General features: G+C 46.5%; 1 protein-coding gene across 1 annotated transcript; it reads right to left on the reverse strand.

Annotated features, from left to right (window-relative positions):
• Positions 1-178: 178 nt before the first annotated feature.
• LOC130133058 (myelin transcription factor 1-like protein) lies at positions 179-33,423 on the reverse strand (the record flags this gene model as incomplete). Its single annotated transcript, XM_056301915.1, has 12 exons — positions 33,420-33,423; positions 31,588-32,055; positions 26,197-27,366; positions 22,345-22,479; positions 18,533-18,623; positions 17,022-17,129; positions 15,309-15,535; positions 13,484-13,779; positions 5,515-5,754; positions 1,664-1,785; positions 1,062-1,124; positions 179-247 (listed from the first exon to the last, which is right to left on the reverse strand). Coding segments are annotated over exons 1-12 (2,993 nt in total), but the record flags the coding sequence as incomplete, so codon positions are not given.
• Positions 33,424-53,660: the final 20,237 nt, after the last annotated feature.

Here is a 53,660-nt window from a genome sequence, read left to right on the forward strand (position 1 = left end):
TAACATATTCCTCTATCTGGGTTTTTTTTTTTTAACATTTCTAGTTGTACTGTGCACTACACCATGACTTGTTGTGTTCACTTGGAGTCTGCATTAATCAAGGCTGACCTTATAGTGGGCAGAAAGAGCTGAGAACAAAAATCACACACAAAGATAAGCAACTCATCTCATGCCTTACTTGAGCTCTTGCGCGTTGGTGGCCAGCATGCTTCGAATGCTTTTATCAGCTAAAGGACAACCTGAGAGACTGGAAGATACATAGCAGTAAAACATTAGATTGGCCAAAATGGTAAGAGAAGCCAACCACTTGAAACACAACACACAGATCCCACGGCACTCGCACAGATTTGCACACGCACGACACATCAACTAGACAGGCAATGCAAAAACAAAAAACAAACAAAACAAACAAAAAAGCCATGGTGCAAGTGCAGGGAGTTGATAAAAAGAAGTTAACCCTCTGAGTATTTGTATTGATATCTACAAGGTTGCTCTGCTTTCATGCTTTGTCTTCCTGCTGTGTTCAACATGTAGCCCACTGACTAATTGACATTTTAGAAACTCTAAAAACACATTAACGTTCAAGCTCATAGACGTGAAACTTAAAAACAAGCCTCTATCAATTTCTGGCCCCAAACTGATTGTCAGGGTGAAGCTGAACAAAGCACATGGAGCAACGTAAGCTTCCTCCACTGACATCTATTCAAGTTATTCAAAGTCTGTGCCACGATGCAACACCCCAAACACTGTTTTCCCAAACTGCAAAGGCTGTGTGTGCCTTGCACTGAGAACTGAATTACATTAATTAAGGAGGCATCACACATGGTCCACTGAGAAATTAAGCTACTTTGAGATTAGGTGTAAATTCATCAGCCAACCCATTGTAAATACCTGTTTGTATTGCATCACGCATGTGTTGAGAGGTCAATTTGCCAACAGTCAAAGGGCTAACAAATAAGAGAACTTTTCCTACGAGTGTCTGACAGCATAGTCGAGGTAAGCTGAAAACAATAAATCAGAGAGACAGACTCAGTATCCACCAGGAGAAAAGGAAGTCACACCTTCGATGTGAGGCGAAATTGCTCGTCAAGTGACCACTTCCATCACACCCCGGTGTGGGACATCTGCCACCGGAAAAATAGATAGAATTATAAGCCCAAAAGGAAGGAGAGGAAACGAGAAAACTACAGATAAAATAGGGTTTGGTTTCTGCTTTTTCAGTTCAATTTCATTGTTTCCAGTTTAGCTTCACTGTCTGTGATTCATATCGTTGGTTGTGTACTCAGTCGCAGTGATCAGCTACTCTTGATACTTGTATGTTATGACAGTAAATGCTGGTGCTGTGTCCAATTAAGATAAGGCACTACACAAGGGGACACAACTACGAGGCAGACAACAGAGGTTACCTTTGCTAGCGCCAAGGCTGGTGGGGTTAATTTGGGGGTGTGATTTTTAGCAAGCCGCTGCCAAGGGTGTGGAAGGATGAGAGGGGAGGAGAGGGTGACCATCACAAGGTCTCCTGAGGGAGTTCAATTTGGAGCAAAGGGAATGGTATGGAAGACAGAACAACAAAAGAAGATGATAAATGATGGGGGAGGAGAGGGAGAGCAAGTGGGATGGTATAGGCAGGAGGAAGCTTTTTGTTGGGGGGGGGTTGTCTTACGTTATCAGGTCCTTTTTGGTCTCCTTGCACTGGACATACTTAGGCTTGGGACTGGGCATGTTAACGTCAGTGGCGTACGAGCGGTCGTCCAGCAGGTCGTGGAAGGGGTCCAAGTCATCCGGCTGAGGGCGGGATGGTGGGGGACAGTTGGTGTGGGGGGAGGCAAGGAGGGAGGGAGAAAAACAAGGAAGGAGAAAGACAGAGATGGATAAAGAGACATATTCTTTTGCTCCTCAGGCCCTCATTACCAGGGCGCTGGACTGGCAAGAATTTAGCGATACGTTTCGTTATCACAACACAAGTGTCATTTTTCAATATACTGTGATGCATTATGATACTACAACCACTGAAATATATTGTAATATTTTGTCCAAATATTACAAGAAAAAGTCGTATAGGACATACCCCAATATATGCATAAAATCAGAGTAACCATAGCTAGCGTGGCGCTAGCAACGCCCGCTGTTGTCGTGGTTTTGTGAAGCAACGTAACAACGCTGCCTCTGCCACCTAGTGGTCAGGGATATGAACAACACAATGAAGAAGTACCGCTGCCACGTGTGTGTAATCTGAAGAATCCAATATATTGTGGCATATTGAGACAAAATACTTACAATATTGTGAAAGATAGTATGGTGATACTCAAGTGTATCTGTATTTTCTCACACCCCTACTTATTATACACTACCGTTCAAAAGTTTGGGATCACCCAAACAATTTTGTGTTTTCCATGAAAAGTCACACTTATTCACCACCATATGTTGTGAAATGAATAGAAAATAGAGTCAAGACATTGACAAGGTTAGAAATAATGATTTGTATTTGAAATAAGATTTTTTTTACATCAAACTTTGCTTTCGTCAAAGAATCCTCCATTTGCAGCAATTACAGCATTGCAGACCTTTGGCATTCTAGCTGTTAATTTGTTGAGGTAATCTGGAGAAATTGCACCCCACGCTTCCAGAAGCAGCTCCCACAAGTTGGATTGGTTGGATGGGCACTTCTTTGAGCAGATTGAGTTTCTGGAGCATCACATTTGTGGGGTCAATTAAACGCTCAAAATGGCCAGAAAAAGAGAACTTTCATCTGAAACTCGACAGTCTATTCTTGTTCTTAGAAATGAAGGCTATTCCATGCGAGAAATTGCTAAGAAATTGAAGATTTCCTACACCGGTGTGTACTACTCCCTTCAGAGGACAGCACAAACAGGCTCTAACAGGTACTATTTAATGAAGATGCCAGTTGGGGACCTGTGAGGCGTCTGTTTCTCAAACTAGAGACTCTAATGTACTTATCTTCTTGCTCAGTTGTGCAACGCGGCCTCCCACTTCTTTTTCTACTCTGGTTAGAGCCTGTTTGTGCTGTCCTCTGAAGGGAGTAGTACACACCGGTGTAGGAAATCTTCAATTTCTTAGCAATTTCTCGCATGGAATAGCCTTCATTTCTAAGAACAAGAATAGGCTGTCGAGTTTCAGATGAAAGTTCTCTTTTTCTGGCCATTTTGAGCGTTTAATTGACCCCACAAATGTGATGCTCCAGAAACTCAATCTGCTCAAAGAAGTGCCCATCCAACCAATCCAACTTGTGGGAGCTGCTTCTGGAAGCGTGGGGTGCAATTTCTCCAGATTACCTCAACAAATTAACAGCTAGAATGCCGAAGGTCTGCAATGCTGTAATTGCTGCAAATGGAGGATTCTTTGACGAAAGCAAAGTTTGATGTAAAAAAAATCTTATTTCAAATACAAATCATTATTTCTAACCTTGTCAATGTCTTGACTCTATTTTCTATTCATTTCACAACATATGGTGGTGAATAAGTGTGACTTTTCATGGAAAACACAAAATTGTTTGGGTGATCCCAAACTTTTGAACGGTAGTGTACATGTTCAAACGATCTCTCGCTCTCGCTCTCTCACACGCGCGCACACACACACACACACACCTCAGACAATGATGCTTTTGAATGCTAATTGCTTGAGCCTGGGTGAGTTCGTTGAGGCTCAATTGTCAGTCTGCCAAAGCTAGATAGAAAAACCATCTCTGGGAGACATAATGACTTAACTCGGTACCTGGAGAACACTGAGCTAGCATGTGTGTGTCTGCACACTTGTGAGCATGCATCTCTCTAGCGCACACACTTCATCACTGCTGTGCTGCCATGCACAGGCACTCTCATTCCACCTTGACTTCAATACACAACAACCAAAAGCGGGGAGTTGGCTGAACTTGGTCCAGTGATGCACAAGCCATTCACTAGATGGCACTGTGGTGTAGTCTCCGATCGACAGTTTGGCTTTGTGCGTCGGGCTTTGCTTTGTCTGCACTGCAAGCAGCCAGGGCACGACGGCTGTTGATGCAAATCCCCTTTTCTCTCCTCCATTCTCCCAGTGTATGTACTGTAATGCCCATAAAGAGACAGGTCCAGATACAGCCCAAATTATCCAGCATTCAAGCTGTCTCGGAGTGCACGATGCCGCTTCAGCCAGCGAGGCTCTCTAATTAAGGGGAGTGCAAGCTGAGAGAGGCGCAGACAGAGGGAGAATGGCACATGCATATACAGCGAGGCGGAGCGAAAAAAGTAGGCTAGGGTTGGACTTCACAGTACATAGGTTCATATGTACATGCACGCATGCACATGTGCATGCACAGACAGACAGACAGACAGACAGCCAGACACACACACACACACACACACACACACACACACACACACACACACACGCACACACATGCATGCACACATGTGCTTTCAAAGATATGCACACACTCTCTAAAACTCCCAAACAGGCTCACATGCACTCAGCTGCACACACAGGCGCACCCAGCAGTGGTGCATTGATTTCCAGCAGTTCTTTGATGAGATGAGCTATTCTGATTCCCTCCCAAGGTGCTACTTTGCATAATTCATTTTGGAGAAGAGCGAAATGTAAAAACAGAAAGCCAGCATGCAGGGAGCATGATCCAAAACAGAGCCAGATACCTCTGTGCATGGCAACGCTGACATCAATTAACATGCAGATTCATTAGTTTACCCTAAAATCCCCCTAATATGACTTTCTAATAATTCCAAATATGTCTGCGAGTCAGCCGGGGAACAATCGGACCGCACTGTAAACGTCTGGTTCAAAGGCAGAATGTTCAATCAATGGCTTAGACGGAAGATAAATTGGGTTGGGACATGGCGGAAACCCCCCCCCCCCAATATCGATGATATACCGTTATTAAGACCGCAACCACCAATATAGAACATAAATCTACCCATATAAACAGTTTATTTGAAATCTTTCACTCCACCTTCTTTGTCTTCATCACCAGTCATAACCAGTGTCCTGTCTTGACCCCAGATCATCCTTATCAAATCCATCTTAATGGTGACAATACATGGGGAATGATTTGAGGCAAAGGAGACAAGGAAAAACTGCATTTGGTTGGGGTAGGGACCAGCCAGCCAGAAATATTAGGGGTGTAGAGCATAATGGTGTGGATCTACTGGCAAAGCGTAGTGATAAAATGAAGAGGTCCTTTCCAAAATTGAATATTCACGATGCAAAAAAAAGTACCATGTTCTGTCACGAATCGCGTTTGATTTCGTTTACCAAATAATAACACAAAACTTAACAAGAAAATTGCGGTACGTTGTAAAGATGCTGATTACCAACTTGAAATTTCACTGATGTGAACTAGCAAAACAAACTCCTCAAACATGACTTCGGCCACTTTTAGCCAGTACTACTCACTGTTTATAAAAGGAGAAAAGTTCCACGTCTGCCATTTTGCCCCCCCCCCCCCCCCCCGCCCCCCCGGACTGCCCAGTTAGCGTGTCCTCAAACCCTGACCCGCTGCCCTTTTACCTCTTTCTCATCTTCGTCTATGCGTTTGATCTTGGTGTAGTCTACAGGCAGGTCCCAGCAGTCGGTGGCGTCCCCCATGCTGTAGCAGCGTGAGCCCAGCAGGGCGGCCTGCCTCTGGGGGGACATGGGCTCTAGAGGGGTGAGCACCGAATCCCCGCTGCCACCACCGGCGCCACTGCCCAGACGCTTGCTCATACTCAGGTCCAATGTACCGTTCTCATCAACATCTAGGTTGGGACTCTGAAAAGTGTGCGTGCATTTGGGAGTGTGTGTGTGTGTGTGTGGGGGGGGGGGGGGCGGAGTTGTCAAGTTGTCAGTCAGCGTATGAGATAAGCGTGGGGTTGTGTGCATTTTGCATGTATGTGTGTGTGTGTGTGTGTGTGTGTGTGCGTGTGTGCGTGTGTGTGTGCGTGTGTACGTGCATGATAATGGGGAAGGGTAAAGGGATGCACAGAACATAAGAAGGTAAGGATGGAGAGAAAGGGATAAAAGAGAAAGAGATTTTCTGATTAAATAACAGTCAGGCATATTCATGTTTTAGGATCAGAGCTGGGCAAAACGGCAGCTGGACACATTGCAAGTGATGAAAATCACGTGGAAAGTGCTAGATTTTATCTTAGTGGTCACCGAGGCGTCCAACTGAACACCTGTAATTCAAACAACTGGACATTTTATTGAGTCTACATTTTTTTTTTGCCCAAGTCTTCAATAACAAGCAGTATACAATAACAATGTAGTGTTACAGTCAAGAGTATAGAGGTCAAACACATTAGGGTCTTCAGTGAACCCCTCAGTCTCTCTTTCTCTGTCTCTGTCGTTCCTTCCATCCCACCATGCTCTGTACCAAACCCTTTGTACCAGTCACCAGGATGTGTGTGTGCGTGTGTGTGTGTTTATTCTTGTTTTGTGCTAGTGTACATGTGCATGTAAGAATTTATAGGTGTGCTATTGTGCACGCATTTGTGCCTTCATCATCTCTGAGCATGTATGAGTACATTTATATGTGCGTTTGTATGTTTGTGTGTGTGTGTGTGTGTGTGTGTGTGTGTGTGTGTGTGTGTGTGTGTGAGTCTGATGGATGTGGACATAACAGGGGGGTCTGGGGGGGCGAGGGTTACGGGTTAGGTTGAGAGTAGCGATGAGCAGTTGCTGAAACTAGACCGCTGTCTGCTCGCCAGCCAGCCCAAAAATAGAGAAAACTATACTGTGTTCTGGAACAAACTGGGCCACATCTGAAAAGTCGGACTACTCAGAACATCATTCACTTTGCCTCCCTTGTGTGTGTGTGTGTGTGTGTGTGTGTGTGTGTGTGTGTGCGTGCGTACCATTTGCTTTAGTCTAAGTCTGGCGCAAATGTCCTGAAAGAGTCCCACTCCCTCAAGGACTGTGCTTTTTGCAAGCGTGCGCACATGAGAATGCACGTTTTCTTTGCGCTCGTGTGTATCGTCCGCCCTGTGTCCTTGCTCTCATTAACATTCCTCCCCCTGACTTCCTCCTCTTATCTTCTCTCTCATCCTTATCCTCATTGCTTCCTTTCATGAGTAGGAAAGCCCGCTTTAATGCTGATTCCATCCGACAGTGTCCCTAGGGGTGGATTCTCCCAACATCTCGGCTGAAGCCAAAATCTCTGTGATGCACATCGACTCGGTGCATGGGGTGATAGATTTGGGACTCGGGAATGAATGTGGCAAGAGCCGTGGCGGAACCCAAAAAAACAAAATAAAATAAGGAAAAACAGCAAAAAGCACAGAAAAATGAATCCGTTGCTGCTACAGTCGGTTTGCAGCAGTCCATAACATAAAATATTGCTCCATAAAAGACGGAATCATTGTTGTGCATTTGGGTATCAAAAAGAAAAATTGCTAATGTAATGTATTTTGGGGAACAACGCAGCTTTAGTGCAACACCAGTCATCGTGGACTCAAGCTAGCACCTAGTATCTCAATAAGCATTTTCCCTTATGATTACTTCACATAAATAATGGATGGTTGAGCCTCGGTTGGATGAAGCATGTTGGAAAGTGGTGTAAAGTTTCTGACCTGAATAGAGGAAGTGTCTTAGACTCTGACCTTAAGACAACCATTCACAACTGGCACTGTGAATTCCCAACATCAGCCTTTAGGCTTCAATGAGAATGATATCCTTTCCATGTTTATGATAGCCTTGTGGCTGGGAACTTTCCCGTTTCAAGTTATTGTAGAAAGGGGGAACATTCATAGTCCACCCTGACCCTCAGCTCACAGCAGCCAACTGGGTCAGCTGGTAGAGCCTGAAATAGCACATTGGGGCATAGCACAGTATGCACTCTCTCTCTTTCTCCCTCCCTCTCTCTTTCTCTCTCTCTCTCTCTCTCTCTCACACACACACACACATAAAGCTATAAAGCCCCCACGCTCCTCTTGCCTGACCCATCCACCCACCATTAATGGTACCAGACTTGGAGCCAGGACAGAGAGGCTGTTTACACCGGGCATTAACATGCATCTTGGGCAATCTGATCACAAGTGGACAGCTCTAAGCAGGGGTGTACTGGGAAATAAATTTAGCCCTGGACTCATCTGCAGGAACCGCCCGGGGGCGAGGGTTGATTATATATATGTACAGTATATACGACAGTCAGTTACGGTTGGGGGAGTTAATGTAATTACAGGACACAGCCTACTACATTTTGAACCCTAGTCCTTGCTGGTAATGATATAGTCTTTTATTGTAGACAGGTGATGGAAAGTACTATTCCAGGACATATTTTAGTAGGCACAGACTTATATTGTAACATGCCATCAGCACGGCTTAAACGGTAACAAGTAGACTATCAGTGGGGTCGTTTTGTAACCACAAGTTGCAGAAGTTTTCACTGAACATGTAGCCTAGCCTATAATTAAACGTCCATTTTACCGCGCCAGTCTGCGCCTCTTAAATAGCGTTGCTGGCCACTAGAGGGTGCTGATGCTCAAACACTATGTCGACTTTTCCCCCCCCCGCCCTATACGCAAAGACCTGAGAGGAACGTTTAGTAGGACGTGCTCGCAACTCACGAATGGACGCACGGCGGACAACAAATAACGTCACAGAGGTGAGGACATGCCAAAGCTAGCTAGCTATATAGTTAGCCTAGTTTTACTCGTGACACTTTTTAGGATATGACTAATCCCTGGAACATAATTTCTACTTCCTGGTCCCCCCACCTTTCTCACCGAACACTGCCTTGCCCCACCTACACGCGCAGTGTGCGCCGTGGGTCTGGACGGTTTCGTGCTTGTTCACATTTGGGAGCCAGTGCCTCTAATGTCTGCTCCCCTTTTTCTCTACATTTCAGCCCCTCCTTTACTTTTTGACATCTTCTCGTCCATGGTTTCGTTGGCCATCTCACTGCTGCGCGCTACTTTTGCATTTGTCTAGAACAGTGGTTCTCAACCTTTTTGGGGTCCTGGACCCCCTGCGTATTTTTGATCTACCCTGAGGACCCCTCCACCTGATCTTGGGGGAGGGGGGTTGCAATTTGATAGAAACAGTAGAAACTGCATTTTAAATTGCATTATAGCATTTATTCACTCTTTGGGGCAAAAATAAGAGCTTTCAGTTGTAACTTAGATACAGTTAACAAAACAGAATTCTTATGCAGTAACTTTCAGATATATGTAACAAAACAGAATATGTATTCAGTAACTTTCAGATATATGTAACAACAGAATTTTTATGCAGTAACTTTTAACAATGCAAATGGGAGCGAGATCTCTTATTAAAATACAATAAGTTAGACTTGTGAAACAGATGTAATTAGAGAAAAAAGTCCTGTTACCCTTTATAGTTTAGGTAGTTAAAGGTCTCAGTCACATTTGAGATCTTTTTTTAAAGACATTTTATTTTCACGGACCCCTTGCAATTACACCACTGACCACTAGGGGTCCGCGGACCCCCGGTTGAGAAACACTGGTCTAGAACGTTAACGCGCATTCGCGAACTAGGTTGTGATTGGCCAGTGAGCCCAGTCCCGGAAAACGCACGCAACACGCTCTCATGCGCACCCCGAGCGACAGACACACAGGGCCTGTCATGGATTTTTTTGATGGTCCACCGGCCCACCGATGTGGCGGCCCACCGTCCCGGTCTTGAGATCCGATCGCTCAGGCCACATTCGGAGGTTGCCCGGGACACGTTTGTCCACAACGCATTTGAAGTGTAAACCCATAGGTATCCCAGGACTGGGACGTGCAGAGGACGTAAATTGACTAGGCGGTCACGAAAGCCTCCTCTGGGGTTGGTTTAGTTTTCTTTGTTCATCTCATCTGCAATTTCTGACAACCAGACCCGCAACTGTGGAAGAGCCCATGCCCGCTTGCACATTCAAGTTTAACTTCAGCTTCAAGTTCATCTATCCACCGCAGCCTAGAGCCCTACCCTCTCAAACCCGCTGGAGTAATTAAAAAATCGGAGCCTGAACCGACATGATCAGGTCGAGCCTGACAGGGTTCGGGTTGAGAATTGGTACATTTTCTCACATAACGAGTTGTAAGAACGAGTTTCAATTTTTTAGTGTGTATTTTGAGCACATAGTGAAAGAAGGCAAACAATGGGAGCCTGACGCGCCTAATTCACTCAGTTAAATTTCCTCATCAGATCGTCTCGATCTGGCGCGACGTGCATTTGCTGCGTCCATGCCATTGTAATAACGTGAAGCTATTCACCCACAGTAGACTAGATGCAGTCGTATGTCAGGTCAGGGGTCTGAAGGCTTTCGGACAGATCATCATCATCGCCATCAGAATAATAACCTTTGTTTACACAGCACTTTCAAAAACCTGTTGTGCTTCACAGCAAATTGGAATAGACATGAAAGAAAGGAAGTGCAGTTGGGATATGGGATGATTTATTTTATTTATTTAAGAGCACTTCAAATGTTGTATGACAACATAATTTGGTAGAATAATTGACAGTGATCATTTACCGATGTGAAATACGTCATACTCATTGACGGCGCATTAAAGCGAGGCTTGAGTGAGCAAGGGTGCCTCATTTTGTTCAGTGCCTGTTGCTTCGAGTGCGTTTCTGTACGCGTTTGTTTACCTGATGACACGCGCCACGGGGAGGGCTCGAGATGAAGGCGGACACGGTTTTAGGCTATTAACACAGGCTTTATTTAACAACGTCTCTCATTCGCTCACTCACGCGGGGTGGAGCCACGCTCCCTCTGTCCGCTTGCAGCCGAGGTTAAGCCGCGCCCCTTACCGCAGTGACGTACTGCTGATTTGCATACAGAGCGGGGAAGTGAGATCCGATCACAGGTGGTCACTCGAGACGCATGTGGAGATGCATCCTAATCGCAGGTGTGAACTGATGTACTTAGAGCTGACCACCTGTAACGCATGTTAATGCCAGGTCTGAACAGCCTCAGAGACAGAGAAGGGATGGAATGAGAGAGAGAGAGAGAGAGAGAGAGAGAGAGAGAGAGAGAGAGAGAGAGAGAGAGAGAGACAGAGAGAGAGAGACAGAGAGACAGAGAGGAAGCCAGAAAGAGGAGGGGGTGAAGAAAACAGTGAGCGAAGAACCTATCGACCATTAGAAACAGAGGGAGGGCGTCGCTCTGTAAAATGAAAGACAATATGTTGAGGGGCAAAATCCATCATCCATCCATCCATTACGTGTTGACATGACTTGTCCTTGTGAAGACGCCCAGTGGTCCTCTATCCTCTCCTTGACGGCCATAATCGCTAATATGTCACCGACCAATTAACGTGACCCTCCCTGTCGTGTCAAGAAGGAACAACAGACGCGGGCCTCCTACTTTAGAAATCTCCTGTTCTTCCTCTGACCTCCCGGTGACCTCTGACCCGTGTTGCCATGACAGTGCCAGGAAGACAAGACCAGAGCGTGAGAGGTCAGTGGCCAGTTCCTCCCACATTACTTCCACCCACCTCCTCTAGCTCTTAAAATAAAATCAGCTTTGTTTTCTGGCTCTCCCTCCCTCGCTCCATTGCTTGCTCGCTCTCTCTCTCTCGTCTGGCTCCTCTCTGTGCCCTTTCTGTGTTTTTTTGCATCTCAGCACTTTATCTCTCCTCTGTTTCTCATTTGTCTGACTCGCCCCCCCAAGACATCAACAATTCTTTATATGAGTAGACGCTTAAATGATAAACAACCACGGATTTTAAACTTGTGACGTTTGCAACCTAAATTCTATATATTCATTAGTGACATTGCTTAATTTTTTTTTTTGGATTTCCCCCCTTTTTCTTCCAGTTGTACTTGGCCAATTATCCCAGTCTTCCGAGCCATCCCGATACATGTGGAGTTGCCAGCTGCTTCTTTTCATCTGACAGAGAGGAGTTTCACCAGGGGGACGTAGCACGTGGGAGGATCATGCTATTCCCCCCAGTTCCCCCTCCCCCCGAACAGGCACCCCCGACTGACCAGAGGAGGCGCTAGTGCAGCTTCCCACCCGCAGACATGGCCAATAGTGTCTGTAGGGACGCCCGACCAAGCCAGAGGTAACACGGGGATTTGAACTGGCGATTCCTGTGTTAGTAGGCAATGAAATAGACCGCCACGCCACCCGGATGCCCCAACGTTGCTTAAATTTATCGATTCCCATGAAAATGGTTTTAACCTGACAACAAAGCAATTCACTGTTTTTGGGACCCCTATTTTAAAGAACCTGCCATAATACTTGACTCAAACGAATCAAGAAAATAACAAAATACAGACACTGTCTTCAACCATTTCGCTGATTCAACCAACCAGCGAATCAGATCAACAAACGGACTGACAGAGTGACAGAGAGACAGGCTGAAATCAAAACCAGACCGGAATGGATGTGAGCATGGGTTCAATTCAAGTTTCATCCAAATGATGACGGGAAGCCGTGTGCCACGAAGTGAGGTGTCGAGATGAAAGAGGAACAGGGAGCCTCTGAAGTCTTCCCACCCTGCGCTGAGAGCATCCTACCTGCATGGCCCTGCAGCACCAGCGGTACGAGTCATGAAACAGGGGAAGGACTAAGGGGAGGTGGGAGAGGAGTGTGGGGGTGGCAGAAGAGGACAGAGAGGAGGCAGGAGTGCTGATTGCCCTGGGCTCTTGTACCCGCCAACTTTCTTCCATTGTACCAGTCCACCCCCCCACCCCCCCGCTTTCCCACTTGTCTGCCAAAACACTGTCTTGTCTCCTCTTTACTCCTCATTGCGTCCCCCTCTTTCCCCACAATGTTCAGCAACCAGCCAACCTCTCACTTTGGTCCATCTCTCTTTTTATATTTATTGCTCTCGCACTCTCTGCCATTCTCCGCCGGCCTGTGCTGTCAACATTACCATTAAGCCAGCATTAGCTCTCCGCTGTGCTCTCTCTGGCCCCCATTTTCCAGCTCAGCATATCGACAGAGATAATACAGGAACACCGTCACCTTATCGCCTCTTAAATGACACATTGGGCTCACGCCGTGTCAAACGATGCTTCGTCCCGCTCCTATCTGATCCCCCAACGGAAAATAAAAAACTGCCCTGCTGAGCCCCGAGTGTAAGACGCAACGCTGCTCTGGATCCTTAATGGAATGTGTGTGTATATGTGTGTGTGTGTGTGTGTTTGTCTGTATGTGTGCAGCCCAACAATCCCCTATCATTGTCAGCCTTCACTGCCAGCATTAGTATAATGAAGGAAGCACAGTGATAATCTCTGTCAATGGATTTATTTATATATATATTTTTTTCAACTGCAGTGGAAGACCAGTGTTTTACACAGGTTTAGCGATTGCTGGTTTTCAGAAGATAGCACAGTGTTGGATCAGGAGATATTTGTGCTTTCATGAACACTGACACATGGAAAGAAAATCCCCCTGATAGGCAATGAGATAGCTTTCCTTTAGCAGGACTGACTTTGTAATAATAATAATAATAATAATAATTAAAAAAAATGTTGTCTTTGATCCAAAATCACCATGAATATAACCAAAACACTGTGGCGATGTTGTCAGCAACCCGCCTACCTGCGAGCAGAGGTCCTGTGGCTTTCCGCTGAGGCCGTGAGGCATCTCCCGGCAGCGTGTGGACAGGTTGAGGATGGCCGTGGCTGCCATGTGGGCCGCCTCCATGTCATGGGTGTAGTCAAAGCTGCTCTTACTGCAGGTGCTGCTGGCGCTGCTGCCACCGCCTCCCCCACCACCTCCTCCCCCTCCACCTCCTGCTCCCCCTCCTCCACAGCTCAGGCTGCTGTTGCTACTGCTCGGGGCGTAGGTGCTGGTGGTGCTGCTGGCTGAGCTGGAGTTCTTGCAGTAACGCTTGGCTGCAGGATGCATTGCAGATTATGGGCGTGTTCATTTTTGCATCACGTGGGAGATCACTGCTGTATGTAACATGTGAGAATTCAGGCTAGCATACACAATCAGCCATTATATGAGGGGAGTAACGGACTTTCTCTATTTCAGTAAAGGGTTAAAGGGCAATCACAATTTTCAACATCATCTTGTTGTAGGGATAACACTCCAATAGAAGCTGTAATACTGGGCAGTCTTCTGTGTGTCACTGAAACACAGCCGAAACTGTGCAGAAAAGTGTCAACCAGTGACGCCACTTGCACTTGCAGACAATCTATGAATCACCAACTTCATGGCATTTGGTGCCATTTGCTGCAACAGCTATATGTAGCACTGTTATTCACATTCTCTTATTCAGTGTAGAAGTGTAGCCTATATTCCAGATCACGATCTTATTCAATGTAGCCTATAGGTGTCCCCCCAGTGATGTCACTGGTGGACACTTCTTCCAAACAATTTCAGCAGCATTTCAGAGACACACTGGTGACTGCTCAGTATCATGACTGTTACTACTACTACTACTACTACTACTTTCAGCTGCTCCCGTTAGGGGTCGCCATAGCGGATCATCCGTTTCCATCTCTTCCTGTCCTCTGCATCTTCCAGCCACCTGCATGTCCTCCCTACCACATCCATAAACCTCCTCTTCAGCCTTCCTCTTTTCCTCTTCCCTGGCAGCTCCATATTCAGCATCCTTCTCCCAGTATACCCAGCATCTCTCCTCCACACATGTCCAAGCCATCTCAATCTTGCCTCTCTTGGTTTGTCTCCAAACCGTCCAACCTGAGCTGTCCCTCTAATATAATCGCTCCTAATCCTGTCCTTCTTCGTCACTCCCAATGAAAATCTTAGCATCTTCAACTCTGCCACCTCGTTATCATGACTGTTAATGGAGTGTTATCCTTACCACGTGTATATATAATATTGAAAATCATGATTATTTCCCTTTAAGACTCCTGTAATTACTAAAACTACAGGCTTTTCAGCATTTATATTGTATCCTAACATAACTTTCCTCACAGAAAATGTAATGTGAGGAAAAATTAAGCTGAATTTCAGAAGGAGTCATACAGAAACTCCAGGCTGACTTGATATTTGCAACAATATGAGAGCCTAAGTCCTGGATCACAAACACACTGCAATTAACTAACACTTACAAATAACACAGAGCCATTATGACCTGGTGATGAATACGACAAACTAGTCCTGTGACAATCTTAGCATGTGCCCATCCTGAACGAACGCCCTCGACACACACACTGTAATTATGGAAACAAATGGAAAAAAAGAGATGTGCTAGTCTTGCTGGCATGTGTGACATGATGTTTGCAGAGAAGAATGGCAAAGGACAACAGGGCTGAGGAAAGGGGAGCGACTGAATGTGGGTTATTATATGATTACTGTTATAGAATAACATGAAATTATTGTATGATTTTCTCAATGTATGACAAAGGAGAAAAGAAAACTTGTTTGTCGTATGCACAGAGGAAGATCGTACCATCATATCCTTTCGGGGAGGTGTCCCGGTGTCCATGGACCTTGGGCGCGATGGCGCGTTTCCCATACACTTGGTGGTTGTTGCTACCGTCAAAGTTGCTGTAGTCAAAACTGGTCTTGGAGTACTTCTCCAGCTCCTTGGCCAGGTTGGAGCGCGGCGTGCTGGTGGAGACATTGTTCTTGTAACCATACTGTGGATACTCCAGTTGTTTGACAAAGCACATAGGCCTGGAAAATAAATGACGAGGGGGTGCAAGTTGGACCGAAGCACTCAACATTGCCCAGGGGGGGAAGGATAGAGAATTTGAGAACTGGTCTAAGAAGAAGAAGAAGAAGAAAAAGGGCAAATGCAAAGGAGGGGACTCAAGAAAACCTTCCAGGATTCTTTGGTGATAATATGAATTATGATCTCAGCAGATTGATAAAAAGCTCCACGTGGAACTACTTAACAACCCCTGGGAAAAAAAAGAAGGTTGAGTTTGGCCCGTTCGGGGAAATTTTCCAAATCAGGTTCCTGAATCTCCTTTTCAGGATCTCCAAAGGAATCACTTAGATTCCTTTGAGGTACTTGAAGTATTTGCTGTGCTTTTATAGTCCCCATCTAAGATGACTGAGAAATGAAATGGAAAGATGTCGTGGCGCTGATGTCCAATTAGACACGGATACGAGATCTACATTTGCATATGACTTTTCATCATAGCATCTCCATGATCATCAAAAAAAAAGAAGGAAAAAAAAAGAAACCCTGTCATTCTAATGACTACAAATGAATACGCAATCATGATAAATAAGGCCGATTTCATTTAATTCCAATAAAGCATTTTGCCTTCATAAGTAAACACAGAAATGAACATGCAGCATCTTGAAAGTACTCCCGCGAGACAAGGGAGCATAAAAACAAAACAAACACGGCGGATTTCAGCATCGTTATAAAACAGAGGAGAAAACCAAATAAAAGTCATCACTGCAGCATCATTCTGTGACAATTTTCTACGCATAAAGTTCCACGATCCAAAGCTGGGCTGAAAGCAACTACCTACCTAAAATCTTACATATACCCCCCCATTTTCTCCCCAATTATATCCGGCGAATTACCCCACTCTTCCGAGCCGTCCCGGTTGCTGCTCCACCCCCTCGGCCAATCTGGGGAGGGCTGCAGACTACCATATGCCTCCTCCCATACATGTGGAGTCACCAGCCACTTCTTTTCACCTGACAGTGAGGAGTTTCGCAAGGGGGACGTAGCGTGTGGGAGGATCACGCTATTCCCCCCAGCCCCCTGAAGCACCCCCCCTGAACGACCAGAGGAGGCGCTAGTGCAGCGACCAGAACACATACCCAAACCCGGCTTCCCACCCGCAGACATGGCCGATTGTGTCTGTAGGGATGCCCGACCAAGCCAGAGGTAACACGAGGATTTGAACAGGCGATCCCTGTGTTAGTAGGCAATGGAACAGGTCACTACGCTACCCGGATGCCCCCCCATAACAGTTCAGCGATCCAAAGGTGGGCTGAAAGCAACCACCTGTCTAAAATCTTACACGTACTTAATGCAACAGTAGAGAAATGCACCCCAAAGAGCTCACCATACACACTGACAGCTGGGGCTGAGGGGCTACATGCTTTTATTGTGACGCGTCCGGTTTCCATAATACAGTTCACGTTGCTTCTAAGAGACCGACTGTACAGACAGAAAGGGAAAACAAAACAATACCTTAAGACTCGGTCTGAAGCTTGGTTTGACTTGGAGCCCTCGCAGTTCTGGTGCTTCTCCTGGGCTTTGGCCAGTTTCTCGGCTGCGGCGATGGGACATCCTGACAGACTGAAACGAGACGGCGGCGTGAGCGGTGCAGCTGCACGTGTATCCAAGGCAAATTTCGGTAAGTGAAAACGCTGCACTGGGTTCATGTTTAGTACAAATAGCTGGCTTGTTAGGCCGCTTGTCAGACAGTCTTGCCTTTGGAAAACGGCTGTTGAATGTATTTATTTATTTTTGGTCGGCCTATCAATCTCAAAATTTGGACAGAATATTGTTAAAATGTAAAATCATTAATTTTCATACAACACTTTGCATAATGATGCCATTGGCAACAGCTTGCATAGTTCTGGCTGAATGGTTCAGGAAAATACTCGAAATAGATATTCCCACATGGACAAATTTGCAACATACATATACATCCCCCTACATCCTGCTTACACACACACAAACACCACACACACACAAACACACAACATAAACACAAAAACATACTGAAGGTCGGGAAAAAAATCACAAATGTGAAGCTTCTTCCTGTCTACTAACTGGCTAAATGTGAAGTACACATCATCATCCTTAACCCCTATTGTCCATTCATCCTGTCAATTATGGGGTGTTGGGCCACGGTGTGAAATGGTTTTCGACAATGGCCCAAAGCAAGTACAGGATTGTGTTCAGCGAGAACTTGTCATCAGGCATGCACAAATTTCCTGCGTGCTCGTGCCAAGGACGGCGGCCTGTAGCAGTCTGCATGGCAAGAGACGGCGTGCCAAAAGCATGGGCAGACCTGTATTATCTTTTGCCCATAAAAGTGGGAGTTTATCACGTGCATCCGCGTACGTGCCCGTCTTTCGCTACATCGGTGTCACTGAGCACAGCGGGGATCCGTTCTCCTCCTCCCAGGTCTGCACCTCTCCTGTCACCCTGGCTGAGTGGCAGAAAGGTGCTAATGGCTGTCGCTATGCCCCGACTCCCCGAGCATCTGCTGCGGGTGACACTCCTCTTTCACTGTCACCTCGCCCCGTCTGACAGCACTGGCAGGGCAGCGCTGCTATTTCAGTCCCCCCCCCTCCCCCCCGAACCTGCACCTGATGGATGCCATTTTTCACCACTAGCTGATAAATGATTTATGCTGCAGGAGGTGTGAATAGCTGCAGCCTAATTGCCGACCTTATTGGATGGATCTACGCAATTGAGGCTGTTGAGCCACCTGAAAGTTATCATCAAGCCAACGTTCGGAGTAAGATGAATCGTGGAGACATGATATATAAGCGTTGATAAAAAACATGAACTTAAATATATTTAAGGGGGGGACAAAGCATAGAATCATGGTCATACATTGAAGATGAAGAAATAATAAAGACAGCACCTCCATAAAATGATGGCCAAACAAAATCCCAAAGTGAGAAAAGAGGACGCAACATGGACAGTGCCATTTTTTTTTTTCAGGTGGGAAGGCCATCACTTACCTCCTGTGGGAGTTTCTGTTGCTATTGACATGGCCGCGTCCTGTGCAGCCGGGCGTAGGACACTTAAGAACATTCTCATACATAGCCAGAACTTCGTACAGATGGAGGATAGGGAGTGAAAGACAGGGAAGGTTAGGAGCCACCCCACAATCACGCATGACTTCTATTAGTGTGTGAGCAGCTTGGCATTATAAACATCATTAAGAAATGAGCCCACGTGAACCCAAATGACCTCTTCTTCATTTTAATGAACACTAGTCTGAAAGGGCGAGCAAGGTTTCCCTCCATATTGCTTCCACTTATCCGGCCCTTCCAAATTAGTATTCATGGAAAGGGGACAGTCATGAATAAAAGGAAGTCATTTAAGTCTAATAGGACAAAGCAAGCAAGAGACAGGAGAGAGAAGTTTTGGGCATGCAGAGAACAGAGCAGTCAACAGCTAGCAATCATGCAAAACACAAGCCCCAGAAATCAATAGAAAAAGCCAGACAGATGGAATAAGGCTCCTTGGTAGAAAATGCTGTTATCATCTGCACATTGTTAGGTAGGCGAGTATAGCCTTCAATACCATTTACCATTAAAACAGTCCATAACTGTCTCGCATCCCCACGGCAACCGACCAATTAGATTAATGATCTATGGATGTCCGAGAGGACCCGCTGGAGTACCACAGGCAGGGGCACGAGGAAGGGTCATCTAGACACCGGTGTTGTATGGGGCCAAATCCCCACTGGCATCGGCTTCATCATTATCAACCCCCTTAAACTTTAACCCCTCATCATCCTCTCTCCCTGACATACTAATTAGTGTTCAGTGCAGGTAACTGGACCAGGCCCGCCACCTCAATATGCCAGGAGCCAGTGTATTATGTATACCCCAGTTTTGCCAGGCCCACTCCGGGAGGACGCCTTCTAGCCGCTGGACTGAGCTAGATACACTATGTACCAATGGAGCTACATCAAGGGACTGTGAGAAAGCTAATCAACGAGAGGAGTTAAGAAATTAAATCAAACGCTTCTGCAGAATATTAGCGTATTTTGTAATCCTGCGCAAAGGTAATTCACTTTGATAGTAAAAACAAAGACCCCCCCTGTTGGGTGATTAAATATTTGATATTGTACAGAAAGGAGGTACAGCGAGCAAACAAATGGGAATTAATGAATATGAAATATAATTTAATCGTCATTTTTCACATTTCCCTGGGAAGAGTCCTCCTGCACTGTGTGATTTCCAAATTAAACGAAGCTATTGCATTAATAATACATTGTCCACTCAGCACAGCAAATCTGTTCATGGGGGGGGGGTTGTCCATTGCTGAGAGTGCCTGCAGGTAGTCAGATATACGACATATACCTTTATCATTTTTACCTCCACGTGGTGAGGAGACGGTTCTGTCTTCATGGGACCACTGACCCCATAAAGACACCAAATGGATGCCTATTGATGCCATAATCTAGCTTTATGGCTGAACACCGGTGTCTCTGCAAACGTGTACAAGGCATTGACACTGATGCACACATCGGTGGCTGCCTAAATACTTGCACATACCGCAGCGATTGTGAGTGCCCTAGAGGGCAGTGTTGTGTTTACAAAACCGACTTACACAGGAGCAACCAACGAAATCTAGAAACGGAAAAATGGAAAATAAAAGAATTAAACAGAGTGGGAAAACCTTTGACATGTGTCCACTTTTTTCTTTTCTTTTTTTTACTGTGTTGTGTTTTTTTGTCTTATGTTCTGTGTGGTGCCAGCAGGTAGCCTTCCCTGCATGACCAATCAGCACTGGCTATGGGTGTACCCCTGCATACTCGGTGTTGAGATTTTGGAAGTGTGCACGTCTGAGACACTGTTAGCCTGTGTGAAGCAGTTACCCAGAAATCCCTTCTCTGTGGCGATGTGCAGAGATGTTTACGCGTACCAACATAGAAACATGTCTGGGCCTTTACGCCGGCAAAAGCAGTTAGCCAATCAAAAGCATTGACAGCACGGCAGTAAGTAGCTTAAAGTCATAAATAACCTTCCTTTATCTCCATTTTAAATTTCTTGCCGAAAATCATTTTACAGTCATGTCTGGCTCAGCAAGACTAGTCTCATATTGTTATGTGTTTTAATTTTTCATCTTTTACTATTTCCGTATTAAGTATTTCAGTACTGCATAGCTGAGAACCGTGGGACCATGGTTTATAATGGTGTTATATGAATAAAGCTTTGCTCACATTGGGGCCATTATTTGAGATGAGAGGCCCTTTCCTTAATGAGCGCGCTGCTTGTATGCACACTTCAGATTTTTTCATTAAATTTCTTCATATTGTAAGTGACTTTTCAATGAAATGTGTGCACACCTATGCCTTCACGGCATTTTTTCCCCCCTCATAAGCATGTAATTATTGTATACCTAACTATCTTTCCTCCAAAGTGAAGCTGAAGTCAGTGAAGTGGTTAAGCAGGAAAAAAGATAATAAACTCAAGAGGTATTTGTGATCCAAATTTAATGGTATCAGAGATATAATTTTCCTCAAAAAGCCAACATGATCAACACAAGGAAGGAACAGGAGAAAGAACATAGGCACAGCACATCCTTAAATCTCGGGTAACAATCAATTAAAACCTATCCCAAAATCCATTTTGGAGCTCACTGTGGTCAAGGTCAACCGTCGAGGTCAACCTCTTTGAAACATCCCAAATTTCTGCGAGACGAGTGCGCCCCAAGCCAGGGACCTTTGTGTGGATGACACCTCGTTGGACATAAGCCGTCTTTGACACTGCTGGTCTTTACAAGCCCGGCTTTTATGCCCACTAATTTCTCTGTCATTAATAAAAGCTGCCTCTTAGTATGACTGCAAGTCTAGGTCGTGGAAGATCGCAACTTCATTTTCATGCCGTATGTAACGGATAGTAAGGTTTTTGGTTTTTTTTAACTGATAAACTTGCTCATATTGAATTGGACTAAATAGCCGGGGCCAAAATCTCCGAGGAGGGAATCGCTATTCATTAAGTCTAACGTTTATTGCCATCTCAGTTGATCCGTGGATTAGAGATATGATTCTGGATCCCTTTTTAATGGAATTCAATTGAGCAAAGAATACAAATAAATGATTAGGGTTCACGGCCTGGCTGTCCAAAATAGGCTCAGTGGTTTTTAGATCGATGCCTTTTCAAATGCTGATAGAAATGAACGCCTAAGACGCTAGCGACTTGAAACAAAAAAACACCTTTTAAAGAAAAAAAAGAAAAACAAAATTGAACCACAATTCGTTGGCTAACGAGTAAGCATGCATTGCATAAAACATGCCATGAAGGAGCATGCAAATAACTTAACCTTCACGATAGCAGCTAGCATACCCTCTACGCTAACACAAGCAGCAGCAGTGGGTGGGATTATCATGTGCTCTCAATCACTGTCAGTCAGTCCAATGAAAGAGCCAATAAAGGCACATGCAGTAAAGTAAATCATTGATTGACGGCTGTTGACAATCCCACAATTCACCTCACTGCTTCCATTTGCACATCAACAAGGCCTCATTTCCTGCCTCAACTCCAAGGCACATTAGGCAGGTAATCAGCAAGAAAAACCACGATCCCGTGCAAAGGGTCCTCTTGACCTGTCATTGTACTCCCCACCCAAACATAAAACACAATCGAACCACAACAACAACAACAACAACTGCAAGCATTACACACACGATGAGCCATAACTAGACACAGAAACAATCACGGAAAACATGCAGATGCCTCCACGTTACGGAATTGAAAGCAATGAACTGGTAGAAACCATCTAACGGGTAGCCTGGTTGATTAACAATAACTCTTACTTTCTGGTGGCACCCTGTCTTTATGCGGACACCCCGACAGGCTTCGGTGGTGGGGGTACAGGCCCGTCACATGGCCTGTGCCGTCGCAGCCCGGCGTCGGACACCGACTCTCCTTCTTATCTGTGCGTGAGGAATCTGTGAGGAAGGAAATATCCACATGACCACTTAATACGCACACAGGCAGGCAGAAACAGACTCTCACAACAAAGACACACAGGCTACAGTACCATCCTTCATTACATACGATAACGCACTGGGCTAAATGCTTTCTGGAAAATAAAAGATGTGATGCTGATCGTATTCTTTTTTTTTGGGGGGGGGGGGGTTCCCATTTTTCTCCCCGACTGTACCCAGCCAATTACCCCACTCTTCCGATTCATCGCGGTCGCTGCTCCACCCTACTGATCCGGGGAGGGCTGCAGACTACCACGTGCCTCCTCTGATACATGTTGAGTCGCCAGCCGCTTCTTTTCACCTGACAGTGAGGAGTTTCGCCAGGGGGACGTAGCGCATGGAAGGATCCCGCTATTCCCCCCAGTTCTCCCGCCCCCCTGAACAGGCGCCCCAACCGACCAGAGGAGGCGCTAATGCAGCGACCAGGACACATACCCACATCCGGCTTCCCACCTGCAGACACGGCCAATTGTGTCTGTAGGGACGCCCGACCAAGCCGGAGGTAACACGGGGATTCGAACTGGGATCCCCGTGTTGTTAGGCAACACGATAGACCAATATGCTACCCGGACGCCCTGCTGATTGTATTCTTGTGTATGGCTGTTACTATGACAGCCACATGATTGCAGAACAAACACTCAGCGACCAAAATCCTCGTAGATGTCAAGGACTGCAAGGGAGTCTCTTGAAAATATACAGTACTTGTAAAGTGAGATATGATATTACTATCGGCAAATTATATATATATATATATATATATATATATATATATCACATCAGTGTAGGTTGTATAAAACCACATTGACAAGAGAGCACAGCTGCAACAGACAGGAGCAGATGCTACAGAACCCAAGAGAAAGGCTCTATGTTCAGATATTACACATCAGGATTTTCTGAAGGGTTTCAATAACTTCTATAATCTGTTTTACGAAATTTTTGCCTTGGTGAATTGCATCACCATGTTTACTGTAAAAACAGTACCAAGACCGACTGTGCGAAGACTACAAATTACGAATTAAAAACGACAAAGACGCAATGATTTCTGTGCTGACAAACATTTGTGTCATCGATAGACTTGTCCTATGTACACTTCTACCACATACAGATGCAAATGTGTTGCATACATGTTCACTTGCATACACATATACTATACACATACACATGCTGAGACACAAAACACACACAGATCATCACCAAGGCAGAAATGCAGTATATTTGAAATGGCACCAACATATTACTGGCTCACTTACTCTCACACACATGCACACACGCGCGCACACACACAACAACAACACACTCATGCCGGATGAGATTGTCTTTCTTTTCCCAAAAGCCGGTTCTCTTATTTCTACAAAACCGCGATCGGATAAGGTTACCATCCGAAAGAAGGGATGCCAACCCATGCCAGCGGGCATTGTTTCTCAGATGCAACCGTGCACCTTCAAATCCCTTTGTCTCTGAAACAAGGTCAGGGATTCTTCTTACAGGGGACAAGGGATTGCTGGCTCATAATGATAGAGCAGCTGGACTACTAATAGTAGTTTCAAAATTTCACAATACAGTATCATGTCATATCTATCATACTTGACAGCTACAGCATGTGTGGGATGGATCAGATTGTACAGCCAATTTGAAGCCATTTTGAGTGACAGCAACTCTTATCAGGGAGCTAGTATGGGGTGAGCGGAGAAGAAGGCAGGGGTGGGGCATTTATCCAGTGCCACGGAAAAACAGACCACTAATTAAAGTTTCACAGGCCTCTGTAAGCTAGTACCTCCACCTCGGGCACTTAACTGCCGAACCAAAATAAACCCAGGGGTTGGACGACCGGGGTAAAAGAAGACCAGATGCCGCAAGAGGGAAGGAGGGGTTAAAGGACCAAAAGTGTGAGAGACGGCAGTGAACGTATACGTTTACAAGCCAGCCTCCGAATGAAATCCCGTGTCCCGAGTGTTAGAACATCATTCATCAGATAACAGCGCCTCATTATCCTCCGTGGCCTCCATCTATCTCTGTCATGTTAGGGCACATGATCTTGGCACAACGTGGCTTTGTGGAGTCTGGCTCTTCTGTCCACCAGCAAAATAACACACAAAGGACAACGTGGTCAAGTTGATGAAGAGCCGCTCGTGTATTTCGAGCAGAGCTTTAACATAATTGCTAATTTTACATCGTTACACTGACTGAAACCTTTCGGCCAAATGAGGGAAAGCGTTCTCAGTTTCCAATGATTCATATTTATGAACGCAGTGTGCAAGCATACACACACCAAAACACACACACACACACTTGTTACTTTGCACCTTCGGCTGCCCGAGTCCCACGGCAGAGAGTGGAGGCAGCCAAGTGGAAGGCATATTAGAAAGCAGAGGATATTGATTGTGGCTGGGGACGGTCTGCGCTTTGCATAGCAAATGGCCCCCATTACCATACCATCTCTGGATAATTAATGTGCAGTCAGTAGGCTTGTCGTTCGTTATCGGTCATTCTGATACTGTTCAATTTCCATCTCAGCCGCATGCTTCTCTTAGTGAGCCAGCCTCTCCCACTAACCCCCCACTCCCACAAGCTCTGTTTTATAAATCACACACAGGAACCATGGTCAACGAGTGTCTGCTACTATCTTGCCTGGAGAAAGATGTTATCGTGAAGCGACTGTCTTGCGTCCTCTCATTATTCCGACATTAGCCAGACACAGGGGCCACGGAGTCCACTTGAAATTAGCATTTGTGTGGCATTTGAATTGTAATGTGTACACGCTGTGGGTTGTGTGGCATTTAAGGTGCAGTATGAACCTGCTGTGTGTAAGGATGCTCATAGTATGTGTCACTCTTATCTCTTCTCTCTCTTGTGCCTCTGAAACGTTTCAGCATTTCTTATCACGAGTGCAGAAATGGCCTGGTAATGGGCACAATGACAGGAGTTAAATGATGGAGCCTATAAACAGACCACTGTTAATGAGACTTCAGTATCTCTGAAACTGTAAATCGACCGTGTTTGCATTGGTATTGAAAAAGACACAGGAGATACGGTACTAATATATACGTACAATAAACTGCAGGTTTGCACATTATGCTTCCGAACAGGCATAATTCATACAATATGGGCATTTGTGTTTTCGGGGAAGTAGCCATAGTGAAATGGCAGAACATGAACATTATTAAAAAAAAAATATCCCTGTTCTCCACAGAATGGTTCCTTTCCCAAGGAAGCAGGCCTCCTATTTTGTAGCTTCCTTTCCCATGTGCTTGTGCAGGTTTAAAAATAGGCAGCTTTACCCCGAGCTGCATCGCGGGGATGAGATTTGCAGTCCTAACAGGCCTTGCAGATTGCCATTACTTATGCCTGACAAGCCTACCCTCTGATGTTTCCATGCTGGCCTATTTTAACAACATAAGCTGCTGCTGCAGCTCCCGCTGCTACCAAAATATGAATTTCCAAATTGGCCGAAAAAGCTCGTCCTGGGGTTATAGTGAGGTTCCCAGGATGCACGTGGACAGTCTCATAGAGATACAAAACCAAACATTAGCAGGCCTAACGTTTTACCTGAGCTAGTGAAAAGTAGTCCTGTCTCAGATGCAAGTTCTCCAGTGTGGCCTTTCATGCAACCCCATTTCGGGTGTACGCGGTGAGCTTCCTACAAGCTTGGTCCACATCTGTACTGAACTTATCACTCACCTTTATGATAGAAGGGCTTCTTCATACCATCAGGTAGCCGGGCCTTACGCTCCACACCGTAGCCATTCCGTGGGCCATGATCCTCGTGGTTATACCTCACTCCATCTCTCCTGGCAGCGTCGGCCGCCATTTTGTCTCTAATGGCTTTAGCACGCTCCGACTCTAGCGCAATGGCCTTCTCCAAAAGGGACAGGTTCCCCTTCGTCATGTCGAACACTTCCTCCGATCTATCTGAGGTCACCGAGGTGGTGTCCTCGTCAAAGTCCCGGTGATGGTTGTGATACCGGTCATCCTGCGCACAGCTGGAGAAGGCCTTGGAGCGTGGGCTTAGTTGTTCCTCCAGCTTCATCAGATTGACCATATCAGAATAGTTCCTGTCAAGCGTCCGCCTCTCCTCCTGGCTCTGATGGAAGTCCTCGTAGCCCTGATGCTGGGGCTGTTGGTGGGCGTCAGCGCCCGAATAATGATTGAACTGGGAGGACCCAATGCGGTCAGCAGACTTTGTTTCACTAAGTTTCCGAGCCAGGTCAAAGCACTGGTTTCGGAGACACTCCAGGCTGCTAAGACACACCTCCTCATCACTGTCCTCTAATTGTCCGTTACTGGAGGTCTTAGCCTGTCCGTTACCACCGTTGTGTCCATTTCCCCCATTGCGAGCACAGTCAATTTCTTCCCCGTTCACACCAATGCCATCCTCATAGCCCTGCCCGTCCAAGTTGTCGGACAGTACAGCCCCGTGGCCTTGCGCCAAAAGTTTTAGGGAGTCCACTGTCTCCCTAACCACATCACTGTCCACATCCAAAGTTAGATCACCCTTCTGTGTCTCATCCCCCTCGCCTTCCTCCTCTTCTTCCTCCTCCTCCTCCTCCTCTTCTTCCTCCTCATCTTCCTCCTCCTCCTCTTCTTCCTCCTCTTCCTCTTCCTCCTCTTCCTCGGCACTGTTAGAGGAGTTGCTGTTCATCTCGGACTCTGTCATGGCGCGGTACGCCGCGTCTTCGGCGATCTTGCCCAGGTTCAGGAGGGACTTGGCCACCAGTTCATCGTAGTTCTCGTACTCGTCGTTGTTGTTATCGTCCTTCTCCATCGCCGGGCCAGATTTAGGATTGTCACCGCCACTGCCGTCACCCTCACTGCCCTCGCCACTGTCACCGCTGTTCATCAGATCGTCCTCTGTTGGGAAAAAGAAAAAGAACAATGTCTTGTAATTTCATTTCCGTTATTCTATTTTATTGGTAAATCAGATTTCTGGGCTTGGTCTGTCTAAATTGGATAAGGAACTCTTTGCTTCCTGTTATAATTTACTTTAAGAGTCTTAACAGCAGCTTGTGCACTGAATTGTGAATCCATACAGGAATTAAATATAGTGATCTGGGAAAGTTTCGGGGGGGGGGGGTGTAAATGAGAATCCATTAAGCCAAGTTGCCATCCTTCGCAACTTTATTCTTTCCCTAAACCTTGGCTGTCTTTGTAAAGACAGCTCACCACTTTATCGTTGAGGAGTTCTGTAAAGGTTGTAAATGAGATTACCACTATATCCATTACAGTTATTGCATAAATAAACAGACCATTGCATGCAGAGACAGAATTTCACTTCGGAAGGAGCATTTTTGACATTGCTGGAGTCCAAATGTTAAGAGATAACATGGTGTTACATCTGCAACAAGATGAACCCCCTGGAACTCACTATTCATCATTTTCTTGCAAAGTCCTTTTTTCATTCAATCAACAGTATCTTTCGACTTCTTTTCACAGCCTAATTGATTCTGACAGTCTGCAAAAGGTTACTGAACCTTTTCTATCAGTAATTTCAAGTGCTCGCTCTTTGTAGCACTTCCAATCACTCCTTTCACATTTCCACCCTGAACTGTCAAGAGTACATTGCTCATACTGGTGTCACATTTGCCACATGCATTCCTGCAGAGGAAACGAACCCAAAGGCCCACACGGAACTAATAAATGTGACTTTGATATCTGGTGGGAACAAGAAAATCACCTGACAAAACACCACTGAAGTCTAATTGAGCTTGATAAAATATTAATTATCACCAGATTCAAAGGCTCGTCTGCAATAGCAGCACAGACAGACAGGAACCTGACCATTTCCATAAGATCAAAGCTGTAAACGAGAAATAGGAAGGAGCTTTAACTTGTATGTATGAGCGTATACACATATATTTGAACACAAGCAAACACCACTCGCATGTTTATATTCCACATAGACTAGGCCATCCTTATATGCACATTCATAGATGTTCACACGTGCTCACACACACATTTGTGCGTGTGCAACACTTACGGCACAAACAAAAACCCCACACAAATGAACCCAGTCTAATGAGAGCAACATCACGTTGACTTCTGGGGTAAGAGCTTTGGACTGGGAGGGGAGCAGATGTGAATGACCAGGCACATATTTGGACAGCGGAAACGCTTCTTCCTGAAACCTACTGCACCAGGGGGTTTAATTTTTGATTGTATAAAACATTGCACAGGAAACCAATTTAAAGAGCAATCAGGTTACACAAAAGGGATATAGAAGCGAAACAGATTGAGGAGAGAAAAGAGAGACTGCCATGTCCCGAACTGGCTGCGGATTAGCTATACAGTAGTTGTGCATGCCACCAAGAAACATGGAGCAGCTCCTCGCATTGCCACCTCTATTACATTTATGAGATTGGAATCTGCCCGTCCGCCGACCTGCATCTCTGTCTTGGGGCATATGAGGAAAATGGTAATGATGCATATAAAAAGATGTCTCTACATTTCATATGGAAAATGGCAAAGGTAAAAAAAGAAAAGGAAAAAAAAGGCACAAAGTCCTCATAGCTACACAATGAAAGATTATAGACTGTGAAGTTAGGAGGACTCTGAAAAATTCATCAATAAGCTGACAATGATTGACACCAATATGCACCACAGCTCAATAACCAGCAGCACTTTCTGTAGATAAAGGGATGTGCTGCAGCCAGTGGAAAGCATTGTCAAGACTGCTGCTGACACTGAGTTGACAGTGGTAACAGTCCTCCATCTCAATGTAAAGGCTGCGGCCTTGACTGCGGGTTTTATCCGATGCCAGCCTGTGTGGCTGTTTTCACATGTAGGCAAAAAAGGAAGAGGAAGATGGCTGAGATGCCACATCAACACTCCTTGAGTGACTAGGGCCATGTACCGAACGGGGTGAAAACACTCTTCTCTCAAAGCTTCACTCTTAATTGGACTTGAAGGCACTGTAAGGTCCAATTGAGAATATGGGGGTGTGAGGCAGAATCTGTTGGAGAAACCTGCCAAATCTGGTTCTGGGGCACATCACTGGGGGAAGAAGATAACATATGGGGCAGGATTTTTTTCTAAATCCCCGTCCCAAAACTAGTAGATGTTGCTTTGGCATCATGTGTTGACTTAAACTGGGCAGGCACTGTATGAGTTGAGCCCAATTTTAACCCCGATTTAGCCGTCGCCGATTCATTTTAGAGTCGGGCTGAATTTCTGCCTCATCGACTGTCATTTAACATAGTTTGAGGGGGGTTGTGACGCCGGTTAACTCCCCGAATGACTAAGATGTGGCTGTCGGACGATCGGATGGATTTCTGAGATTTCTGACATTTTGGCCGGCTGTCTGGCAGTTTGAGCGGTCTCGCGATCCAATTTCCCACAACCCAATGTGAAGCTACCTGAGTGCGCCTGCGTAAGTCAACAATAACAACATGGCACAGACGAGAGAGCGCATACAGGGGACTGAATGCATGGAGACCAGATGCATGAAGCTCTGGAAACAGTAGCCTATTATATTAGCCTAAATAGGGTTTTTGTCTTGGTGGTCAAATCCGACTTTGACCGCAACCTGTGTTTTTTTCTGAGCCTCCGTCGCAAACATGTATTAAATGTATGTATATATATATATATATATATATATAATGTGTATATATATATATATATATATATATATATATAAAAAAAAAAAAAAAACACAATAAAATCTTGGGGCATTTTGGAGGATGCGGTCATTCCCCTCCCCCCTTTTTTTCTCCCCAGTTGTATCTGGCCAAATACCCCACTCTTCCAAGCTGTCCCAGTCTCTACGCCACCCCCTCTGCTGAGCCGGGGAGAGCTGCAGACTACCACATACCTCCTCTAATACATGTGGAGTCGCCAGCCACTTCTTTTCATCACCTGACAGTGAGGAGTTTCACCAGGGGGACATAGCGCGTGGGAGGATCACGCTATTCCCCCCCCCCCCCCCCGAACAGGTGCCCTGACCGACCAGAGGAGGCGTTAGTGCAGCAACCAGGACACAAACCCACATCCGGCTTCCCACCCGCAGACACGGCCAATTGTGTCTGTAGGGATGCCCGACCAAGCCGGAGGTAACACGGGGATTCGAAACGGTGAACCCCGTGTAGGTAGGCAATGGAATAGACCACTACACTACCCAGACACCCCCCCCCTCCCCGAATGGTACTATTCTGATGGGTTTTGTTTTCCCTAAATTGCGCATTATAAAAGAGAACTTTGGCGATCGCGTGTGAGATGCAGCCTGCGTTTCCTTTTTAAGAAACCAACACTTTTACAGTCCCTTAAGCAACATGCAAACACAAGCTTCTCCATTATTTGATAATTCTTATCACAGCCGATATGTTTTTGATTCGCTGACATCTCTCGGAAGGTGTTAAATTCCCATATCCATGGGGCGTACATGTGAGAGAGAGAGAGAAATAAAAGCCTGTGCACACTCCAGCCATCAAATAGGATTTTTCCTGTAAGCAAAAAGTGAACCACCCAAACGAGTCCCCAAAATTAAAGAGCCCTTTTCTCTAAACAGGAAAAAAAAGTGTCTGCCAAATTGCCCTTCTTTGATCGAGTACCAAAAAATCTTCTTCAGGTACAGTAGTCATTCACAGATCAGTATGACAACAAAAAAAGAAGCACAATCATAAATACAGTGTGTTGATAATTAAATAAATAGATGGCATGCACATAAAACAAACAAGATCAAAGCAGAAAAAAATAATCACTGTAGGAATAATGCATTTCATGTCTCGGGCTATGCTGTGATTTTTGTCAAAGGTTACAGATCTTTTATCTCATTCCAATGCAAAACACAATGGCAGGAAGTGTCGAGTTTGGAAAAAAACTTCCAACACTTTCCTCTTTTTCCAGGGGGAAAAAAAGAGGAAAGAAATGATAACACAGTTATAAAACACCACACTGGCAAATGTATGGTACAATTTGAAGTACAGAACGAGGCATGCGTATAAAACTCTTCCATCAGTGTCCATGATGCATCTCTCCAGCGTGAATGGTATGTATTTCAGGCCAATTATTTTAATTAGCATGCAGTGGACAATGTCTGGTAAAACACAATTAGTGCAACACAACGAGGAATCTTCTCACCTTGCCCTTGACTCTGCGCCCCTTCCTCCTCTTCCCCATCTTCGTACTCCACCTCCTCTTCCTCATCTTCTTCCTCCTCGCCCTCCCCCTCCTCCACCTCCTCCTGTTCCACCTCCACCTCCTCTTCTTCTTCCTCCTCCTCCTCCTCCTCCACGCCCTCCCCCCTATCCTCCTCCCCTTCCTCGTGTTCCATCGGCTCCAGGTTGTAGTCTGCGTACCCTTCCTCCTCTTCCTCCTCCACCTCTCCCTCTTCCTCTACCGCTCCTTCCTCCTCCTCTTCTTCCTCTTCCCTGTCGTCCATCTCCTCTGTGCCGTCCGTCTCGTAGCACTCCTCCATTGTGGAGTTGTCCATGTCATCCAGGTAGGTGGTCCTCTTCGGGGAGGGCTCCAGGGTTTGTCTGTCCAGACCTTTTCTCTTCTTGGCTAGAGGGCAGCCGTACACACTGGGGAGAAGAGATAAGAGGGCAGCTGTTAGCCATTAGCTTCACCTGGCTTGCCACGAATGCTAATGCTAATTTGTGCTCGGGCCTGCGTGCCAAGGATTTAGCCTGTCATGCCTCAGAACCTGCATTTGGAGGAAACACAACAACACAGCACCACTTGAACAATGGCGGCGCCAGACTCCAGCAGCCTCTCACTGCAGACACAAAGCAAAACCTCCAGTGTTCAACAACGGCATATGGCACTGGGGTGGAATGAAAATCAAAGTTTATTTAATTAACCTTTATTGCACACATAATCATTAACCACTGAGCAATTATGCAATAACTGCTCCCCTTCTACATTAAAACAACCAGGAGTTAAAACGTGCATCTATTTTCTTCTTTTTTTTTAAGAAAACAAAAAAATTATATTTAGATATAATTTAAATTCAGATAACAGCAAATCTGTTCTTGGGGCAAGAGAAAATCTCTGTGCATAATCCACAAACACTTTGTTCTGCGGACTGATATGCCCTTGCTCTGACGTACTATACAACTGCGGCAGAACAGAACTGTTCTCCTGGAATTGACTTTTAGGGGGAAAAGACAACCTGTGGTCTGATTAATTGAATCTTGCCAAAGCACCTCGGGTTTTAATGTATTCTCTGGCTCCCCTTGGCAGCAGGAGGACAGATCCTAATCTGATAATCTGATAATCTGTGTATTCGCTCAGGCTATTGATCACAGGGGCTTAATCCATTTCACTCATCAAACCTCTGGGAGCCTGGAGCTACTACCTGGCTCCCAGTATAAGCTGTGTGAGTACATTGTTTGTGCGAGTATGTGCATCTGAATTTAAAATGAGTGCGAGCGTTAATATGCGCAAATATAGGTACACGAGTAAGCGTGTGAATGCCCGGTGAACAGAGTGTATACCTGTGCGTGTGCGTCTGCATGTGTTTAGTGTGTGTACACGCACGTGACTGCTTGAGCATATGTGTGTGTGTGTAAATTTGGTATATTTCAACAAATACACCCACGCAGCCTGCATCGCGATGAGTTCTGCAGAGTGTATTGGCCATCAAATGAATCCCCTGTCCTACCCAGAGTGTAAGCGAGCTAAACATGCTTTGGGCATGTTCATTCAGCTGTGAAATATCCCTGGTTCCTATTTTTACAACCGCTGGATGTTTCCCCAGTCTGCACTGCTTTGAGTAAGACCTGATGTGAATGAATGGCACGAGGCAGTGGAAGAGAGTGAGAAATTGGTAGTTTTAAGTGAATGTGAACCACTTTGGGGGGGGGGGGGGCACATAGCAGTTCTGAGAGAACCTCAGTAGTTGGTTTATGGCTATCTCGCATGAGTCAGTGGGACATATCAATGTACCTTACAAATGTGCAATATCTCACCCATCGCTAGGTGCACATGCTCTCTCTCTCTCTCTCTCTCTCTCTCTCTCTCTCTCTCTCTCTCTCTCTCTCTCTTTTTCTCCCTCTCAGGATCGTAACTCCGAAACATCCATCAGTCAGTCAGCGTCCAGTCAACTGGCGGGCTCAATCTCACCCAGCCCGGGGATTTCTTAATGGTCTGACCCCCCTGGACCCCCTGAACCATGGGCCTCATTTCATTAATCTAAGCCCACATGGAAACTCATTCCCTGCCTGACAGCCAGACCTCTCCCCCTGGGCAGTCGGAGGGTTGCGGGAGGGGGGGCAGCGAATGGGGGTGTGCCTCTGCTCTGTGATCAATAGTGCTTGTGACAAACATCTCAAAAGCACATTAAAATGCCACTCATCCTGGCCCCGTTCTGGGCCCTTCTCCAAATAAATCAAGGTCCGGTCCCAGCAGGTTAGAGGCTGCCAAGGCAGGCGGGCTGGCAGGAGAGAGGAGGCTAGGTGAGTAGGTGGAAGGAGGGGTGAGAAACATGGGGGGGAGGGATAGGCGATCTGGGAATGGCAGATAGAAATAATCCCCCCTATCCCCCCACACACAAACACGCACACGCACACGCACACACACACACACCTACAAAAACAAACACGCTCTCTCTCTCTCTCTCTCTCTCTCTCTCTCTCTCTGTCCTTTTTCGCATCTGCCGCTGTATCCTGGTTCAGTCAGCATATTATAGATCAGCGGTTGACATGTATTAATATTCCTACCACCTGAATCACTTTTTAAAATAAACAGTCACCAAGATGTTAATTGCTCTGAAACACCAGCTAATGGATCGCATATTATAAACACCTAGTTTGTTTTTTATATACTTTTTTCAATGCACATTTAAAAAGTGGCCAAGTGCACTTCATTCTTTTCTATGAGGACCAAACAAACAAACAGTGGCCCGATGGCGGTGAGGGCGGCTCACATTAACCCTGCGAAAATTTGACATCCACTTTAAAGCCTCCACTCCGGGGCGTCTGGGTAGCGTGGCGGTCTATTCCGTTGCCTACCAACACGGGGATCGCAAGTTCGAATCCCTGTGTTACCTCCGGCTTGGTCGGGCATCCCTACAGACACAATTGACCATGTCTGTGGGTGGGAAGCCGGATGTAGGTATGTGTCCTGGTTGCTGCACTAGTGCCTCCTCTGGTCAGTCAGGGTGCCTGTTCGGGGGGGAGGGTGAACTGGGGGGGAATAGCGTGATCCTCCCACGCGCTATGTCTCCCTGGAAAAACTCCTCACTGTCAGGTGAAAAGAAGCGGCTGGCGACGCCACATGTATTGGAGGAGACATGTGGTAGTCTGCAGCCCTCCCCGGATCGGTAGAGGGGGTGGAGCAGCGACCGGGACAGCGACCAGGACAGCTCGGAAGAGTGGGGTAATTGGCCAGATACAACTGACTTTTCGCAAAGTCCGCCCCCCCTTACTTACTGTTGCTATCCCCATCAAGCTTTTCAGGACCATCCAGGAAGTAGCCGGAAAACCCCAAAACATGAAGGAAGAAATCAGCGCATTCCCTGAGAAAATAAGTGATTTATTTTGGAGCAATTCATCCTTATTATCGTCCCGTGAAAGCCAGAAGGAGGTTACAGTATGGAGGAGGAACACAATCAGAATATTAAAAGTAAAACTGACTTGCATGGACTCCGGGCTGCCGAGTGCGACTGTAATTGAGGGTAAAGCTTACCGGTCGCAATCAAAGAATGAGAAACCCCATCAACTAATTCTGAAACACATTGTGGACCAATTGTGCTCTTGCACTGTAGGGTAAGTTAAATATTTCAGCTATTATTGGTGTATTTTTAATAATCCAATGTCAAAATCACCATATTATAGTGTTGATTTTGGCCAAGGTTCCCCATGGTGTTCTTTTATCCAGGCTTTCTCAGAGGTTCTGTATGGGCTTCTGGGGGTCGCAGGGCAGCCAGGGACATGCCCCGGGGCCGGGGGAACCACCCCATGATTTTTTTTTACCTTCGGACCAGAACCGGTATTTTCAACAAAATAAGGCAAACAAGATGCCTCCGTGGGCGGGATGACTTTTCCGAACGGCCAGTCTCCACCTGGAACTCACAGAGGGGGAGAAACGTTTGAAATAGGCCGGATATGGGGAGGTCAGACTGGCCAGAGACATTCCAAGCCGACACTCCCCGCGAGTCTTTATACTTCGAAATGAAGGGTGGAACCTGGCTAACCTGTGACTAGCATAACAAAGTTATGTTAGTGGGCTAGCTATCATTAGCTATCATTAGATTTGGTATCTCTGGCCACAGACTAAGCTGGTTATGTTCATCAGGTACATTAATAATGTTATTTTGTTAGTCAGTAATACGTTGATATGTTGATAACGGTAATAATCATTGTGTGGGTAAAAGTAACGGTAATAATACGTTAGCTATATTAGCTATCAATAATAGCTAGTAGCAAGCTTAGCTTGGAGCAGATGGGTATTTTTGGTGGTTTTGGGTGGATTATGTTGGCCAGGGGGTCTGCTATACTGCAAAATCCAATGCCGACATTGCGCTTCTTGCGTTCTGGGTTTCGGGAAGGGAAAGAAAATTACAACCCCTCCAAACTTCTCAGATATATAGTATCTGATCTGCAGAACCCATAAGCACACCGTTTCAGCATTTTGCTGTCTGTTTGAAAGCTTGACGGACCTCCCTCACATAGAAACCGTTGCTAAGGTAGGATTGGACAAGCACCGTTCTGGGGCAGTACTTTGCGAAAGGTCAATTGGGGAGAGAAAAGGAGAAAAAAAATCCCCCCCCCACAAAAAAAACCCTCCAAAAAGAAAGAAAACCTCCACTTCACGTAAACTAAGCAGTGACTGTAATGCATGATATGCAAATTAACGTTCTCATCTCATTTAGAAGGTGTGCGGCGTCCACAAAAAACAACTCCCGTCTGAGGGGTCCTCCTGCCCCTGAGCTGTCAGGCTGTTTTGACGTTGTTAACGGCACTGCGTTTGCCTCGACGCTCCCGAGCCCCGCGATGACTAAGCCGCAGGAAGCCCAACAGCTCCGCCGTCCCACGTTTCCTGGCTCTGTCACGATGTGACCTTGGCTGCGTCTCTTGCTGGCGTCACCGCTTCCTACTCGCTGTTGCCTCGCAAGTCAAATTCCGCAAGTAATTAAGCACCATTAAAATAATAAAAAAAATGGGTGGGGGGGGGGTATAGGCAAGCATCATATGGAGAGAAGAGAAGAGAAGGAGGGGGAGAAAAAAAGCATTATGAGGGTTGTTTTCTCTATATTTTAGTCCCCGGGCAGAATCACAAAATCCTTTAGGAGGAGTGGGCTGCACGAGAGGTAGCAATCGAAGAAAAGAGCTTCATATCACAAAAAGACCACTTCATATTTTATAGAGTGGGCATCTTAGGCTTTACAAGATGGAGCAAATTCTATCACAGAGGGAATAAGTGGCACTTTATTGGTGGGGGAAAAAACAAAAAAATATAAAAATACAAAATCATGCCGGAAATGTTACAAGGGGAGGGCAGTTTTTTTGGGGAACTGACGTGTGGGGAGGAAGCTGAGAGACAGGAGGAGAGCTCCCGTTTGGATAATTTTGGGCGACAGTTGAGGGACCGCTGGAATGCCACAACGTTCCACGGTGCCTTTTTTAACAGTCATTTTAGCGCCTGCCCTCAGCGGGAGCTAAAGCTTTAGCCAGTCATTAGCATCATGCGCTATTTGTCTCCCTGACACCGAGGCTGCTGTCTGTGCTATACCTCACTCATCATCTTCCTCTCCCTCTCTCTCTCTGTCTTTCACATGCTATTTCTATCTCCCAAAAATAATCGCCACCCAGTCCTTCTTCCCTCCCCGAATCCCCCTAATCACTCATTTTACTCTCACTTGTTCTTCCTCCATCTGTCCATCCTTCTTCTATCTTAACCTACATGGGGCTGGGCGATAATTCAACATTATTGCTTATCGGCTTTCAATGGCATTGTATCAGGATGAAATTTGGATGGTGCCATATGGTGATACACAATTTTGCTCTCTAAATTAACGATGACGACAATATATTACCTAAAATTGGTCCAGATAAAATGAGGTCTGCAATATTTGTTTATTTGAAAACTAGTTTTGGTTTGATATTACAGTTTTAATCACCAAACAGTTTGATGCAACGAACCTCAGTTGGATTCTCAACTGTGGTATTGTGATATAAGACATTGTGTACAATTTTGTAAAAATTCATTGTGTGAAATAGATTATAATAATGAAATTTTCAATATCGCCCAGCACTCACGTGTAGATAACATTTTACAATGCCCCCCCCGAACCTGCTTTCACACCAGCTTCTCTTTTTATTTCCACCATCTTTTTCAGTTTTCTCTTTGACTCGCATTCAGTCTCCTACTGCCTCTCATCAAAAACTCTCTCTCTCGCTCTCTCTCTGTCTCTCTCTGCAGAGCAGACTGAGGTGCAGGGAATGCACCGCCTCTAACTGTGCCCTCTATCCAGCTGGAAGATCTATAGACACGTGTGGCAGAGCCCCGTCTCCATGGCGATACCCTCCAGAAATCCATGAGGGATTCGCCATCCTCGCAGCCAGCCAGGAAAAAATGAGGAAGGGGGAAAAGGAAAGGGGGAGAGAGAGAGAGAGAGAGAGAGAGAGAGAGAGAGAGAGAGAGCAACAAAGACAGACAGACAGAGGAGAGACCATCACAGATTGAGAAAACGAGAGGTATATGTGGAGAGAAACAGAGGGTAGGACCGGCTGGAGATAGGAGGCGGCGTGCTTGTTCGTGTACGCATCTGCACTGCACGAGCCTGTGCATTTCTCTGTGTGTGTGTGTGTGTGTGTGTGTGTCTGTACCTCCATGTGTGTGACGTGCACAATATTGAGGAATACATTGTAGACGTGAAAAAAATGTGCATGAGAGAGAGTGAGAGGGGAGAGAGAGAAAGACACACACACAAGGAGCGAGTCAGAGAAAAGAGGAAAAGGGAGCGGATCATTTCAGAGCTGTCAGGCTTCTCCTGCTAGCAGAGGAGAACAAAAGGCAGTGTCTTGGTGCAGGAGGCTCAGCGCATGGCAGACACTGCAATTTGGGGCGTTTTCTGGCAGCTCAGGCTCCAACTCTCATATCAGCTGCCACGGCTCATTCACACACAGGGGGAAGAATGACTGTCGGTTCATGCTAAAACTCATAAAATATTACTCCATAGGGGTGGTATTGAAATAATCCTCCGCTTTAAGTGAAACTTATATGATGTTGGAGTGAAGAAATCGGTGTTTCTGCGCTGAAATACATATTTTACTCGGATTTACATTAAGTCTTAATACTCAATGCGTGACGATGTGCAGTATTTTATCAAGCGCGGTCTCTGCACAGTATGCTTCCTTGTTTATAATGGATGTGATAACAACACAGCAGAAGCGCTGGCGTGCTACCGATTAGCGGTACAGTTTTAACCGCTCAAACCAGCTGATGACGGAAGGAGATAGCCGAAAGAGGTCTGTCCTTCAACACGCACCACCGGGTTCACCGGTTTATCACATCTGCTGGCTGTTCGTATCTCCAGCCCTACAATTTTTGCCACAGAGCCGACAAACTCAAGTCTCGGCATTGGTGTAATACTCTCCCTCATCCACAGGCTTGACTCTCGCTGTTAACCAATGCACTTTCGCTTGTTTTTACCCATGTCAATGTCAATATCCTTATATAACCTTCTGTTGGCTCTGCGTACTTTCTCCCTTAACCAGACCCTGGTAAGAGCCTCTGAACTTGCCCTAAGCCCCAGACTCATCACCACCGAGATACAGTAGCTTGCAGCAATCCTTGTGGGCATCACACAAGGCGAACCATCACAGCCATAAGCCCTTTCCTCCCAACCTTTGATCCCCTCTCCCTCAACCCTTCACCGCTCCCCCAAGCCCTTTTCCATCCATATCTCCCACCTACCATTCCTCCTCGTTGTTGAAACACTTTCCCTTAGAGGCGTGCCTGTGCCTTGGCGATACTGTCCCCACCGAGGAGCTGGAAGATTTGAGCAGCGGGGGTGAAGGCGTTCGGCTGGAACTGAGGGTGCTAGAGATGGGATGAGACGGTCTGTCTGTTCCCCCGGTGGACTAACCCCAGGCTAGCTGTTAAGGAAATGGCAAATGTTGTAGTGTTTCCAGTTCCCCCAGACGAGGACTGTGTGATAGGAACAAGGAAATTGAGTGCTGGATATCCGTTGGTCATTTATGATTCCACAGAGGCCCGATGTAGGTTATTTCTGGGTGCCACGTACGAGAGTCGCTGTCCGGTCTAACGTGTGGGACTGTATGAAACATAAACCATAGTAGTATCTGGGACGTCAGCGCTAGATTTCTGTAGAGCCTTTTTTTGAAGCTAAGAGTTTTCATGTAAGCTCGCCTCCATCTTCGATTCATTGATTTCTAAATTTGGACAATGAGGTGGAGCCTGGGTGTAGATGACTGTGGGTCTATGCTTTAGACACATGAGCAACCTGTCAATCAAAGCAACCACATCCCAAAACATACCAATCTTTGGGCCTTTACATTCTCTTAATGGAATAGTAATTTTCAAATCTATTTTCAAAATTTAGTGGTTAGCACTGTCGCCTCACAGCAAGAAGGTCCTGGGTTCGAACCCCTGGGTTGTCTAACCTTGGGGGTCATCCCAGGTCGTTCTCTGTGTGGAGTTTGCGTGTTCTCCCCGTGTCTGCGGTGGGTTTCCTCCGGGTGCTCCGGCTTCCCCCATCATCAAAAAGACATGCATGTTAGGGTTACCACTCCTGTCTGTGCCCCTGACCGAGGCATGGCGAGACAAACTGGAGTTGGTCCCTGGGTGCTGCACGGCGGCTGCCCCCTGCCCCTAGCTAGCTAGGATGGGTTAAATGTAGAGGGGAAGTTCCCCACGGGGATTAATATCGTATACCAAAATAAAGAAAAAAAATCAAAACCCCCACCAAAACACACGTTAGAAGAAGTCAAATTAGCTTTTGAGACTCAAACTTCCTGTGGGAAAAAATGCACTGACTTTGTATTTCTAGAGTATAGTTGAGGCTTTTCCCACTGAAAACTGAAACCTTTTTTGGAGCCAACATCTAGCAGCCATTGTAAGAACTGGATCCTAAGGCAATCTGCACAATGGCTTCAAAAATCAGCCGTGGTAGTTGCTGCTCGATTTAAGACAGGCACATATATTACTTCAGATACACACACCTGATAGATGGCATGTATTACATATTGCTATTTCGAACAAACTATGACGTGATGTATGTAATTACCTTTAACATACTTTTTCTTGCTGTCCCTTTGGATTTTTCCGATTATCTGGAGTGCAAGTAATACTGGGGGGTCTTTAACGTAGATGGATCTTGTAGAATATTGATATGTGTATCATACAAGCCAATTTACATAATTTGGCAGTGGAAGTCATGGGCAGGAAAGCTAATCGGGCAGCAGATTCTGACGCCGTAATGCAGCTATCTGTCATCCGCGAGCTACATTCACTCCTGGATTAGCCAGGTAAGGAGTCTCTCCACCAGTGTAATGACTTCAATCAATCACCCCAACATGGAGACACACACAGACAGGCCCGCTAGTTAGCTTCTGGCCTGGCAGCCATTTTAAAAGAGGAATTCCTTCCTGTAGTCAATCCACTTGTCCGTGAAAGCCACCATGGAGCTTGTCACAAGAACAGTTGTTTATTCGAATGAAGTGAGCAAGCGAGAGAGCTAGAGAGAGAGAGACAAACTGAACGTATGGAACAATGAGGTAAATGAAGAAAACAAATTAGGCGAATATCGTCGCTGTCGGGCGAAGACAAGCATCTGCAGAGGAGCTCACTTTAAAGGAAGTGAAAAAAATCCCTCTTTTTTTAGTTGCTTTAACAGTAATCACAATTACTATTATTATTGCTATTTGCAACCAATCATTATATTTTTACAGGCTTTATAAAAGACCGGTTATTTCTTTGGGAACAATGAGGCATTCACAAGCTTTAAATGGGTACATAGACAACTTATCTAATAAAACGAAAATTGCCAAATTTTAAGATGTGTAGTTTTCACCGTACATTTCTGAGGGGGACTGCAAGAGACATTTCCTTCCTCCTACCCTTTGGTGCATCTATCGAAGGAGCACCTGGTTATAGCCGCCAGAGACAAATGTTATCTTTGCTGTCTCAGAATTATTTTCAAGGCTATGACACTGAAGAAAAACAGCGAAAATGTAAAAAAACAGGAGCTCTGTGGCAGATGTAAGCATCTGCCCTGCCTCTGCTGCATCGTTTTGGGCCCCCCCCTCCCCACACACACACACACACACACACACACACACTATCTGCTGCCTTGTTTACTGGGCCGGGCTCCATCTCCTCAGCAGAGGAGGGCCCTTGACATTGATGTAATTTAGTTGGCAGCTGCTCTGAGGGGACGGCTGGCTGGGGGGCGGCTGGCGATGGAGGGGGTGGAGGGGGCGCTTAGGGGTGAGAGGTCACGATGTGTCTGCCCTGGAGTGGGCCCTAAGCGCCCCCCCTCCCATCCATCCATTCTCCCCCACCCCACCCCCTCCGTGCCCACATCCCCCTGGCACACTCTGCACTCACTGCACATGATATGTTATTCCCTTTGATGTGCATCCTCCGGGAGGCGGAGAGAAAAGGGAAGGATGGGGAAAAAAAGAGGGGAAAAAAAGGCGTAAACACCACCTGTTTATCCGACGCTGTCTCGTTGGAGAGGTAGTTTGCTGGCTTGTCATAATAGCACAGGAGGCAAATAATGGGCGGGGAGGGAGGGGGGGGGGATACAAAGAGAAAAATAAACAAATGCCATCAGGACGGAAGGCATGCTGAGGTGGAGTCGCATGTGTGCCATTGTAAATTTGGGGACTTTGGTTTTGAAATGCTTTTAAAAAAATTTGTTTTATGTTACATTAAAGGTTTCGCGTGAGGACATGTCAGGAATGAAAATGCGGCCGGGGGGGGGGTTCTTTCATGTACAGAGGCTAACGCCGCACAACTCGCATATAGTAGCTTATACCGCAACTGTTGCGAAGTGTCGTTAGGCTTCATGACAAAGTCGGTGGCAGTTGTGCAAAAAACGAAGAGGGACCCATCTTCAGCCCCCAGATGGTACAGTTCAGTCATTAAGAGTGGCATCACAGCTGAAATACACTGAGCCCCACGGCTACCCAATACAATCCAAGGTGCACGAGCCTTTGTCAGAGCTGACACATCCAGTGAGCTCTGTTCTTCTCACCCTTTGCCTATACTCCCTTTTTCGGGAGATATAAAGCGTGCCTATTAAATATGGAAATTTCCGTTTCGGCGACAGATACCTCACAGAGGGGGGTTGATGGCACGGAGGGTGTTTTTTTGGAAGGGAAAGTGGCACATTTTGATTAATGCGACCTTATCTGGGTTTGCACATGGAGGCAGATGGGGTTGCTGAGCTTGGTGGGGGTGGATGGTTGTCTGCTCTCGCCTCTCCTTTTCCAGGGCCTGTTTCTCTCGACGACTTCAATGGCTTGCTCTCCTTTCTTCTGACTCCCTTTCCGACGTTCTTCCCCTCATCTCTTCCTCCTCTCTATCTCTCCGCCTCCTCGCCCCTTTCGTCCTTTTTGTGGTTAATGTACCCCTTCTCCTCTACCCCCGTCATACGGGTAAGCTATCCGTTTATGTCTCCCAGTCACACTTTATCTTAACCTCGTCCGGCCTTTCCATTTCCCTCCTCCTTCATTTCACCCCTTCTTACCCTCCTCTTAGTCTCCTCTCCCCTCATTCCACTCTTTCACTCTTAATTTTTTGACGTCTCCTTTTTTAGTCTACCTCACTTTTCCCCTCCCGCTCACACCCTTCACCCCTCTTCCTCCGTTTCCCCTCTTCCTCTCAGACTCCCCATCTCACCACTAAACGTTGCTCCCTCCAATCCACCGCCCTATTTCCATATCATTTACTCTCCTCTTGTGCTCTCCTCCCTACCCATCCTCTCCCCTCTCTCTCTCTCCATCTCTTCTCTTGCCCCTTCCTTTCCTTCCATCTCTCCTGTCCTCCTTCTCCACTAAGCAGTACTGCTCCCCATGTCACTCCACCACTACCTGGCCCGGTTCCAATGCTTTTAGTGAGAGCTATCTGTCAAACTATGAATAATACAGGCCCAAGGCTGGCGCTAGCTTGCTAGCTAGCTAGGTGGAATCCAAATGAGGTCTACAGCAGGAAGAGAGCACTTGACTTTTAGCTCGGCAACACGCTTCCCCTACCAAGACAGGCAATTACTCAGCCCACAGCCCCAGCTGCAGTCATGGCAATCATAAATGCAACCTCTCATAACCCTATGTCTGTACATAGCAGGCAGATGAACACACACACACACACACGCACACACACACACACACACACAACCACGTACACACACACCGACACAAACGTGATATATATCCTAATGCACAGGCATGCCTACACCACTTTCTTGCCATAAAGTAAATGAAAATGTGAGTACAACATCGCAAATAACAAATCTGTAATCCAGCAAGTAGTAATATATGCAACATCAGAGAGTCATTCATTAAGAACGGGATCTTTAGTGTCGCCTGTACTTCAATCGATTGCCCTGATGGGGACCGTTGAAGGTCTTGACGTCATATTTATCTGTCGTGCTCAGTTCATCATTTAGGCCACGACAACGCCGAATGACAGCCACTGTTCAGGGAGGATGCAACATATGAAAACCACTGTAGTGAGAATGGGGGGAAAGTAAATTAAAAAGGAAATTCCCCCGTCCGGGTAGCGTAGTGGTCTATTCCGTTGTCTACCAACACGGGGGTCCCTGGTTCGAATCCCTGTGTTGCCTCCGGCTTGGTCGGGCGTCCCCACAGACACAATTGGCCGTGTCTGCGGGTGGGAAGCCGGATGTGGGTACGCGTCCTGGTCGCTGCACTAGTACCTCCTCTGGTTGGTTGGTGCACTTGTTCGAGGGGGGAGGGGGAACTGGGGGGAATAGCGTGATCCCCCCCCACGCGCTACGTCCTCCTGGCGAAACTCCTCACTGTCAGGTGAAACGAAGCGGCTGGCAACTCCACATGTATCGGAGGAGACAACATGTGGTAGTCTGTAGCCCTCCCCGGCTCGGCAGAGGGATGGACCGGGACACAGCTCGGAAGAGTGGGCTAATTGGACGGGTACAATTGGGGAGAAAAGGGGGGGGGATTTTTAAAAAATTCATTCATTAGTTCAACATCAACAACACCTCTGATGTAGTTGATTTATGGGTTAGCGGTTAGTTCACCTCATCATCTCGTCTCCGTTACGACAGATTGACAGGGGGAAATATTATTTCGTCCATCTTCATCGCGGCGGCGGCAAAATAAGGGTGGGGAGTCAAGAGGGCTATCACATGTATCGGCCGTATGACACATGTACGTTCGCATAATTAGTTTTGCATTGAGGCATGCTTAGGTGACCGCGGTAACCCATCCATCATTGGCTCTAATCATTCGTTGGCGTAGTGTGGGATGTAATTATGGAGTGCTAGGCAACAGCAGACTCCACAGATGAAAATAGTCATGCAGCGGAGTTCGGGCCGCATGTGTTTGGCATGTGGGAATCTGTGCGTGTGTGTGTGTGTGTGTGTGTGAGGGAGGGAAAATTTGTGTGTGTGTGTGTGTGTGCGTGTGTGCGTGCGTGCATGCAGTACGGTAATGAGATCTAGTTAGTGGTGCTCCAGAGTGTCTTATTAACAAATAATAACAGCACTCCTTTGTTTTTTACCTCTCCTCCCATCTATTATTCACACCTCACAGATTTACTCATCATTCATTTATGAGAGCATCTTGTGCAGCCTAGAAACTAAATGTCACCCAAAACATCCCTACCACATAGTAGTGTGTTTGTGTGTGTGTGTGTGCACGTGCACCTCTGGGGCAATATACACACACACGTGTGTGTGTATGTGCATATATGTCTATTTTATGGAGTTTGCAAGTGTGTACGCGCGTTCGACAGTACACTGCGATGCAGTGTAGGGGCCCGCCAAACCCACGTCTCCTCCTGAGCCGTCGCTGAGGAGAGGAGCAACAATGCAGTACAAGTGCAGCAAGAATGTAAGAGAGCGGGCTCTACGGGATGATAGAGGGTTATTGAAACAGATGAGTTGCATCTTGGCGGATCAGGAACAAGGGCTTTAGTACGGCCATTCTGCCATTCACATCCCCCCGCTGTGAGATCGGCATGGCGCCCTGTGTACTTCAGCCGGATTCTCTCTCCGCTGAAATTGCGGAAGGTTAGAAAGAGGCACTCATGTGGGAACGCTGCTCTAAATGTGAAGTAGGTTGTGTGTTGAGGGCTTAGTGTGTATGTGTGTGTGTGTGTGTGTTTGTGGCTATGTACTGGATGTCTCTATGTGTGTCAGTGCGCATTATGTGAATGCAAGCCTGCTAAAGTATGAATGTGTGTGTGTTGGATTACATGTGCTTATGTGTGTGTGCATGTGTGTGTGTGCGCGCGCCCTAAAGAATGTGTCCGTGTCTGTATCTGTTGCCCTTTGGTCCTTCTGTCTCTTCCCAGGTGAAGAGCCTTTTGTAAAGGCTGCGCTCCCATCAAGGGCCCCTGAAACTGGGCTGCCGGTACTTCAGCAAGCTAGCAAGCGCCAAGCTGATTCTCCGCAACTGAGCGCTAGCCTGGCATCAGTCTTTAATTTCTAAATTCACAGCAGTCGTATTTTTTTTCCCGAGCTAGAAGACCTAAATTACGCAATCTGTCTTATTAACTAACTCTTACGGGGCCCACCATTAACCATGAGACAGCAGGCACCAGCGTGGTGCGTCTCCAGCGGGCAACTCACGGCCCAGGGTATCCATCGGTGGATTTGCACCATTGGCACATCGGTGCACTGACAAATGTGTGGCTCCTCCTCCGCCCCCTTTCATACTGCTGCAGAGCTTCCCTACTGGAGATACCCTGAGACTCACCGTGCCACTCTAGTGGAGGCCCTTGAATCAGACGGCGTGGCAAAATAGACACGTGAGGGGGACCGTGTGTGTGTGTGTGTGTCTGTGAGAGAGAGAGAGGAAGAGAGAGAGAGGGAGAAAGCGTAAGAGTAAACGGCATCCCTCCTGCAGAGATGCATTTAAGTGTCTCTCCCTCCCCTCTCCAACAGCATTGTAGACCCATTACAAGTGTGTGTGTGTGTTTGCTTACGTGTCCTTGTGTCATGGATACAAATGCGTTTTCAAGCCACTGCTCCCCCGCTCTCCGTGGTCCCACACACCTCACCCCCGGTACCTTTCTGCTCCGATCCTTCTCCCATTCATCATTCTTTCCTTCCTGTCCTCTCACCAGAGGTCTTCGCTAAGGTGTAATTTAGCTCCTGCCGTTCTCTAATTTCTGCCTTAGTCAAAAGGGGGTGTGGCTGGCCCCTGGACACCATGGATACAATCTGTCAATCATTTCTCCCGGCCAGGAAATTGCGTTCAAAGTGAGAGTAATTATTAAGTCCGCGCCGAGTGGGATGAAAGGAACGCCCTCTCAGTTTGGCGTGTCAGACAAAGGGACGTATTCAGAGGCAAGGCCAGGTGTAGTTGTGGAAACTGATGGAATGAGCACGGTTACAGCGGTTCTCACCACGCATCTTCTCGCTTTACCTCGCGCATTTCACGTCTTGTTTGCTCCTCTCTCGTCTCCTCTGCCACTGTCCTCTCTCCTTGCCCAACTTAAAATTGCGACCCACTCCATCTTTTTTGCCCATCCTGATGCTAATGAGTTTTAATATGCTGTATTGCTCGCTAGACCCCATCTTATTCTATCCCTGCCACTCTGTCCGTTCTCAACGGTACCTAGAAAAGACTTATGAGAGGAGGAAAGTACCACCGCCACCAATAACAAATCAGCAGCACAACCGGATCAGTGATGTTCTACTGTAGTCACTTATGGGAAAAGCCAATCTGTCTTTTTTTTCCTTGACCCCCCCCCCAACACACACACACACACACACACACACACTTTTCTCCCAGTTGTCAATTGTACCCATCCAATTACCCCACTCTTCTGAGCCGTTCCGGTCGCTGCCGATCCAGGGAGGGCTGCAGACTACCACATGCCTCCTCCAATACATGTGGAGTCGCCAACTGCTTCTTTACACCTGACAGTGGGGAGTTTCGCCAGGGGGATGTAGCGTGTGGGAAGATCACGCTATTCTCCCCAGTCCCCCCCCCCCCCACCAAACAGGCGCCCCCGACCGACCAGAGAAGGCACTAGTGCAGCGACCAGGACACATATCCACATCCAGCTTCCCACCTGCAGACACGGCCAATTGCGCCTGTAGGTATACCCGACCAAGCCGGAGGTAACACGGGGATTCGAACCAACAATCGCCATGTTGGTAGACAACAAAATGATCGCTACGCCACCCGGACGCCCCGCCAATCTGTCTTTTAACGGCAATTTTGACTGGGCTCCTTACCACAGATAATGCCATGCAACACCCTGTTTTAGCCTTCCCTCCAAAAGCGGCATCAACGCACACAAGAGCGAAGGCGAAGAACAAGCAGCCGCCACTGTCTGTGCCCGGAGCAACAAGCCTCGACCACGGCGAGCTGGTAGAGGCTCACGGCCACACTAGAAAGAGACACGAGTTGGAGGAATAGCTGAACAAATGAAGTGAAAGTTTTCTTTAGATGAACAGGAACATGGCTGAAATTCCACTTATTTTTTCAGAGACCTTCAAAGACCATAAAAATTCAAATCATGATAAATGCACAGAAATGTTAATAAATAAACCAGGTACCAAGCTCTCAGATTTGAGGTTGCATTCCTGAAACTGAAGGCCGTGGTTACTTTTGTGCTCCACGAAATCTCTATGAATCGCTTTATTTTTCCATTTTGTTGGTTATCGCTATCTCAGGGGTCAATGTCCATCACCGCATCTCTCCCAAAACACACACACGCACACACACACAAATCTTGATAATGACCAATATCTGCCTGGATACCTTGTGTCAAGATTTTCTGACAACTTTGTTCAACATTTTGAACTGTTGTCGGCCGCAAGTGTTTGTCGTGTGCGTCCACACCAGTCATCGAGAAGGGCAAACATGAGCTGCTGAGTAATCTACAATGTGCAGGCAACCAGGCCTTAAGTCTATGATCAATTCATTAACCTTTGTTCATGAACAGAAAAGCCTGAATAAATGAGTTGGTCATTTCCACTTCCTCGGTGACTGAACTCCTGATCTTGCGACCATTATGTAGAGTAGTCATCGTTGCCGTCTTACTTGAACAGAAATTGGACCAGTTGCCTGTCGGCACTGAAGACTGCAAATGGCTCTGAATGGACAGATCGCTCATTAACTACATTTTTTGAGGTCCGAGATTAGGCTTAATCTGTGTCCGTGAAACAAGCTCTATATGGCGTGGCGATATTATGGAAATGCACAGATGTCAAAAGGAAACACGACTTCAGAGAAGCTTTCAACAGGAAGCCTCAGCTGTGGGCAGTAAATCACACTGAGATCCATAGCTCATATATGGAGTTTCCTATGCACATAATGCACATAAAAATGATGCTAATCCATGACCTTATAGCATCTAAAGGATGGTGATGTATGAAACACACACACACACACACACACGCACGCACGCATGCACGCATGCACGCACGCACACACGCATGCACGCACACGTGTGGCAGATAGCTGTTAAAGAACCCCCATGTGTTGGTATGTAAATAGTCTTATGGCATTTGTGGGGCCTCTGAAGGTATTCAAACATTAAAAGGCTGTGTGTGTGTGTGTGTTGTGTGTGGGTGCGTGTGCGAGAGGCAGGGGGAGATGGAGGATACGGTTGTACGTCTAAAGGCGAGGGTGGGGGTGGGGTGGGGTGGGCTAATTAACATATTAATGACCCCACCTTCTTACAGCTTCTGTCGGGTAGTCCAAACACTTTGATAAGTATGCAAATGAGCACCGCACCATCTGAAGAGGGAATTAGCTCTGCCAGAGTCAGCCGAGAGAGGGGAGGAGAGAGAGAGAGAGAGAGAGAGAGAGAGAGAGAGAGAGAGAGAGAGAGAGAGAGAGAGAGAGAGAGAGAGAGAGAGAGAGGGAGAGCGAGAGAGGGAGAGCGAGAGAGAAAGACAGAGAGAGAGGAAGTAAGAGAGAGAAAGAGACAGAGAAAGAGACAGAGAGGAAGAAAAAGACAGAGAGAAAGAGGGAGAGGAAGAAAGAGAGAAAGAGAGATGAAGAGCGAGAAAAAGAAAGAGAGAAAGAGGGAGAGAGATACAGAGAGAGAGAGCAAGAGAGAGACTCTTGCTCTCTCTCTCTGAGAGAAGGAGGAAGGAGGGTTGGAGAGACAGAGAGGGGGAAGATGACGAGAGGACCAGGATACTGGGCAGAAAAACAGAGAGGATGAGAAAGAGGAATGAGGCAGGAAGGAGAGGGAAGTAGAATGTGCAGTAAAGATGAACAGCAGCAGGGGAAGAGAGGGTCAGCGATGGAGGGACAAACGAGACAGAGAAAGAAAGAGAGGGAGAGATAGAGAAAGAGAGAGAGAGAGAGGGTCTCAGGCTCGCTAAAGGGGCTGCTATGCTCTTGTTTGTTTAGCTTAACTTTGTTTATCTGGCGAGCAAAGAAGACAAGCATGTGTGTGTGTGGGGGGGGGGTATGTGAGTGGTATGAGGTATGAAAGACAGCGAAAGGGGGAGAGACAGAGAGAGACAGAGAGAGAGAGATACAGAGAGAGAGAGAGACAGAGAGCAAGGCTCTCATTTTCTCATTCCTTTTCTTTTTCTTTCTGAATCTCTCAAATCAATGCACCACAATCCCCGATGTGGAGAGTGGCTGTGGAGGCCAGAACCAGTGGGCACACAGGCTCTGGGACGGGGGTGGGAGTGGGGAGGGGTTAGAGAAATGACCCCAAGCAGACAAGGGCAAGTAATTATAACACGGGCTGATCTCCCTCGCTCTATCACCCGAGAGCCTGGCACGTAATAAGGATGAGGATAGCACCATGGGAAAGCAAGTGTATGTGTGGTGTGTGTGTGTGTGTGTGTGTGTGTGTGTGTGTGTGTGTGTGTGTGTGTGTGTGTGCGTCACAGTGAGAGAGAGAAAGAGGGAGGAAGAGAGAGAGAGAGAGCATAATAGTGGTGCTTGTGCGTAGGTGAACGTTTGGTGGTGTGTGCGCATGTTTGAGAGCCACCCTGCATACGAGCAGCCAGACCGGGGATTCACCGGCACGCTCGTCACGTTCCACAATTACGCTGAATGATTAAAACATTTCATTAACTTGATCATTTCCTGCAAGGCCATGTCTCAGCTCCGACGCTGGCAATTAACGGTCGGGGCTGGAGCTACACGCCTCTGTCGTTTGGCCGGCCGGTCGAGGTAAGAACCCGACTTCTTTTGTGCAGGATGCACAAAACCACTAAGGTAAAACAAGAGGGGCTTTATCAGTATCGGCCGAGCTTAACTGTCCAGAACGCCCCGGCGCAAAAGCACACACGGACTGTCTGTAAATCCTGCACGGTCAAGGTGCCAGCGGGCACCACTCTGGATTTCAACTTCTCGACCTCTATTCATGCAAAATGAACAAAATCCGTACTCCTTTGAACCAGCCTAAGAAAATAAGTCCTCCACATTGGACATCCTTGCATATTGATGGATTTCAAACGGTGAGTCACAACATCAAATACCAAAATACAACAAAACATAAAAAACTCCTGACGGACTCATATCATTAAAACTGAGTTTGTAATACCATTCAAGTGCCACATTTAAATTCACCAGTACTCAGATGAGCAAATGTACAACGAACAAACGCTCTTTCACGAATTTCCGTTCTTATTTAAAATCAGGGGAATTCTTCCTTACGCATTAACACCATAATTAGCAGAAGCTGGTGGTGCCCTAGTTACATAAGACAGCTCTTTTTGTCTTTTGAAATTAGATTACTGCAGAAGGAACCATTTATTTCTTGAAATGGGGGGTTGGGGGGGGGAGCAATTTTCAGCCCAGTGCCTCTCGTGTACCATCTCTGGCATAAAGCAATCCTTCCCTTCTGAGCTTGTGTGTGGTGCTCATACACCCCAATAAACATGATTAGCATAGGAGACTGTAAATATGCAGGCAACAAAGAGAGTCGGAGGGAAACATTAGCACCGGGAGCTGACTGTCAAGCTCACCTTCCTACGAAAACCCACGGTGAGGTTTACCGATTCCTGCACAACTGCCATTTCTCTCTTTCTTTCTTTCATAGAACAGAGTTCACCCGGTGTAACTGGGGGCCGTGAATGATAAAGGCTGGTTTTACCTTGGATGGCTTGCATGTTTGCTGCTGATGTGGCTGCTTCGGCCACAGCCAAAAGTGGAACAGCTGCAATGACACATGAACACACACACACACACACACACACACACACACACACACACACACACACACACACACACACACACACACACACACACACACACACACACACACACACACACACACACACACACACACACACTGAGCGCAAGCACCATCGACTGACTGGCTCCCATCTCATCAAACCTGCCCCAAATAATGCCTGTGCACAATGTACATATGCTATAATATGAAGTATGGTGCAGCACAGGTTTCTATAACCCCCAATACATTAACCCAACTCACATAAAAACACATTTGCTCATCTGATGCCTCTCTCTCTCTCTCTTACTCACGCCGTGGTCTAGTTGAACCTTGCATTCGGGTGACTTCGAGGCTTATATTCGGTGTCTTACCCCAGTCAGTCACACAACCAAGTACACAAACAAATACAGTCAGTGCAATTTGCACTTACTCCTCCACCTGGCTCCTCTCATCACACTTAATTTTCAACCCATTTGTGTGGATGTGTGTGTGTAGTGTATGTATATGCAAGCAATGTAAGCACACATGAACACATGTAAGCACACACACACCATGTAAGCACACACACACACACACAAACACACACACACACACACACACACACAACACCACACACACACACACACACACACACACACACACACACACACACACACACACACACACAGAAAGGTGATCGCACAGCAGCCTATCTAGGCCAGTCCAGGCTGTGCCATGCAAAGTCAAGCATGTACGTCCTGAAGACTATCAGCTCTCTGGGGAGCGAGGCCATCGAGCAGCATTATCGACATTATAGACGCCCCGGCCTGGAGATAGGCTTCGCATCGATCCCCTGATTAATTACTATCTGCAGGCAGCAGTGGAAGGAAAGAGTGCAAGGGAGGGAGAAGGAGAGAGAGAGCGAGAGAGAGAGAGAGAGAGAGAGAGAGAGAGAGAGAGAGAGAGAGAGAGAGAGAGAGAGAGAGAGAGAGAGAGAGAGAGAGAGAGAGAGAGAGAGAAGGAAAGAAATGAGTGACGGAGGAAAGAGAAACAGAGGGGAAAGAGAGAGGGATGATGATGGAAAATGGTTGGAGGAAAGCAAATACTGCAAGGATGAGAAAGAGGGAGAGAATCAGATGGATGGACAGACTGACCGAAAAACAGACAGACGGAGAGTACACCTTGTACTATCTATGAATATCAGCTAAGGGGTACACAGTAATCTTCTAGGTGGGATATTATTTATTGATATATAGGTGGGCAGGGACCCTTATCTTCGTCGCAGCCACCTCCCAACGCACAGCCAAGGACAAAATGAAATTCACACATCCTAGGGTAGAAACAACTTACAAAGGCAAGTAGAGGACACTTGGAAATATCCAATGAAGTGAAGTGAATTTCCAAACAGGTTTCACATTATGCTGAGTAAAGTTCTGTATTGTGATGGTGACAGTGGGAATGGCAGAGAGACGGAAAGCAAGACAAAAATTAAAGTGAAGTAGAAGTAAAAAGGGGAAATTACAATCGAAAACAATTGTTTTTACCCATGCCGGTATGTGCTGCACTGGGCTGACAGGCAGAATATTCATAGAGCTCCATTAAAAAGACAAACTGTCTGAGTGGCTAATGTTAATGCACTTAGGCTATATACGCTATATACAGGCTATATTCTCATTATCCTGGACACAGACTATTGTATGTACACACTGACTAACACTTCACTTTTTTGTCAACATTATTTCCATATTTTAATCATAGTGACGGCACCTCTATAACATGCACAATACTTGCTGAGGATGTCATTATCGCCATAGACCGCTATAGCAAACCGGCTTACTTCCCGCCATTCACTGATGTCAACGGATGAGAAACTCTTGTGCAATGCATAC

This window comes from Lampris incognitus, unplaced genomic scaffold, assembly GCF_029633865.1.
Source record: "Lampris incognitus isolate fLamInc1 unplaced genomic scaffold, fLamInc1.hap2 scaffold_219, whole genome shotgun sequence".
NCBI classification, from domain to species: Eukaryota; Metazoa; Chordata; class Actinopteri; order Lampriformes; family Lampridae; genus Lampris; species Lampris incognitus.